The 57,815-nt window shown below is 32.1% G+C and overlaps 6 protein-coding genes, 1 long non-coding RNA gene and 1 pseudogene across 8 annotated transcripts; 2 read left to right on the forward strand and 6 right to left on the reverse strand.

Moving 5' to 3' along the window:
* Positions 1–5,297: 5,297 nt before the first annotated feature.
* Positions 5,298–6,142, reverse strand: LOC121174274 (uncharacterized). Its single transcript, XM_041013188.1, has 2 exons — positions 5,802–6,142; positions 5,298–5,688 (listed from the first exon to the last, which is right to left on the reverse strand). Exons 1-2 carry the CDS (start codon positions 5,964–5,966, stop codon positions 5,416–5,418), a joined length of 438 nt encoding a protein of 145 aa, XP_040869122.1. The 5' UTR covers positions 5,967–6,142; the 3' UTR covers positions 5,298–5,415.
* Positions 6,143–6,511: 369 nt separating this feature from the next.
* Positions 6,512–7,835, reverse strand: LOC102669821 (high mobility group B protein 10). Its single transcript, XM_006606805.2, has 3 exons — positions 7,645–7,835; positions 6,932–7,007; positions 6,512–6,688 (listed from the first exon to the last, which is right to left on the reverse strand). Exons 1-3 carry the CDS (start codon positions 7,833–7,835, stop codon positions 6,512–6,514), a joined length of 444 nt encoding a protein of 147 aa, XP_006606868.2.
* Positions 7,836–14,344: 6,509 nt separating this feature from the next.
* LOC106794301 (solute carrier family 40 member 3, chloroplastic-like) lies at positions 14,345–18,786 on the forward strand (annotated as a pseudogene).
* A 3,726-nt stretch (positions 18,787–22,512) lies between these two features.
* On the reverse strand, positions 22,513–23,424 carry LOC106797687 (uncharacterized). The gene is made up of 2 exons (XM_014772524.2): positions 23,041–23,424; positions 22,513–22,954 (listed from the first exon to the last, which is right to left on the reverse strand). Exons 1-2 carry the CDS (start codon positions 23,422–23,424, stop codon positions 22,688–22,690), a joined length of 651 nt encoding a protein of 216 aa, XP_014628010.1. The 3' UTR covers positions 22,513–22,687.
* A 2,212-nt stretch (positions 23,425–25,636) lies between these two features.
* On the reverse strand, positions 25,637–27,011 carry LOC121174275 (uncharacterized). The gene is made up of 3 exons (XM_041013189.1): positions 26,652–27,011; positions 26,426–26,546; positions 25,637–26,345 (listed from the first exon to the last, which is right to left on the reverse strand). The coding sequence occupies exons 1-3, from the start codon at positions 26,768–26,770 to the stop codon at positions 26,145–26,147; spliced, it is 441 nt and encodes a 146-aa protein (XP_040869123.1). The 5' UTR covers positions 26,771–27,011; the 3' UTR covers positions 25,637–26,144.
* Positions 27,012–27,552: 541 nt separating this feature from the next.
* Positions 27,553–29,893, reverse strand: LOC102670084 (uncharacterized). The gene is made up of 3 exons (XR_005890244.1): positions 28,401–29,893; positions 28,182–28,324; positions 27,553–28,105 (listed from the first exon to the last, which is right to left on the reverse strand). It is a non-coding gene; the product is annotated as an uncharacterized lncRNA (long non-coding RNA).
* Positions 29,894–37,121: 7,228 nt separating this feature from the next.
* Positions 37,122–41,728, forward strand: LOC100787222 (rab9 effector protein with kelch motifs). 2 transcript variants are annotated; one of them, XM_041013190.1, is made up of 9 exons: positions 37,122–37,719; positions 38,484–39,011; positions 39,141–39,206; positions 39,619–39,785; positions 39,912–40,071; positions 40,177–40,273; positions 40,537–40,892; positions 40,993–41,097; positions 41,213–41,728. In XM_041013190.1, the coding sequence occupies exons 1-9, from the start codon at positions 37,588–37,590 to the stop codon at positions 41,495–41,497; spliced, it is 1,896 nt and encodes a 631-aa protein (XP_040869124.1). In that variant the 5' UTR covers positions 37,122–37,587; the 3' UTR covers positions 41,498–41,728. The 2 variants fall into 2 exon arrangements, with proteins under 2 accessions (XP_040869124.1, XP_006605801.1); XM_006605738.4 differs by having other exon boundaries at positions 37,129–37,719; positions 39,915–40,071.
* Positions 41,729–42,448: 720 nt separating this feature from the next.
* LOC121174353 (secreted RxLR effector protein 161-like) lies at positions 42,449–43,117 on the reverse strand. The gene has a single exon (XM_041013551.1). It carries the CDS (start codon positions 43,115–43,117, stop codon positions 42,449–42,451), a length of 669 nt encoding a protein of 222 aa, XP_040869485.1.
* Between the last annotated feature and the right edge of the window lie 14,698 nt (positions 43,118–57,815).

A 57,815-nucleotide genomic window follows, 5' to 3' on the forward strand; every position in this document is an offset into this window, starting at 1 on the left:
TACACACTAATTGATTTCTTTGCTAGCTCTTTTTGTGGGGTGATCTGCTTCCTCAGCATTCTAAGAACGAATAAAACACACGAATGTCCAATTATTGATCACCTTATTAGCATTATATTAGTCAAACGCTACTGTGCGCGAGTGTTTGCCTTGCTAATCAATCCATCCCTTGCTTATCCACAAAACAACCATCATAATGAAGTTTTTGTATAATATATAGTATGGTGACAAAACGTATTGTTTAATGTGATTACACAGTGATGATCTCATCTTATAATTAGTAACGAGAAACCCAAAAGACCCGACAGAAGCCCCGCAATTGTAAATTTGGACGGATTTCATCGGAAAAATTAACGATCTTGACCCCTAAGTATTTGAATATTATGTAATGCAATTAATTAAAAAAATGACATTAGAAAGGGGTACTACGCCCCAAGGTAGTGTTTGAAGTTCTTGGCTCAAAAAATGTGCGAGACGTCTGTTTTGGTGGGTTGGGAACTCACTTTACAAAGGTGGCCTCACAACATTATTATTTACCTTAATTTGGTTAATTAGTCGAGTCTATAGAGTATGTATAGGTGTTTTAGTTAGGTAGTTAATTATTTTTCTTAGTTTATATAAACAATATATTAAGCTTTCACCTCACACTTATGCATATGCTACAAAAAAAAAAAGAGTAGCAAAAAAAAGACCATCGTTAGGCTTATTTCCATTAGTGATCGAAAACTTTGCCTAAAAAAAATATTTTGTATCTGTTAAAATAGAAACCCAGGTTAATTGGTATCTTATCATTTTCATCGTCGAGCTAATCAAGTCCCAACAGGCCTATTAAAATTTAAGTTACCCCAAAAATCTTAATTAGAAGTAACCCTTTATGTGTTGTACTCTCTGCATTGTTATTTTGTTGTGGATGTGTTTAGAGAGATGATGGAATGATGAAAGGACTAAGGCTTATGCTTGTATGGAGTGATGTAAGGATCCCCAAAAAACGTGGGCATGTGAATGGCGTGAGATGAGAATGATGGCAGAGAGCGTGCCATGTGTGTGTATGATTTTGTGAGTTCATGAAAGGATGGTAAGCAGTGAGGTGCATGTGCTAAGGAATGGTATGTTTGTGTGACGTGTTTAGAAAAGGTGTGTGAAACTAGGATATGATTCTTTTAAAGTAAATAATTTCAATCGTTAATAAAAAAATAAATGATTATTATTACATATGCATATATAAAAAATCACATACATATTAAAATATTAACGATTTTTTTATCGGTAATTAAGATTACTACTTTCTAGTGAGATCAGCCAAATCTATGATAGCATTATAGGAGCTCATTGATCGAAGGTGGTCAATTCTATTAAGAGAGAATATTGTGGTGTTTGTTTATCCTTCTATATTTTATTTTTTTCTCTTCCTTTTATTTTCATTAGCAGACTAATCTTCTTCTTTTTTATTACTTTTGGGCTTTAGATTCTTGATTATGTAAATATCTACGCTACATTTTCTTTAAAAAAATCCATTTGAAAACTTTATTTATTCTATGAAATTTGGAAATGAGTTGGGATAAAATGAAAAATAATAACGAACACAACTATGCAGGACATATAATTGTACAATTATATCTAAACTTTTTACTATAAGGTTTTTAATTAATATTTTTTCAATATTTAAAAATAGACCAAGACAAAATGCGTTTTAAGTTTTCATTTTATAGTTCTGTTGCTAGAGGAAATTGTTTTACTTAGCATGCAAAGACTGTGAGTTTACTTTGTGTTTTATGTGTCTGGGGAAGTTAAATGTGTCAAAGGAATGGAAGGAAACTTCATTGATGATGCTTTAGCACCTTTAGAACAAGAATTCCTCAATTTGTTTGCAGTGCTTTAGCATCCCATTTGTATGTCACAGCATCCATATGAAGTTCAATTCTGACCTTGCAGTGCCGTAACACCATCGCAATGCCATAGCAGTAGCACTCACTAGCTAGGGACTAGGGTTGAAAAGTCACTAATATAAAAGGACATTTGATTCAGAAAATGAAAGGAATGGTAGTTTTCAAAAGTTTAATTCGGCCAATAATGTTAAGAGTTTCAACTTTCAAGGAACAATTTAATGGGGATCATTCTCTAAATCTCTCTTATCGATCATTTTCTTCACTTTTCTTTTTCTTCTTTCCACGAGTAGCTAAATCCTTGTAGTTGGGATGTTAATTTAGCTTGAATTTGAATTTGTATAGATGACTGAGCTTGACTGATTAGTTTCTATTGATAATATTTAGAGCTTATCTTTTGTTCTTTAATACTTCATTAAGCTAACCATTCCTTGATTGAATTGGTGGTTTGCATGTTGATTGGAAAACTGATGTATGAAACTACTTGATTCCATTGCCTTAAGAATATTGTGATGGGTCTTGTGGATTTGCTTGGAGTGGAGTGTCATCCTTGAGTTCTTGATGAATAAGTTAATGAATTAACTATATGTCAACATTTCCAGAGAGACTAGTTAACTAAGGAATTAATCTCAAGTTAATTAAGGGACCAACCCTGAATATCATAATAGTGAACTAGGACTATTTCATTTTCAGAAATATAAGAGGAAAGATTAATGAGTCAATATCCCAACTTCATCATCCATTGTTGGATCTCTAAATATATTTGTGATTAATTACTTGTTTTCTTATCTTTTAGTGTACATTACATTCTTAAAAAGGGAAAAAGAAAAATAAATCCAATATAGCTTCATTAAATCCCAAAATTTGTGGTCGCTCAGATAAAATTAAAATTGAAACAGCAAATTAGTCTTCACAAGCAATATCACAATTTTCTTACCGTTTATTACTTATATGATCCAGTATACTTATGCATCTTGGATCAACATGAGCCTAACCAATTTAACGTTTCAGCTCCATAAAAAAAAAGCCTGTAGTCTAATTATTTTGGCCGAAGTATATGTTTACTGTTGATTTCAAGATCTTGTTTACTGTTAGATTTGCGGTTTCGGGTGGAGGTAAGCATATTAAGTCAAGTGTTTCTACAATGTTTGGAGAAACGTTTAACACATGTAGGATCACGTCTGACACTATAAATGTGGTTTGAAATTTATGTTAACACGTTTGATACCTTTATAATAAAATTGTATTTACATCAAAATTTTGACTTGTTTGTTGTCTAAGCAAAAAAGCAACATTCTGTCACTTTTTTGTGAAAATAAATCTCATTTGATATTATTGGCAAAAATATTCTAACTTTAACAATATTGACATATTTTTATTAATAATAACACATTCAAAAGAAACTTTTATCAATATTATCTAACACCATATATTATTTCAAAATCACTTTTGGTGAAAATATTTTTAAATATAAATCGATTTACGTACTCAAAGTCTCCCACACTTTTGACAAAAATCAATTGTATAAAATCAAGCTAATTTAAAATTAATTTCTCAAATTGTAAACCAAACACATACTTGGTTGATAAGAAATCCAAATTGGTAACAAGAGATAATCATAAAAGTATCTCAACCATCCCCTCTTATAAGTGAAAAGGATCATGTTGGATTGTGTGGCTATAAAATTTCGAATATTTGTAGATCTTATATAAATGATCACGATGGCCCATAACATGATGAATCTCGTGTGTTTATTTCTTTTCGAAAAGATAGTCATGTTTCGAGAGGATTCTGAAAGTATAACCAACATTTGTTGCAAAATTAGTAGACTTAATTTACAAATAGGGTAGCAAATTCAGCTCATTTTTCACATGGAAACCCAACCCAACTAGCAGACCCATATTTATATTTGTATACTTCTAGAAGCTAGATCACAAGATGGGTACAGAGCTATTAACTACGAAGTACCATAATGGCATTCAACTAGTTGAAGTGGTACACTAGAACATCATAATTAATGTTTATAAAAAAAATTAAGTTGACTTGGCTCTTAGCCACTTCCTAGAAGACGTGCTAAGCCAAGGCCACGTGTCCCCTCCCTTTTCACCATTTACATTCTTTTTTAATTTTATTATCAGTGCAAGCTTAAGCTCTCTTTTGATCTCAGCGGACTAAGTCAATCTTATCCTATCCACTAACCATCATTAAACAGAGACATGTCTTCTACATATTTTGATTCATTGTATCTGTTCACCTACCCGTGAGAGGGCAGCAAGGTTGGTAACAAATTTATTAATTTGATGTTGTATTTGCACTTATATTATTTTTTTAAGCTCAGTGAATTAGGTGTGCTTATATTGAAATTGAACCAAGACTCCTCGTTTATTTATGTGAAAGATGTCAAGCTGGGAAGAATTGTGCATGTGGAATCAATTAGGAAGGAACTCACGAAGCTTTTATGGTTACTGCTCTATCACAATAAACAATGTTAGCTATCTTATGGTGTGCTAGATTGCTTGCTTATCATTTGATTATGTCCTGTTCAGTTTGGTCCGGATCAATAGCCCAAGTGTACTGTGCTTGTGCTAATAAATAAATAACAAGCAAGACTTACTATTAGTATGAAAAAAAATACCATTTTTGCTTCTCATGTATATCATTGTCATATTCCTTCTTATCATAATTTCGTTGGACATTGGCTATCTAGTGGAAAAACCTCTTATTAAATGATACAAATACATTTTGGTTACTCTTCTGCACAATTCGACACTTTTTCTAGTTTGTTCCACCCACTCAAAACTCCCTTCACACTTACCATGATTCATCAATTAAGGAGGGATATCTATTCTACAATCTCTTTCATCTGAAATCAATGAAAACTAGGCTTCAAACAGCATAAAAGAGGACAAACTAGATTGTTTTCAGTTTTTTGAAATTAAATTTGTATTAAAATATATCTCATTCGGCTTGGTAAAATGCTAATTCAGGTATTTGTGATTATATAAATTGTGGTTAATGCAGCTAAATCATAAAGAATAGTTTTTTGTTTTTGCATGCATTGCCTAGGATTATTTGCTTTCAAGATGCCAAAAGTTTCATCTTGAAAGTTGATACCAGCAATATTTATTAGCCACGAAATGTAAAAAGTATGGGTATTTCTGCAAGTTATATTGCTCGAATATTTGATCCATAACTATAACTATATCCCCAAGTGTTAGTTATCCGGAATGGCCTGAAATTATGAGTCCCATTAGTTGTCTTTGTATCCCAACAAACAGTGTTTGCAATAGGAATTACACCAACATAAGTTTGTGTTACCATACAAGCCTTTGATACATATATGTACATACTTTTCTAGTGTCAAGAGAAGATGCTACCATGCAACTACTCCAAGCCCGTTTCAGCTGTTTCAAAACCATATATATACATATATACATAGCAGCTTGGACCAAGTCTCAAAAAGGAGAAAACTGCTGGATGCATAGTCATAGACTCAGCAAAAAATAACCCACCTATAACTAGACTAGTGGAGTTACTCGGATTCCCTAGTTGGCAAAACCAGTGAACAATAAGCATCCCACTCCATTAGATATGAAGGATCCGTTGGTGCTTTTTCAGTCATTTTAAGAACTAACCCAGCAGCTGCTTTGTTGACAAGGGAGTTATCTGTCTCAGGTTGTGAAGTTACAAGATAATCACCACTCAGACTATGCCACTTCTCCTCCTTTATGGTATCTTGGGTGCTCTGCTGTTTATTGTGACCATTCATTGCTTCCTTGTTCTTCTTGCTTTCCTCCACATATGGCTGCATGAAAAGTAATCAGAAGTGGCAAATTGCAAGCAAACCCCGTAGTGGCATAAGAAAAAGAACAATGATATATCTTTCAAAGAATGGATATTATGTCAACTTCTATATACCTGTTTCTCAATGTCAGACATATTCCTCCATGTATCAATAGCCAAACGAAGGATTTTCCGGCCATCTAAGGCCTGACTACAAGTTTTCAATCGAGCACATTCATGCTTGAGGAATATCTGATATGCAGTCTTTCGTCCCGGTGGAGAACCTCGGCGTTTCTTCATTTCTTTGACATTCGAGGGTGGCGGTAAAAACACCGGCTGTTCCACATACCCTGCCCCTGCTAAGTTGGAATCTAAAGTATTGCATAAGCACTTCTAAAGTCACAAAAGACCACAACATTGTTGAAGAAAACTGATGTATATTGTCTTAGGATATGAAAAGTGTTTAGCCAAGTCACAAACCTGTCATGTGGCAAGAGTAGTCCTTGGACATCTCTGTCACCATCTGACCATCTTTAATATTCATTGTATGAGATAAACTAGCTGTTGAATTCCGCTTCTTTTGAAGTGGACCTTTAAAAAAAAGTAGAGGATGTGAGAAGGGAAAAAAACCTTTAACATTAAACAGAACATTTTCTAAGACCAAAATGTAGCAAAAACATCATATAATGAAGCTGCTGAAATGTCTTGTGTTATGTCCAAGCAGTAAATGTAAACTATATAAGTAGAAACTACCGAGAAACATTCCCATATATCAAACTTATGTGCGAACTGCCACACTGAATTTATATCTACTTGAAATAACAACAGATAATAGGTCTCTTGGGCTAACCTTTGGTGCTGATAGATCCAGCTTGCTTTGCAGGATGCCTATAGAAGTACAATTTCTCAAACTGGTAGAGAAGATGTGCATAAAGCTTTTCAACTTGAGCACATAACTTTACACTATTCGCTTCCAATTTCATGGCAAAGACTACTTCACCCCATTTCTTTTCTCGACCAACCTGGATATTGGAAACATTTAAGAGAAAATTCATAACACTAACATGATATTAAAATTGAATATCTGAGACAAATTCATGCAATGATACATAAAATTATTTTAGCCTCTCTTGATTATAGAACCACGACTGATTTGGATGAATAAACTTGCATGCATATTGAAGCTCCATTACAGACAAAATACACATACAAAAACAACTAAAATCGTGTGAGGTCAATGTGGACCACAGGGCCATGAAATATACCTGGTGATATCCTCCTCTTCTAGTCACCTCCAAGTATAACAGGTACAAGTCCAGCAAAGTTTCTCGGACATTGAAACTGCCAAGCAGAATTGGAAAATAGAGCATTATTCATACCTTCCACATTTCGCATCACCTTTCTCCGCAGTCATCTATTAAACAACATAATAATTTCGTGTTGAACAAACAACACATGGAAACTTAATAATGAGAGAAAGGACTGTAAGACAGAAAGCATTTAATGACATGTATACTTTGTATGAGACTAATTAGAAAATAATATTTTTTTGGTATTCACAACATTAGTGCGAATAATCCACCAACTTCACTAATGAGTAATCCCCGCCAAAGAACTTGGCTTATTACCTTTAGCGAGGTTTCTCCTCCCTATTATATTTTTTTCATCCACAAATTTCGAACCCAAATCTTGCTTAAGGGTTTGAATCCAGTATAGTCAGACTTCTATTCTATTATTATTTAGTAATAGCAATCATGAAAAGTCAGAAGTTAAAACTGGTCAAACAGGAAACACCAAGACAAAAAGGACTCGACTTTCCTTGCATGCAAATTATGAGCAACCAAACGGAACAACTAGAAAGTAATTAGAGAGTATTTCAGCACCCCATCACACAAATAGAAACGGAAAATGGGAAGCACGTTATGGAATAAAACAAGAGCTATAGCTAGCATGTTGTTGCGTGATAAAGAAAACTCACATGAGACTCAGTCCAGAAGACTCCAACAACTCAGCGAGTTTCATATAGAAGCTCTCGGAGTCATGACCCGGGGAACATTGTTCTGCATGAGACTCGTCAGCACATGCATAGGTGCTAACAATAGCAAGGCCCTTGAGTTGGGTCTCCGATGGCGACGGAAGCATCCTCTTCCTCTCCTCTTTGCTCTCCATGTTTGAGAAAGCAACAAATTAAGCTCAAACATGAAACCCAAGTAGTTGAAGTACGTATGAGAAAGGGACATGGAGACCTTATGCCTTTAATTTGCGACAGCTGCACAGTGCCACGCGAGTACGTGGCGTTCCTTGTTTTTTCTGGTTGATAAACTTTTAAAATAAAATTTGTGTTTTTTCTTCATCTGAAAGTTAGGTATTTTATAACCGTAAAACTATAACTATAAAATTAACTCTTAGGACATAGACATCATCAAACTCAATTTCAACAAAAAAATTCTATACACTCAATCAAATAATCAAATCTATCAACATATTTAAGAAATGTAATCATCTACATCAAATTAGTGTTTCGTTTTAACACAAAAACTGTTTAGAGGAAAAGTTTTGTAGTCTAAAGTATAGACCACAAATTTGGAAACAGACTTCTTACCCGTGCATGAGTCTTGTCTTTGTACATGTTCCAATATATATATATATATATATATATATATATATATATATATATATATATATATATATATATATATATATATATATATATAATTATTTGTTAAAAAATTAAATATAGAACAGATGAAAACGGTATAGGAGAAATCTACTTATATTTACAAATATTAAAATTAATGTACTTATTATGTGGTGTCGAAGATTTTTATGTATTTATATTTAAATTATAAAAAAGTAATGTGATACTACATGAAACTAATATTTGAAAGTAAACTATTTTAAACCACAGTAAAATTATACATGTTAAAACGAATGTTGATATGATATTAAATTATGTTAGTTTTAAATTTAGATAATAATCTATAAATTTATTTCATTAAGGCTTTATTGAGTAAATCATTTTCTTTAAGAATTTCTATTTTTTAAAATTAATTCAACATATTTAAAACAATTACATGCATCTACAGATAAAAATAAATAAATAACTTAATTATAAAAGGCTAATTTATTGAAATTAAAAAACATTGAGAGTGAGATCAATCAAATAAAAAAATTAGTAATTTTATAACATTTTACTTGCTTACATGCAAGTATATGTACGTAAATTTTTCCTTGACACATTTATCATGCTCAACAATCATGAAATCACTTGTAATTATATTTTTAAAAAATTTAATAATTAGTTACTATGGTATAAATTAGTTTTAATTAGTCACTATGTTATAAGTTTATTTTAATTAGTCATAGTTTGTTGTAGGTTTATTTTAATGAATCCTATGTTATAACGATCTTAATTTTAATTAATCTTCTTATTGTAAATTTTTATTATTAGTTGAATGCTGAATTTTATTTTAATTATTGTTCATGTTGAAAATTTTATATTAATTATTATTTTTTAATTATGTAACTAGTCATGGTAAAAATAATCCTTATGATACTAGTCGTTATAAAGGTAATTGTTACGAAATTAGTTGTTGTGAAACTAATTGTTATATGTTTTTCATTTGTTTAACTTTTTGACATAATTAAAAATATAAATTATTAATTTTTTTATTTCTTAATATTATTAAATTAAATTTATTCTTACTTGTTTAATAGTTACAATATATATAATTAATTACTTAAATTTATTTGAAAATTAATTTTAAATAAAATATTAAAAAGTGAAATCAATTATAAAACCTACTGAAATGATCTAAAATTTCAAAATAAAATCTACTGCTAAAACAAAAAATGAGAGAGATTTTCATAATAATAAGACACTAGCTATGACACTCTTAAAAAAGTGACTTAGAATCTCAAAAAATAAGATGTAAAACTAAATATGTTCTCAGGTACCTTTTTCTTGACTTTGGTTATTTATATACTAGTATGCAGAAAATACCACTTTGTCAGCATACTAGTAAGACTTTATATGAGAAAACCATGAATCCGGAACCAATTCAATAGTTGCGGATCTCAAACTTCTCATTGGGTTAGTTGGAAAACCATCTCTCTCAACTGAAGAAGGATGCATGGTGGGCTTGAAGTTAGGTCTACAAGAGAAGCAAATACAACCATGTTGGGGAAGCATATTTGGACGATCTTAAAAGACACCACTAAACCTAGGGTTCAAGTGGTTAATGCCAAGTATCTTCATGGGGAATCCATCCTTCGTAGTCGTCAGTTTCCAGGAGCATCCTGCACTTGGATGTCTTTGATGGAAGCTGCAGAATCTCTGGAACCAGGATTCAAATTTCGAGTAGGACAAGGTGCTCTATCTATTTGTTATGACCGCTGGTCATCAAGAGCTATTGTGTGTAATCAACTGGGAGATGTGGATATTCATATACAGGACGTGAGTTTATGCATTAGAGATTTATGGTGTTGGGAGTTGTTACAACTGAGATTCCGGTTTGGTTTAAGGAGGAAGTTCAAAGTTTGTTTCTTAATGATTAGGTTTCTGATAAGAACACCAAGCCATTTATTTCAGATGGATAGAAGGAATTTACATCCTTACATGCGAATCAGACTCTAAAACAACACTGTCTTTTGTAACAACAGGTGTTGTTGACATTCACCCTTTCTTCCCTGTTGTGCAAAAGATTAGAAGCTTCATGTGCTTAGATTGGTAGTTGTGATTTCATCATACTCTGAGAGAAGGGAACAATTGTGCTGATTGGCTTGCTAAGAAGGGCGCTTCAGAGGATCAACAGATGGTCATTGTGAATGTTTGCCCTGCTAGTCTAAAATCGAAAGTGTTAGCAGATGCCCTAGGTGTCTTCTTCACTAGGAGTAGCTAAGTGTTATCTTCTTTTCTGCATTTATTTCCTTTGTGTGTGTGTGTATATATATATATATATAAATCAATTGAAAATGCGTAGAAATTGATCCGGGCATTTCTCGTCAATAGTTAATTAGAAAATCCTATTTCAAAATTCAAAGTTTGTATATCGCTACGTCTATAAGTGTTTAAATGACCTATCGTTTTTTTTTAACCAAATGACCCATCGTTTATCAGGAACATATTTTCATTTTTTTGAATATTCCATTTAATGATTTTATTATTATTTGAGGTAATTGATACTCCAAGTGAGCTTAATTCACCTTTTTATGTGAGACGATCATCTGGTGCTAATAATGTTTTATGTTTTTTTAGGTCCATTTAATATATATATATATATATATATATATATATATATATATATATATAGTAATTACATTAATTACTTTAATTACATCAATACTTTTTTACAAATTTAATAACTATATTAAAAAAATTATATATAATATATGTCATGTCTCTGATATTATTTTGTGTCATGAATTTCTACATTAAATCAAATTAAATCAATATTAACTTTACTTTCTTAATTTATTATTTATACACATATTTGGTTAGACCATTTTATCTTTTTTCAGTCTTTAAATTTTTATTATTTCTCTCCTAATAATTATATACTAGTCTTATGTTAGTTTTTTTTAACTTTTATTTTTTTTAGTTAAAACAGGTAAAGAGAGACGGAATGTCTCTCCACTAGTTTAGATAAAGGAGATTTTTATTTTTTATTAAAATTTTTAGGTTTTTTCATGGATATTATATATCTTTAAATAATCAATTGATTTATAATTGTGGACAGTTACCTTGATTATATATTTATGTTTATATTAACTATTTTAATTATATATATATATATATATATATATATATATATATATATAGATATATATATATATATATTAAAAATAATATATTTATCATAATTTAAAATAATCTCATATTCATATTTATTTTTATATAAATATATATAGTATAATAATCTTAATTAATTCAAATTCTAATATATACCAATTATAATTATCTTTTTTAATATAACTATTTAAATGGACAGAGCTGTTAATTTCGAGTAGATTTGAAGGAGAAACAATTTCTTTCCATTAAAAATATTATTTATAAGAAAAAAATAATATAAAGTTTTGCTATAATTTTATTTAAATAAATGAACATTGCATATTTAGGTCAAATTAATATTTTAAGTTTTTCCAGTAAAATAATATTAAATTATTTTAAATTGACACATGCTAATAATTAAAAAAAAGTTTGAAAATAATGAACAATTTAATAAGAAATTAATTTAAAGGAGCATTCCATATTTAGGTCAAAATTAACAATATATGTATGTATGTATTTTATTTATCATATTATATATTTATTTTTAATGGCTGATACAAATTGATTTGGAAGAATTTATGGTTAATGTTATTGTATCTTGTGGTTAATGTTAATTAGTTATTTCATTTATTATACTATTAAGGAGGGAACTATGTAGAAAATAAATATGAACTATTATCGAATTAAATATTTACAAAGTATATTATGTTCACATGTGCTATCCAAATCTCTATGTAATTGATGCATATATTTCAAATCTTGAAAGCTAATGTGGGAATGTGTTATCTAAACTTGTTATTGGATTTAAAAATGTATTTATAGTGATTACATTAATCATTAATATATTGTACAGATCTAGGTATTAATTACTCACATTTAAATTTTACCAAAATCAATGACAATTACCATAATTAAATATATTTATATATTAATTAATTATATTGATTTATATAATTATTGTATACATATATGTCGTCTTTAATTACTTACATTGTATATTATATTTTTAATTGCTTATACAAATTGATTTGAAAGAATTTCTAGTTAATATCGGTTGATTGATTATTTCATTATGTGGTTAATGCTAATTGTTTATTTCATTATTATACTATTTTGACAAAATCGTATAGAAAAGAAATATGACTTATATAGTCGAACCAAATATTTACAAGGCATCATATGTTGACACACGTTATGCAAACTTCTATGTAATTGACATTTGTACCACAAATCTTGAAAGTTGCCTTGGACTCGACATGTGTTATCCTAATTTGTGTTTAGGTTTTCAAATTTATTTATAATAATGATAATGATTACATTACTTATAATAAATAACTTTATTTCTTGTACATATTAATTTGGAATAATTTTGGTTAATGTGGATTGATTATTTTATCATATTAATGATGATTAGTTACCTTCATTAATATGATTTTATACTATTAATGACGAAATTGTGTAGAAAATAAATTATATATAACCGGACTACATATTTACCAAACATCATATATTGACATTTATCCAAACCTATATGTAATTGACATGAGTACTTTAAATCTTGAAAGTTTTTGTGTGTCGATATTATTATTGGATTCACAAATTTATTTATGAATCCAAATGAATTACTCAAAATGTGCAGTCTCTTCCCCTCCCTAATTTATATTTTCTCTCATTCATAAAAAAAAAAGTGAAATTATAAATTTAGTCCCTCAATTTATCTTTAGTTTCGGATTTGGTTCCGCGATAATTTAATTCACGAACTTGATCCTCCAATTTTATAAAATCGTGCAATGTTGGTGTCACAGATCACAATTGAAAGTTCACGTTAACAAGTGATGTTGTCACGTGTAACGTTTTTATTAGACGATGATTATCACGTGTCATGTTTTGATTGGTCACTGAAAAAAGCAGTCATCATCCAATAAGAACGTGACACGTGACCGTCAATATCACTCGTTAACGGTCAACGTCCAATTGTGGCCTGAGACCAACATTGCACGATTTTACAAAATAGGAGAATCAGATTCGTGAATTAAATTACTAGAAAATCAAATCCAAAACGAGAGACACTGACAGACCAAAAATGTAATTTTACCTTAAAAGAAATTGTAGGGGGGATTTATTTCCTTTTTATTATGGAAATTTAAGGACTTTTTGAGCTTAGGATAAGCATGCCTAAGTTGAATATATAGTGTAAATTCATACCAAAATCATTAAATTAAGATGTTTAAATAATGAGATCTAATACTTCCATTTGCCTATATAATTATAACTCGCATCAATCGATTTTGCCTACTAATCTTTATTTCTGCCAGCAATTAATCATCTTTGAGCATGAAGCTACCTCCTTGAGAAATCATTTTCTCTCTTATTTTGTTCATTATTAGTTCTTTTCGGGTTTGTGGCACACAAGTGTCACGTACCATCATAGTTGATCAATCTGGCAAATCAGATTTTCATACGGTCTGACATTGATTCAATAAAGACAAGCAACAAACAATGGGTGAAAATTCACATAAAGGCTGGCACATATAAGTATGTTATATAGTCAAATTAAATTATTTGTCTCTTACCTTTTTTTTCTTTGCATGGTTACATTATATTGAAATACCTAGAGTGAAACTAATCATATTGTGTGCAGCTAGAAGGTTCAAATTCCAAGTGAAAAGCCAGGCTAAAGCTGCACGCTTCTTTCCACATTACAGATAAAGTGTTTGAGAAATATCCCGAACGAAATTTGATCTCATCACGATTCCGCAGAAGAAAAGAGTGTGATGTTGGGGATGAACAAACGTTGAGGCAAAAGGTTTTTTTGTTCTGCGTAGTGATTATTTTGGGACTGCAACTGCAAGAGTTGGACAAAACCGAGGAAGATTGGTAGCTTGAAGTTCTACAAGCTTCAGCAACTATGGCTATTGCTACGCCCACTCTCTCTCTCCATTTCGCCAAATTCCCCATTCGTCAAACGGATTCATCTTCTCCAATACGCCATCGCAGCCCTTCTGGCCGACGGTTGAATCTCTATTACCCTCGTAGTTCTCAAAGGTTACTTTTTTTTTGTTTGTTCTTGGTTAAATGAAATTGAAATTTCGAATTTGGATTCTGAGTTAAATGTTAACGGTTGTTTGTTTGTTATCTCCTTCTGTTTTATTGGTTACAGATTTGCGTGTTGGCACTGATGTGCATTTGGATCATGTTGCCACGGATGGGGATGGGGATGAGGGTCAGGGAAGAGGGGTGGTTGAGCCTCACTGCCCGGTGCCATTTGTTAAACTCAATACTGATATTCTCGAGGCCGAGTCTTTGAACTTGCTCGCCGAAGCCACAGTTGTAGATACTCTCTTGACTGGCATTGCCTGTAGGTTTTTTTATACCAAGTTTAGGGGGTTGTTAAGTATTGCTCACAGTTTCTCATCTTCCTATGGTGTGTTCTGCAGGTTTTGTCAGAAGAGGAGCAACATGCCCCCTTTCAGCTACTCCGCCTCACCCGGCTGGTTTACACGGTGGGATGTTTTCTCACATCTTTATTTATGACAATGTTGTCCTAGTTCTATTATTACCGAGTCCTGTATTGACTTCAATTTCTTAGAATTTAGACTTAGGGTCTAACTCAATTCCACAAAACCAACTTGTACAATGAGGATTGCCCAAGTTTTATAAGCACTAGTTAGGTCTTATCTATATTCGATGTGGGGTCGCGACCCTTAATAGCTGACACCTTAGCAGCTGCACACTACAACGCTTCACTCTGCCTTTAAGCCCCTTTGTAGGTTGTCCTTTTCGAGATATTGGCAACACCAACTATGCAATTAAGGCCAGCTAGGCGTAAATGGCAATTAAGGTGGCTTTCTAATGTGTAGAGTTTTGTTTTTATTGGGCGGGGAGGGGTTAAAATGAATATGTAAAAGATTGAATGCAAGCTTGAGAAAAAAATTCCCCAATTACTCTTGGAATGGAAAGCATTAAAAACTGTCTATTGCACGGGTTGGCATCAATTGATATTGATATGGATTTTCTTTTATTTAATAGGGCTTCATGGATCACTTTCTATAACCTCAAAAGTGCTCTTACATGCCTGGCATTACAATCCAGTGAATACAGTTTATTATAGCTGTTATCTCTTTGAGTTGATCAGAATCAAGCTTGTCTAAAAATTGTTTGATGCCTATCTTGTCCTATTATTTTATTCTGTGTCTTTTGCCATCTACATTATTGATGACTGTGATGTTGAGTCATCTAAGGTTCTCTTAACTTGAAGATTATATATTTTCAGCTTTCTATGCTAGTTGCTTAACTGCAAATGTAGTGGAGCAGCTTTGAAATTTTGCTTGGCTTTCTGCCATTGCCCTGATTCATCCAAGCCTTTTGCCAGTTGCTGTGATGGGTTTCTTCACCAAAGTGGCTATAATTGTTGGTGGTCCCTTGGTTGGCAAACTTATGGACCATTTTCCAAGAATGTCTGCATATAATTGCTTAACCATCGTTCAGGCAAGTTGTTTGATAATCTATACAAACTATAAAGTCAAGCAAGATATAGCTCTTTTCCTAAAAGGGGTCATTCTTTCTATTTTCCAGGCAGCAGCTCAGTTGCTATCTGCAGCGATGATTATTCATGCCCATTCTGTGCAACCTACTTCATTTTCTACACTGCTTCTGCGTCCATGGTTTGTCGTATTGGTTTCAGCTTGGGCTATTGAGAGGCTTTGTGTAGTAGCTTTGGGGGTTGCAAATGAGCGTGATTGGATTGTGCTGGTATTGTCATTCAGAACTTTGTCTGTTCCCTTGACATGTGATTTGTAAATTGAAAAACTTGCATTAAAATTAAATCTTGTTCTGATCCTTAGTGGCTTCTTTCCACAGGTTTGTAACTATACATTTGCATATGATTCTTTCTTTTGAGAATTATCTTTGTCTGGATATCTTAACTATACTTACTTCCAGTTCCATCTACTGGCAAACCAGTGTTTAAAGGTCTGGAAGCCATCAAGCTCGGCTGGAAGGAGTATCTGGGTCAGCCTGTTCTCCTTGCTAGTCTTGCATGGGTGTTCCTCTACTTTAACATTGTTCTCATGCCAGGCAGTTTGTTGACAGCATTTTTAACACAGCGTGGTATGTGAAAATTTCCTCCGTAGTACTATTTTATCTTGGGAAATTTGTTTCACTTATAACACATCTTTTGTTGCATAAAGAATATAGTGAAGCACCTGATTTCAAGTTTTTCAGAAACAACCATCAATCGTAAACTCATAATTGGAAGGGTTTTCTATTTGTTTAATCAACAAACCTTTCATACTTTATTAGCTTGGACTATCATTTTCTCTTTGGTTACTCTTTTCAATTATTATGTTTCTCATCTACCATAAATGTTTAATTGATGTCTTTTGATTCTGTTAATGTTTAACTGAGCGCTGTAACAAGTCAGAATTCAGAAAGACAGAAGGGAAAATGTATTAATGTAGCAGGTTTTGATGTAAGGTTCATTGTGGTAGTCTCTAAAACTGTTCTGCCCATTAATAATTTTATTCCATATTTAGACCAATAATCATTGACATTCTGTAATTTCTTTTATCTTTACTTTTTATGTGGTGGGGGGTTAATTTTTTTGGTATTTGTGCTAGGTCTAAATTTTATTTTATTTTTTCAATTTTTCTGCAGGCTTACATCCGTCAATCATTGGAGGATTCAGTGGAATGTGTGCTTTAATGGGTGTTGCAGCAACATTTGTGCCTTCAACTCTGGTCAAGCAATTTGGCATTTTAAAGGTTTCTTCTCTATCTTTTAGTGTGTTTTTTTTTTAATTTTGCACATGGGAAAGTTTGAGCACTTATTTTTTATCAAGTTGTTGAGATTTTTCTCTCTTTACCAGGCTGGAGCAGTTGGGTTGGTATTTCAAGCTTTACTTCTCAGCATGGCTGTTGCTGTATATTGGAGTGGAACAATTTCTCATCAGAGCCCCCTTCTTACCTTCTTATTTCTGATTGTAAGTCACTAAAGTACTGTCACTTATCACATTAATGTTGAAGTTTATAAATTAGAGTGGCCTGAATCATGCGGGTAGATCTGACACTGATTCAAGTTCAGCTTACACTGAATTAGTGAGCTAAACTGTGACATGGAATGTTCAAGGTGGTTGGTTCTAAGGATGCTTTTTAAACACTGATTATATCTTTTAAATTCTTATTTTCAGTACAATGTGCATTTGTTAGCAAACAAGGCTTGGCTTGTGTTGAAAAAAGTTGCAACAGGTCATTTAATATTTGTTGTTAAAATAGCAAAAGTTGGTATGAGTCCACAAGAGAGGAAAGACTCTTAAGATGTCCCAAATTGCAACGTTTAATTCATTATTGGAAAATTTCAAACTTTGGATTTTTGACGTGAAACTAACTTTTGTCAAATTTGTTCACACTGAATTTTTGCACATAAACTGCTGTGCTTCTGTGTGCAGATTCTGTCACGGTTAGGACACATGTCATAATGTTGTAGGGGCGCAGATTCTCCAGACAGGAATCCCATCATCCAAAGCAAATCTCATTGGGATGACAGAGATTGCTGTTGCTAGTTTGGTGGAGTCTATAATGCTGGGTGTTGCAATAATTGCGAATGATCTTTCTCATTTGGATGTTTAGCACTGCTGTCTCTTCTATCAGTAGTTGGTGCAGCATGGATGTTCTGTAGATGGCTGTTGAATCCAACAGATGAACAAAAAAGCCTTTTTTTCTTATGATCCTCAGTTTTGATATTTATGTAAGTATCCCTGGACATAAACTACTGGCACTTGTCTAATTGTTTTCGTATATTATGGTAAGAAGAAAAAAGTTTGGTGGGGGGCTGGGGGGATATTTTGCCCTTAGTCCGACATTTACTCGTGTAAAAGTGGGATATATCTTGTTTGTGTCTCCTGTTAAGCATTGCTGCTGAATTTGAGATTTTGTTTGTGTTCTTTAGGCCTATAACTGAGTCTTCAATAAATTGGTTGATGAAGACAGCAAGGAATCCAGTTTATGGATTCTCTTAGCAGTGGTTTGACAATATTTTTATCTAACCATTAACTTCTGGCAATGCAGTTGTTCCATGAATTGCCTTAGTGCAAACTGCAAAGGCTGTTCGATGTGGACAGACTAGAACCAAAATATATAGCATGGTGGGTGATTATCCACTTAATACAGGAGCTTGGGGCGTTTTCTTCTCACCTGGTCAATGATATTCATGGTGTGGACAATGGCTTTACCTGTAATTCTGTAAATGTGTAGCATGCCATCATATTATATTAGTGTACATGACAAATAATTAGCTAGTTGCCTAGGTCCAACACGTACAAACGTTTTGTAAAGCATTTTATTCATTGTTAAATTCTTTCCCCGGATTATGACAGGAGGATCAATGCAGTAAAAAGAAATGATAGGAGGATCAATGCAGTGAAAAGAAATGATAGGAGGATCAATGATTCTTGGTAAAATTTCAAGGAATACACTTTTTTTTATCCAAATTTAAATATTAGTTTGAAATATTCTATGTAGAAGTGGTTAACTTCATATTTTGATCTCTTAAAAAATAGCATCTTTTTTTTTTCTCTTAGAATTTATTTTGATTATATTTGAAAATAAAATTGCATTGTAACTAGTAAGGTAATTGTAATTAGAGGAAGCGAGACTGAGAAAACTATCACTAAATTTATTAGAATAGTTTTTCTACGGTCATGATTTACAATAAAATATTGTGATGTTTAATTTATATTGATTACTTCGCTTTATCAGAAAAGGATTGGTTGTCATTTAAATATTAATTTTTTTTTTTTGGTTTGAAATATCTTCAATTCATGTGTAAAAGACTTTAATTTAGAAAATTTATGCATTGTGTATAAAATATAAAAAAAAAATATAGTTTTACGTTCTCATTAATTATAAATTATTATATATAAAAATTTGTTTAAGTTTTATAATAATTATCTTTAAATTCATATAAACAGTGGTATATTCATTAATTTTATCAAAAAAATTGACTAATTATTTTTAGTAGGTTTCTTCTTTTTCAAATATTTTTTTCATTCATTTAATTTTAACTTGAAATCTTGTTAATTAAGGAGATTGAGTCTAGTATTATTTAATTATGTTTGCTTGAATGAAAATAAGTAGATTTTGAAAGTGTTTGGTTTGAGAAAAATAAAAAAAAGGGAGAAATATAATGTGGTGTTAAACACTGTCCTCATGTATAAATACAAATAGATGAAGGATATTTAATGAAAACTAACTCATTAATAGAAAAGAAATATATAATGTGTAGTTAAAAAAATATTACAGTATCCTCATGTATAAATATCAATAAAATAGATGAAGGGTATCCATAACATAACAATTCTAACGAGACTTTGGGATGCTAATTCACTGTTCTTAGAGCAGTGATTTTCCGGGAATGTCCTTTCTGAAATTTTATATGCATGATGATACTTTTTGTCCTATTACTAGAGAGACGCCCGTGCCCATGAACGGGCTCATACTTCTATTTGAATTTTGAATATTGATAAATGTGAAATATGTCAAAATATATGTAGGGAGAGGAAAACATTAATTTAGGAATGTATTTGAAACTAACCTGATGTATGATAGAATGTTTTTTATGGTGGTGGAAAGATTATGATGGTAACATCTTCTTGATAGACAATTATAATGTCTTCATCAACATTCTTTTTTATACTGGACATAGACAATTGTTAACGGTAACCATTCTTAAAAAAATATATAAATTTAAATTTAAATAACTATAAAGGTGGCATTAGATTAATTGAATGTTAACACTTATGGGTATTGTGAAAGCCTATTGTTGACTTCGTTCTCTGTGTCATTATAGTTGTGCAAACTTTGGTGAGTTATCCGGCATAGGTAGGAGGCTTCCAATAAGGTGATGCGATTGACCATGTATGCGCAATGTAGGAGGACCTCTTCCAGTATTATAGGATGTGTCTACTTTGACACCGGGAGATGTGAATGCAAACATTAGGTTGTATAAACGTATGTTTTGCTGGAATTTCTTTGCTTGTGAGTCTCTGCTGTCAAAGAGTAGTTGCCACAAGGGTTGCGGAGCATCATGTAGTATTGGCAGTTGTATTTTACCATCACCACAACATAATGAAAACTTTGGATTTTTTGTCTGTTTATATTTGTTAATCCTCTCATCATACCACATCTTCGCTTTACATTGCTTGCATTGCCAAATAGGATCTCCAATATCTTTGTAACCTGCACCTACATGTAAATGCATAAATTTAGACATGGTATTACATTGTCAAAGGTAATGAAGGACAATACAACATAATTTTCACAGTGAGTGTAAAAACCGGTATTTTCATTGTCATATGGTGCTTCAAGATTGCCATCATAATTGGTATGAGCAAAATCCTCAGTTGCTATGTCGTCAAATGAATAATCTATATAGCACATACATAGTCAGCAATTAAATACAAATAGTTGAATATTTAAAAATGTTGTAATTAACATAACAACATATTACCTGTAACAATGTCTCCCTGTGTTATATCGAGTTCGTCATCAGTGTCATGCGAGATGTGCTCTATTAGTTTGGAATTGAATATTGTGTATCTACCTGAATTTATATGTTGAGAAGTCATGCCAATCTGAGTAGGTTGACAACTTGTAGTTGTATGTGGTTCAATACATGGTGATGAATTAAGGGTTGACATAGTTATATTCTCTTTCCCAAACTTGGACAACAAATTTCTCTGTATCGAAGATGCATTGATGGTACATGAATTCACAAAATTTTTTGGTCGAGTTTCAAATTGCCCTGTAAAATCTTGTTGTTTCTAATTCATAGTCAAAGTGCTTTCTGATAATGGTGTAGACTGTGTATGTGGTAACGCACTGTCTACAAAAGGGTGTGTTTCACATGATGAGGTACGTCTACACTTTTCTGCACCAATAATTGTGATACATGCATAAATATTTATAAAATAAGTACAAATTAAAAGAATATTTGAATGTATTGTTACCACTATGTAAATCTGGATTTGGACTGGCAAAACTTTGTCTTCTTTGTTGCAAAATGTGTTTTCTATGTTTCCTCCGTTGAGCAAAATTTTCCATTTAACCTTTTCGTAATGAATAAGTTCTACAATATTGTGTCAGAGCTTCATAATACAAATGTCAGATAAACATAATCAAATACCATTACGTAATATGCATGCCATACATGTACATCCATTAGTGGACAATAATTAATGTAAAGTATAATTTATTGCATTAACATAAAAAGCTTACTTGGCAGTTAGCAGTAGAAGTAAATGATGTGGTGTTGTTGGTTAGCAGCTTCACTTTTGGTTCCTCATTTATGAATAGATGCGTTTTAGATGGTGGTGAATGTGAGCGAATGTTGTTGAAGATGGGAGACTAAGGTTATGAATTATTCTCCATTAGTATTCTGCACTAAAGTTGTTAAACAAAAAAGAAGAAGTGGTTTCGGTCCATTGCCACTAATTTGTGGAGTTTTCTTTTCCTCCAAGCCTGAAATCAAAGACTGTGTGGCCCTCACACTTGTGTCAATCAGACCCACAGTACACAACAGTACTGGTTATTAATTGCTCCATTAAATGTGGTTGTAACCTTTATTGATATGCACACAAATGTCTAATTAATCCTGGGAATTTGTACTTTTGATTTGAAAAACGGGAAAAGTTGCTACATTTATGATATCTTTTTAAATATTTAATTTATTTATATGCATCGATATTTCTTAAAAAATCCAGAGTAGATTTTTTTTTGATAAAATATATTTTATAAATATCCACAGTAGTTAAAGTGGTATATATTATTCATCGTATTTAATGTAAGTAGGTAAAATTAAAAATCTGTTGGTGTTCAAACAGAATGATTAATAAGACTAAAAACTAAATTCATCGTACCCATTACATTGTTTCAGGACTAAAAATTCACTTAATTAACAAACATTGGTAATATTAAGCAATCAGGAATAAATATCATATTAATCAACTAACATCAAACATTTTATTCAAACATGTAAAGGCATAAATATAGCAACTAAGTAAATTCATAATAGCATCCAAATCTTAAGTGAGTTTGTTGTTCATAAAACTTACATACCAAATAATAAATTGTCTGGTTCCCCAAGGGAATATTAAAATGGTTATAAATATTACATGATTACTAAATAAAATATCAAACAAAGTTACAAATATTTTAAACCAAAATATTAAAAGCTAGTGCATTCTGAACATAAATAATCATGGGGAGTCGTCCTCGTCCTCGTCCCACACAGTTTGCTTTCTGGGAATGACCTCCCAAAGAAGTTGATTCGGCCTGAAATAAAAGGCAACTTCGTCACCGACCATCAAATCATTTTCTGTTAAGAATTGGAACCATGGTTCAGCAAAACATCGAAGCCCATTATGCATACTCAACTTCCAAAAGTGACGACGCCCACGAACACCAAGGACAGTAACATAGTCGTCTCCTGCATTAACATAACCCACAACATCGAGTGGCAGTACCTATATTGGAACGAAGCTAGTCAGTAAATATTTAAAAGGTATGATATTAGAAAACAAAAACAAACTTCATATGACCAAACTGTTACCAATGGATAAAGTCTAGCAATCATCCGATTGTCGACATCCACAGTAAACACATATTCTCTGGCAGAATGGACAGGCCTGTCACATGTCTGTGCATGTAGTGGCGGTGATAAGTGGATATCAAACTTCCAATTGATGTCCGGCGCTGCAAATGTGATCATCACACCTTCATATATTCCCATATCCCTCCTGAAGTGTTTGAGACCATCAGCAATGTAGACTCGGTTACCAAATTTTCTAACTCTTATATAGTGCTTCTTTCCATTGTAGTCCAACACCACATAATTCGGGTAATATGGAGCCCATTGTTTATGATAAACAGAGGGTACCTCAATGATATTCTGGAAGTAAAGACCTAAACGTGTTACTGATTTATATGGGATCATGTAAATATTTAAAAATATATTATTTTTTTGTGGGATTAAAAGAAATGGATAAATATCATAAAGGATGACAAATACTAACCCTGTCAACATGAAATACGGCCTTAAATTGGTATGTCAAACCGGATGCGAATAACATAGGTGGGTCCTGAATGGCATAACCAAAATGCAAGCAAATAAAATAATTTAATACAAACAAATAATGAAACATAACAATAGGTATACGAAGGTAATGACGAAAATGATCAATAAATACCGTTAATGTTCCGAATACAATCCTTAATACTCAATAGCAGTTGCAAAAAAATGTAGTGTATCATGCACAGGGGGGATTAAAAGGCAATACAAACAAAAATAATGGTTCATTACAACAAACCTGCAAATCAGAATAGAAAAATACGTTATACGAAGGCAAAACAAAATATATGTACTTGGGTTTGTGTTTGGAAGACATTTTTTAAAAACATGTAACCAAAGATGGACCAAAAACATATAAGAAGTATCACACAAATAATAGGAAAAAACATAAATCTTACAGTCATATTTTGTAAATCTGCGGACTGAACATGACAAATATCGTAGTCAACAGTGTTACAAACATCAACATCATGTAGTCTATAAAGGGCATATAACATATAATAACCATACAAAAATGAGGGAAAGGTAAAATACACTAACAACATTGCAAGGATTAGTGATGAACGAATGTTGAACATATACAAATGAGAAGGAAAAGAGGAAGATGAAAAAACATATACAAAGTAAAGACGAAGGATGGAAAAGTTAAAGAACTTACGACATTGGAGGCGGTTGATGATTGTGTACTCATACTGTTAAGGATTGTATGACGTTCTTTGACAAATGACATAAGAAATGTGGATAATTGTTGGTGGTGGTTTGATATACTTCACGTTTTGTAATTATTATTATTGAATGAAAATGAACGGAGTTTAATAAATACATAACCTACTTGGCGTAGCAATTATTGCATATTCTCACCGGTTTTTAAGTGACGTCTCTTCAAATATACTACTATTTTAATACTATTTAATAGCGCGACTATCAATAGTTAATTAACAGTTCATAATAATAAATGTTTTCTTAATTATATAAACTAAATTAATATATTTAATACTGGTGATGTGTATTAGTTGGGAGGCTTTTACACTTCCCCGTAATAATAATGATGACCTTTCTCACTCCCCAATAATGATTAGACCACTACAACTTTCGACACATATATTGTGCATTGGGAATTTGCACCTGCTCACATTTGTACTTTATAACTGGCCAATTAATTACATGTACTGATCTATATCTAAATTGTACCCATAAGACTTATTATAGCTATAAGCCCATGATCTTTTTGATGGCATCGAGCATACCTGTGTATATGTACTATTTCCAAGATGATCCTTTGGCCGGATTTTGTAAATGAGTATACGTTACCTTCATAAGTACGTCAACATGATATGTGAAGCTTTAAATCCTACGTTTGTACTTGAAAACCTGCAAGTAAATAAAAGTATCACATTCTATATTCCATATTAAAATTATATATTAAAATAATAATACTCAACTTTTTGGTTACGAAAATAAAAGACAATAACATAAAATGTTCTGAATAAACGAATTCGAATCTTAGGACAATTTTAACTTAAAATTGTATTACAATGCATAAAACCCTTCAAACACCTGCATGTGTAAATAAAAGTATGACATTTCATATTAAAATTATATACTAAAATAATAAAACTCAAGTTTTGTTTACGAAAATGAAAGACATAAAATTTACTGAACAAATTGATAACACAAATTTGAATTTGACAACAATGTTAATTTCATTTTAATACAATGCATAAAACTATTAAAACACAACACAAAACGTTAAATGATTTCAGTAAAATTTCAAGAACAATTAAAATACATTAATGTTTGGTATTTTAATATGGATCTTATATCCGCATTTCATTATGAACAATTTTAAAGTTATTATTTTGTTATTATCATATTCTACATTAACTATTTTATAAAATAACTCAAGGTTGATGCTGACATAAGTTGTAACATTCATACAATTCATTCTTCATACATCGGTAATTAAACGTGTTCCACATCACAAAATACATCATAGTGATGACCTAATTGTTCAAACCAAAAGGTATGACATCTCAAACATAACATACATACATTGTTCAAACCAAAAGGTATGACATGTGAAACATAACATACATACATCACTTAAAAAGTTACAATTTTTTAAATCAAAATAACAACTAATTACTCAACTTTTATATGCTTGTTGGTCGATAGTTCATATGTTGTGAAGTCGTCACTATCAAACTGACTACTTCCTTGCTGATCGGACGTTCTTTTTGCAGAAGTTACAAAGGCAACATTTCCAGGATCATATTCAGATGACTGTGACAATGAAGGCTATGTAACAATACATATATTATTAGTAAATAACAATTAGTAGTAAATAACAATACAATAATCATTAAAGTAAGTAACAATACATATATTATGAGTAAATAACAATACAATAATAATTAAAGTGATTCCCGGTAAAAACAAATAATGTAAACAAATAAATAAAATGTTTACTGTAGGATGGTAATCTTGTTGTGATGAAGATGCAACACCAACAGCGGCAGACTTGTTGCTTATACATTGTTCATCCTGCAAGTAAGAATAGATTGATAATAATTTTTTTTTAACATCTACGAATTACACTGACATGGACAAATTATTATTACTTGTAGACCTAGCGTGGATATCACTGACTGTATATGATGTTCCTGTTCACTAAAATCCAACGCATATGATTGGTGCATCTGTATACGGTGTTTGAATCTGACAACCCAAGTTTTACCCAACAATTGATCAACACACGCAGGGAACACCTTGATCTCATCACCACTCTACAAATAAAAAACCATTTTAAATACACATTTGTGTTCATTGATCATTTTCTAATATAATTGTAATATAAATAACTTACCGCAATCAACTCTTGACGACATTCATCTGCAGTTTTACCAAATATTATGATACATACTGCATCCCAAAAATGGAAGTTTGCCTTCTCCCCGTTCTGTTCCATCTTGACAACTAACTTATACCTAGACCAACAAAGCATTGTTACAGAAAACAGTGAATCTGGATGACTTAAAGAACAGAAATTCGAATAACTATTCAATTCGTATTCGGCAAAAAATAAATGTTACCTTGGAATAGTGTGAGTAACATGATTCTGGCACGAACGGCAGGCGGCACCTATTTTTAATGGATCAAAAGTGGTTGTACAGTATGGACAACTGTCATAACTCCATGGTGTATCAATCATCACCTCATCGACAGTGCCCACAGTCAAACAGTAACAATCCTAAATAAGTTTAATTCATTTTGAAAATTTATAAGAAATTAGAAATATCATAACAAAGTCCCCGGCTAACTATACATTAAGTTCATCACAAATTGATAATATCATAACAGATTAAGTTCATAAAATCAATATAATAATAATCTAAAAAAAATGCCTTTAAGTGGTAATACTTGAAAATGATAACGACTCTCATCATTTTAAATTAACAACACTTAATAGACTTACCTGTCGCAGAGTCTTTATTTCACCAAAGCTCACTATTTGAACATTATGCAAAAACTTATCTTGGCAATTCTGGGTAGACTGTGACTGAGAAACACCACCGTCATCATCTAGAGCGCCAATATAAAATGGCACACGTAAACTGCATCAATTAACAATTTAAATGTATACCTGTACCAAACTGCTTAATAACCCAGCAAACAAATTCAAATCATTCATTGTACCTATCATGGAACTGTTGAATTTCGTTTTTGTCACCATTCACATACAACTTCGAACCATGCTTTATATTCTGTACACTGAGGGGATACTTGTCTGCAAAAAATATAACTTATACAATGCATTCATAAATTGAAGTTAACAATGAAACATTTAATAAATGGAGAACGACTTAATACTGACCCTTGGTTTCTTTGATCTTAGCAAGAGTTAGCATAACAACCAATGGCTTTTGCACAAAATGGTTTTTCTCAATAGCATCATCCAGCTGAAGAGCATATTCCTCCCACACAGTCATGATGATCTCAACATGACTATAACATAACAAAACATAACATACATCTTGGGTCTCAATTGGGGTAGAATGACAAAGTTAAATTTGATTAAAATGAAACAGACCTGTTGTCTCTCAACTTGACAGTCACTATGTATGTTGGATTAACTGTTTTGCGTTCAATCACTTTAGCAATAACACCCACAATATCTATTTACATTGCAGACAGAGTAATGCTAATTATGTTACATATATTCATACCAACTAATGATGGATACAACAATGATGCCTACCAAAAAAATAAATTGCATACCAACTAAAGTATCAGGTTTTGCAACGCCTAAAATTATATCAGCAAATGAAGTAATGGCATGAACATTAGGAGGAATCTCAGGTCTGTCCACCTCTTTGACAGACGTTGTCTTCACAAAATAAACCAAATATTTAATTGCACTCACTTTGTAGTCAAAATGAGTATCAACAACCTTCGCGTTCTGAATAACATATGCACCACCACAACGCAACTTGGGCTCAAATTCAGGGAACAATTCTTGCCATAGAGTTGCCCCAATCTTTGTACCCTGCAACAAATACAAATGACACTTGTCAGTTAACTAAAGATGATAAACTTGTTAAACTGAACAACAATTAAATTACCGTATGGTCCATCAACACCATCTCAATGGATTGTCGACCATTATGTTTGTTAAGACACCACATATTAGTTATTCGCACGAAAATCTTCCAGGTACCTTTCTTTGTATACAGTTCACATAGGAGGTTTTCTTTGCGAGACATGACTACAAAGAAAAAATTTATGTGAACCATTGAACAAATAAAAGAGGATTGAAAAAAATAAATGAGGAAAGAACAAACCTGCAGGTCTTCTCTTCGGCTACTTGGTTATTCTCCGCCAACAGACAACCAAATTAAAGAGTATTGAACAAAAATGAGGGTAGCCAAAGTAAATGAAAACAACAACAAAAAGTACTAAAACATGGGTTCACAACATCAACAAAGGTCGAACCTTTTGGCTTCATGGCATACACCAAAACACAACAAATGTGGGTTTAGGAAACGATAAAGAAGTGAAAAAACCAAACATACCAAACCAACCCAAACAAAAACGAAGACCAAACACAACAAATCTGCGAGACATGCCCAAAGGTCTAACCTTTTGTATCGTTGTCTTGCAAAAACTTAAGAATAAAACAAAAACGTATTCACTGATAGACATGCATCATCAAAAAGACCTAAACCGATATACAACGATATTCAAACCTTATCATACATTCCAACCCAAGCTGAATAGGAAAAACAAAAATGACGAAAGAAACCTTATAAAGAATGCACATCCATCCTAAAAAAGGGTTCACAGCCAAAAATCGTTCACAGACACAAATAACCGACTAAAAATGGAAAACCTTGGTATAGGAAAACAGAAACGAATGACAAAATGAACAAAGGTTGAACCTTTAGGAAACGATAACATAATGATAAAATGGCAAAAGGTCTAACCTTTTGTATCGTTGTCCTGCAAAAACTTAACAATAAAACAAAAACGTATTCACTGATAGACATGCATCATCAAAAAGACCTAAAACGAAGACCAAACACAACAAATCTGGTAGACATGCCCAAAGGTCTAACCTTTTGTATCGTTGTCCTACAAAAACTTAAGAATAAAACAAAAACGTATTCACTGATAGACATGCATCATCAAAAAGACCTAAATCGATATACACCGATATTCAAACCTCAGCATACAGTCAACCCAAGCTGAATAGGAAAAACAAAAATGAGGAAGAAAACCTTATAAACAATGCACATGCATCATAAAAAAGGGTTCACAGCCAAAAATGGAAAACCTTGGTATAGGAAAACATAAACGAATGACAACATGAACAAAGGTCGAACCTTTTGTCTTGTTGGCCTGCGAAAACTCATGTACCATAACAAAAACACGTAATATACACCCATATACCTAAGGTGAGTCCAACGATAAATGCAAAGGACAGCTAATCGAAACGGGAGAGCATTCAAAACCCAAAAACCAAAAGCAACAACGGAAATGGAAAATGGAAAGGCGTGTATACATGGCAAACGAAGCTGAATAGCAAAAACAAAAATGAGGAAAAAAGAGCACCTACGGTGAGTCGAACGATAAATGCAAAGGGGAGCTAATCGAAACGGGAGAGCATTCAAAATCCAAAAACCAAAAGCCACGACGGGAATGGAAAATGGAAAGACGTGTAGCAATGGAAAGCGTGAGACATCGAAAATAGTGCATAATTTGAAAAGGCGCATCGGTAATCGAAGGGTTATGTACAAAACGACAAAAGCAATTAATGGCAACGGATAAGACAATTTTGGGCGGGAATGAGAAGCGCTGGCATTGCAACACGTCGACACTGACAATTGTCAGGGCCTTGTTTGTATAATGATAGATGATTACTACTACTACTATTTATATTTGCATATTTTAATATCTTTGTTTTATATAAAATATTTAATTCATTAGTGGATCAAATGCACCGAATTTTCAATATTTGGTAAGTATAACTATTAAAAGCATAAAATAAGGAAGATAGTTAAAAACTTGTATACATTTTATTTTATTAAAATTGTACTTATCAATTGAAATTTATATTTTTTATTTGCAGTATGATTACAACGCTTACTTTTAATTTAATTGATTAGTAAATTTAAAAAACAAGTATAATTATTACAGAAATAAATGAAAAAAATAGTTATAAAATTTATTTATTTTCTGTTTTAAATAAAATTGTAATTTTATTTAATAAATATGTATAATGTGTTGGTTTGAGATTATTCTTTGACAAAAAAAAGTATTCTCTATTTATAATTTACAAAATGTATTTTAAGTTAAATTAAATGATTTACTAATAAAATTAATAAGTATAATTTTTATTTTAACCATTTATCAAAAAAATTGAAGATTTATCTGTTTATCTACACATTATTTTTAGTTGAAGGGAAAATCTATATCTTCTATTTCCAGTTCTTGATTATTATGCTTATTTTTTTATTTAGTTGATACCTAAATTTAAAAAAGAATAGTACAATTATAAAAAGTATAAATGAAAAAAATAAAGTTAAAAAAACTTATGTATTTTTTAATTAAAACTATAGTTCTATTGTTTTGTTTGATTTGACCCGTAGGTACATACAGTGGAGTACCATCTTCATTATTTCTCTGTAAAAAAAAATCTAAACTCTGATATCATATAAAAATTATTTATTTGTTGTGCATTGTTGTATTAGACTATATAAAATTCTCTTATTTAAAAAGAAAGAGGTTTATAAAATAAAAAAAAACTAAATAATAAGTAATAAGAAAAATAATCTCATACTAAATTCCTATAATTAAAACATATCAAATCATATATTCCACAATAATCATAACATTAATGAATTTAACCAAGCACCTTTGATCGAGAATGTGCTCTTATATCTCATCATCCTTTCTTCTTTTTTATTTTATGCGAATTAATTTAATTGAATATATCTTCTGTTCCAGAGTTAAAGATAAAATACAAAAAAAATACGACCAAATCAGATAAAACAATATGTACGTAACAATAGACATAAAATGCAACATTTCCAGGAATTAGAATATATACGTAAAAACAAACCTTCCAAGGCAACCCCTCTACATAATAGCTACACAACCAAAAAAAACATATCTTATATCATGTTATCTATCCAATATATCTAATTAAATGATACTAAATACCCAAGCATCGCCGGATATAGACACTAGTATTATATAAAGTAACCCATTTCTCCTCTCTCTCCTCGTTTTCACTCACTTTTTCCTCCCTACCCAACAAAATGTTAATTTGTTAAAAGACTTGAGAATTTGAAATTACATATTGTTAAAAGTAAAAGAAAAATATAATAGTTAAATAAAATGAAGCGTTAATAGACATGCCCTTAGTGGAAGGTGAATATCCAAGTAATCCAACGTTGCAGACTTGCAGACTTTGATATGTATATACTTTTTCCCATCACTTACAGTCTGAATTTTTTTCCTTCCAAGCAAACACATTAGTGTTTTCCCAATGGCCTAGATTGTCCAGGGAAGAAGATATCTGTTCATAAAGTGTGACCTGCATAGCAAGCCCATTTGGTTACATTTTCGCTTTTGCAATAGTTGTCTCAATCAGATTTCTTTTACTATATTTTCCTGTGTCTTTCTTTAGCTTTTCTTGGAAAGTTGATAGTCCATGTTTACAATTATTGAGAACGAAAAAGGTGCATTCCAGTGTTCACTATTCACTTGCATGTATTAACTAAATAAGAAAACTATATAAATGAATGCAATATTTCAATCTCTTTCCCTGGAAATGATTGACATACACGCGTCTGTGAACTATTCTAGGGTTCATAAAGATTAATGACTTGATGGGTGCATAATTATCACGAATAAAATTAAGTAGTTCCTTTATAACAATATAAAAACAACTGTTTTTTTTTATAAAATAAAATGTTAGAAAAGAAAAAAAAAGTGACGCTTAAATGGGCCTTGTACGTTAATTACCATAAGGCCCAAAGTTGTTTATGCATGACAGGTTTTCAATTTGTTTTTGAGATGAAATTATGAAGGAATTTTCTTCCTACACCAAACATTTTTTAAATACACTTAACAGTGAGAGAAAAAAAACTAAAAATATTTTTACATATAATCCCATATGACCCATATTATATTAAAAATATGTTTTATAAAATAATTTAAAATTAATGTCCCCATGCAGATCTCAAACCTGTGGTCTTTACGTTATTAGCATGATGCTCTAACCAATTAAGCTAATATATCAATTATGTTAAAAAATAATTAATATCACTATATATAACAATAAATTTTTTAATATATATTTGATACACATATAAGTTTACCTAATTAATTTTGTAATAATTAATTTTGATCTAATAATATATTTTTTTACATATATAAATTTTTATTAAACTTATGATTTTTATTTAAACCTATGATTTTTATTTAAATTTTATATATGTAAAAAAAAATATTAGAAAGTCACAAGTTATATGTATATTAATTGTTACAAAATTTATTGTGTAAACTTATATGTGTATTAAATATACATTAAAAATTTTATTGTTATATATAGTGACATTATTTTTTTTTAATATAATTGGTCTATTAGCCTAGTTGATTAGAAATTCGAGACCAGCATAGGTTAATCTATGTGGACCATACGGATTGACAATCTATATGAGTCCATATGGATTGTCAATCCATATAGGTTATACATAAAGAAAATGTTAGAATTATAAAAAAATATGTTGGGTGTAAAAGAAAAAATGGTTTGTGCTGAAAGAAAATTCCAATTATGAAAAGAAAAAGCAAAATTTCAAATTTGATCCCCTAGTTGTCTCCAATTTTGATTTTAGTCCCCTTTTAAATTTATTCACGGATTTAGTCTCCCTTTTATATCCAATCACGTAATTTTGGTCTCCCAGTCCAGATTTGGACATTGACCGTTACAAATGAATGTTGACTGACACGTGTCACGTCTTAATTTTTCCGTTAATGGGTACTCCATTTTAACCGAGTTTGGTAATTTTTTTTACCCTTACCCTAAAACCTTATTAGAAAAATCCCAAGGCGTAATTAGGCGCATTTAGATGAAACTCCCAACTTTACTAACTTGACACTATTTTTTGGTAAACAAAAACAAGAATCTTTAAAGCAACATTTCTGTGCCAACTCTGTCTCGTGAATTTCCATCGCCAATACGACACCACTAATGCAAGTCCTCGTTGTCATTTAATGCTCAAGTTTTCTGTTCTCTAAGAAGGTAAACAACGTTAAAACACAACATCTTAAACACTACAGGATCTCAAGCGTTAAAATTTCATCGTGCACTTCGTTTTTCAGATAGTGATGGCCGCATTACAGGGAGTGATGCCCCCAAGTTTTTCGCCATGTCTAATTTGCGCCATTCGAGAAACATGCAAAGTGATTGTGGTGTTTTGTGGAACACATTGAGCGGGGTTTTCAAAAGAGATGTTGCCATCGAAGACATTGAGTGAAGGAGCTTAATTTGGGGGTTTAGGGTTTCAGCGTTTTGCTGTGCTATGCAAATTGTTTCAAGATAGGTTTTACAAAGTCTTTCTCTTTCGTTTTGTCCGCCATTGTTGAGGGAAGTGAATGATGAGTAAAGTTTTGGGCCTAACTTGGCCCAATTCATGAAACCATCCTCGAAGGTTTTAGGGATTTCATGATATTATAGGATCATGGTTTGTGATTTTATGATAAGGTTTTAGGGTTAGGGTAAAAAAATTACCACAGTCGGTTGAAATGATACACCCATTAATGGATGAATCAAAATATGACACGTGATAGTCAACATTTATTTGTAACGGTCAATGTTTAAATCTAGGTTGGGGGACTAAAATTGCGTAACTAGATATAAAAAAAAGATTAAATCCATGAATAAATTTAAAGAGAAAACAAAATCAAAATTAAAAATAACTAGGGGATAAAATTTGTAATTTTACCAAAAGAAAAAGAAAGCAAAGGAAATAGGCTTGCGTTGTGTCATGTTGACGCCGTTACGTATGTCGTATGTATGTGGAACGATTATTATTGGTGATTGGTGAGTTGCCGTCAGAAACAAGAATATGGCATCAGTAAACGGCACGTATCCGTCACGCTGGGCCCCTTCTTCCAAGAATGGAATCACCAATAGTACTACGGTCAACTCATGGTATTTTTTGTTATATTTTTTTACTCTGAAAATCGTGCAAATTAAGTTTTATCTATAAAATACTATTATTAAATTAATGCTTTGTTCATTTAGATTAAGTACCATAGAAACAGAAAGATATGAGAAAAATATGACATCAAATACTATATGATGCGATAGGGTAGGGAAAAAAGTGTGTATAAATTATAATAAAAATTGTTCCATTAATAAAATTATTCTTTTAGACTTTCCTTCCGGACTTGCTAAGCAAATTTAACTCTGTTTATGTGAATTTAAAAACTAAAAAATAGGAAAGGACTTTAAAATAAAGGGCGTGTTTAGTTTTAAAAAAGTGAGTTGATTTTTAAATTATTTAGTGGAGGAGGAAATAACAAAAAGTCTTTTTTCTTGTTTGATTGTGTAAAGAGTGAAAGATAAGAAAAAGTAGATATCTAAATCACATCAATATGAGAAATATATCGCAAGAAATCTAAAATCAACTGGTTATACGTATTATATGCATTCTGAGTAAAAAAAAATGCATTATATGCACTCGAACTCTCAGTCAGTCTTACTAACTTTTTTTTTTTATATTTTATATGAGGCAATTCTCCTCGACTTAGCTGAAGTTACCATACAATAATAATTTTATATATTTAAAAAATATAATTTCTTCTGCCAATATTTGTATTGACATACAAGGGTATAGTAATGATAAAAAAAATATAAGGGAAATAACTTAAACAATTAGGTGAGTTATTATAAATTTTTTGTTACCAATTTATGGATAAAAAAATATTAATATTGACATAAGATTTTAAAATCAAAATGACATATCATTCAAATTTTTCAAAAATCAAATAAAAACTTAATGATCCTTTTTTTTATGTGTATAATAGAGACAGTAAGATTTAAATTAATATACAACTTCATGTAAATTACTCAAACTTCCTGCTATCAATTCTATTAGTGGATTTTTCTTCTTCTTTTTTTTTTTTATTGGAAAACACCCAAAAGAGAAAATGTGTAAAAACTTAAATATAGTAGTGGCTAATTTGCCTAAAAACATACATAAATCTTAAAACTGAAATGTGTGTAATTATTTGTCTAAAAACATAAAATGAAAGTACGTAAAGGAAAGTTTGTCTACCCTGTTTTTAATGTAGTAGTATAAGATTGAACGTTAAACTTAAATAAATAAATAAAACTTAAATAATTTACAAACAAAACTTAAATAAATAAATACAGTACATAATTAAATAGATACTAAAACAGTCTGGGAGTTTGCTGAGCTCAAGTTACTATGTATATATATGACATTGGCTCCCTGTGGAATGGCAAGCAAAGACAGGCACTCGTAAGTTTGAATCTTATTGGTAATGCTCTCATGTTTGTTGCATCGCGTGTATTCTACGTTTTTTTATTCTCTCAAAATTTGGTAGACATCTTAAACCTAGTTCGTAAGAGAAAGAAATAAAAATAAAATGTTCATGATGAGGTGTTGAGAGTAGAAAAATATTCACTAAACATTACTCTTTATTAATTAAATTACTTAAAAGTAAAAATTTTTATTAAAAATATTATTAATATATTTCACTGGAGTTTCAAATACATTACTAATGTACTAAATTTTAATAAAAAATTATTTATTTCTTAATTTATATACTTTTAGATGACTTATTAGTAGAGGTCTTCTTTTCTTTGTTTTTTTTTTCTTGTCACATCAATTATGTCGAGTGAAATAACTAATTTACTTGTTTCCGGTTATCTTATCTCCATATAGTCTATTCATGCCTCCTAATTAATCAATCGCCTTATTTGATTACTTTAAACCCTTTTGCCAACACACTACCATCTTATTATTTCAGTATGTTGATTGTATATACTAAAACGCTGTATTTTAGATATATCTGATTAATGGGATATGGGTTCTAATTTTTTATATAACGTTATTTGTTTTAAGTACTCTGCCTCTTTCAATTACATTAATTATCTTATCTCATGTGTTTTTCTATCTTCTCTTCTTATATGTACTGTATCTTTTTGTACAAAATTTATGTTCAAATAAAATTTCTCATGAGTTAGGGTTCCAGTATAATATGGAAGAACCAAATATTGATTTGAGTGAGAATTTTTTTCTTATAAAATGAGATTAAAAAGTTAAAAACCCTGGACCTTTTAGTCGTAAACAACACCATTCCATTTCCCAAAACTAAAGAATTTCCACAAAACAAAGCACCTCACTTTCCCAAAGAACCTTGAAAATAGACATTTCTAGATCTACACCCCACATGGGACTTGGAGAGAGATCATCAAACAGAGAAAATAAATACTATATAAATAAATAAATTAAAGCCCTAACCTTCCATCAATCCCTATATATCACATTATTTATGAAAAATAACGTGATGCTTGTTTAGGAAACCGAGTGAAGAGTGCTTTCCCAATTCCCTGTCTGTTTCTAACCTTGCTATATTATCATGTGTCAAAGGACCTCAAACCCAAAACAGCTTCCTCGTCATTCCCAACAACTAAATGCCCCCACCCTCCATCATCTTCATGTTTAAAAAGCATGAAAAGCAAGAAACCTACATGAAAAACAAAAATATTGAAGTGATTATATAGTACACTCAATTTATCAAGGTATAGTCCAATAGTTTCAACAGGATGCGTGTATTATAAATTCTTTAATATTATTTTTTATTTTTATGAATAAAAAATATGCTCAATTTTTAAAAACAAGTTATTACTCCTTGATATTTATTTATTTGAAATAGTCTCTCTCTTTCCCTTCCACAGTCACATTCCATGATATTACACCACTAGTTAATAATGTTCATCAAGCCTATCCAACCAATTAAGCAGAGCATGTATGCTTCTAGTGTCTGAGTATATGTTTATATCATGCATGCTGGTTCCATTACGTCAATGTGAAAGAATCAGCTTTCTTTATTTATTTATTTCACTGTTGTAGGTTACCAGACTACATGTATGTGAGTGATGTAACCCTTTACAAGTAGTAGTATTGTTTTTAATGTGAGGGGTGAGAGAAAAAAATAAATAAACAATGTTTCTTTTCACAACAACCATCTGTAGCTGTTGGTTGCCAGTGATTTGGACTTGAAAGCGCCCATCTTTTCATGTCCATTGACATTGATAGTTGATACATCACTTGGCTTGTTGATGTCTTCTTTTGACTCTCTCTTTCTTTCTCTGCTAGCTCCTCCTGTTTCTTCATCGTTGTCAAGCACTGTGTTTAAAGTCTTGCTTAAAAGTTTAATCTTACTCAGTCACCACACACAGAAAGAGCAGCTCATAGATACAAAGAAATGGGGTCTCTGGTTGCTGAAACAGCCATGAAGAAACCAATGTGGTTGTATCCAAAGGTTTTGGGTTTTAATCCTTCTGAAAGATGGGGGCACTCAGCTTGCTTCTCTGGGGGGCTTATGTATGTCTTTGGGGTAAGAATGATAAAAATTTCTTTTATTTATTGAAAATTAAAATGATATTTTTCTTTTTTATATAGTAGTTCCTAGTAATAACTTCTGAGTAGTTTATGGTGCTTGTTAATGGGTTGGCCTCATTTATGGTATCTGAATTTCTCATTAGTCTTGCTTTTTTGGTGCTCTGGCTTTGTAGGGGATGTGTTGTAATGTCTTCATTACTGGGAATTTACATTTTTGTGATGTGCTCATTAATTTCACAAGCTCCTCCTTGTACTTGTTTCTTACCTTCCCAGCTTTATGATAGCTATCTTTGGTTAATAACCAAAACACTTTCTTCTCTGAATTTTAGGTTTTTCCTAATTTCTCTTGCTGCATATATTTCTTGGTGACAATTGACTGAATTCATTTTTCTTTCTCTAATTAGCGAGACAATACCCGTTTGCGAGACGATCAACTTTCTGCTTTCTTAATATAGCCATAAACATACACACATTTCGTTTTTCCTCCTCCTTGCGTTACGTTTCTCAATTTATAATACAAGACATGCACTAAAAAAAGTGCTTCCATGTCTTTATAATCTGAGAAGTGAGAACCTCTTAATTAATTAATGATATGAATAGACGTATTTTCACTCTCTTGTCTTATAGGTGAAAAACTTGGTCATTTACAAAACTCATTTTTTCTTGTTAAGCCCAATTAACTCAAAGATTATCAATGATCAATCTAGTTATCTTTAAATATGTTTTCAAACAATAAAATGTTGTGTCTAATCATTTCAGGGCTGTTGTGGGGGGCTACATTTTGGAGATGTTCTGTGTTTGGACCTTGAAAAAATGAATTGGAGCAAACTTGCCACCACAGGTGAAAAGCCAGGCCCAAGAGATAGCCACAGTGCTGTTCTTGTAGGGCACAAAATGATAGTTTTTGGTGGCACAAATGGGTTGAAAAAGGTGAATGACACTCATATATTGGACCTTGTTACCAAAGAGTGGATTTGTCCAAAATGTGAAGGGACTCCTCCTTCTCCAAGGGAAAGTCACACAGCAACCCTAGTTGGTGATGAAAGACTAGTGATTTTTGGTGGCAGTGGAGAAGGTGATGCAAACTATTTGAATGATTTGCATGTTCTAGACCTTCGAACCATGAGGTGGACTTCTCCTGTGGTCAAAGGTGATTTGCCTGTGCCTAGGGACAGTCACAGTACTCTTGCAACTGGGAACAAGCTTATTGTTTATGGTGGAGACTGTGGTGATCAGTATCAGGGCGATGTTAATGTGCTTGATATGGATACAATGACTTGGTCAAGGGTATGTTTTTTTTTTCTCTTGTTGCTTCTATAGTTTGTACTTTGTTGGTATGGAACTGAAAGACCAAAGATCATGTTTTCAACTACATGGGACTTAAACAATGGCTCTCTCCTTGCATTTTGATGACAGTTGAAAATTCAAGGCTCTTCCCCAGGAGTCAGGGCAGGTCATGCGGCTGTGAGTATTGGAACCAAGGCAAGTTCTTTTACATTCCTTCAGTTTTCAGCATGCAGTGACATTTTTTTGTACTATTATGATGATCTTCAATTTCTTTGCAACTTGGTTTTTACTTATTATATATTTTAAACTTTACCACTAAGAAAGTCCCCAATGCAAGTTCTTGGGAGGTTCTTAGGTTTAAGAAATGGTTTTTGGTTCTTACTTAAAATTACTATTAGAAGATTAGAAGAGGCTTGGCTTCTAACTGTAAGAACAGTTTCTTATTAAAAAAAACATTTCTTATTAGAAGAGACTTATTTTAAGTTCTTAAATGATTGCACTATAGGAGTAGAAAACTATTAAAAAATTTTAAATAGTGACATAGTAAAATCCAAAACCTGCACTATTTAAGATGCTCTAAGTAGATGAATATTTTCATGATTTACAGGTCTACATCATTGGAGGGGTTGGAGATAAACGTTATTATAATGACATATGGGTCTTCGATATCTGCACTTGTTCGTGGACTCAGCTTGATATTCGTGGTCAACAACCACAGGGTCGGTTTTCTCACACAGCTGTTGTAGCAGACATGGATGTTGCCATATATGGCGGGTTGGTTGGTTCCCATTTACTACAATTTATTAGTTAATAAATGTGACTATGACAATTCCTATTTTTGTTTTCTATTTCCTTCTGCACACAAGATTTTCTTTCTGATATCTTGTTTTTGACTTGTAGCAGGTGTGGGGAAGATGAACGTCCTTTGAACGAATTGTTAGTGTTGCAGCTTGGAGCAGAGCATCCAAATGGGCGTTACAACATTTCCATGTGCAAAGTTTTTGGAACTTGTTGGAACCATGAAAAGAGGACCATACACGGAGGAGCAGATACCAACTCGGTACAAAAGCTCGTGTTGCAATGTTGTTAATTATGAGTTATTGTTGATGTGATAATTTATTTTTCAAAAAAAAAAAAACTAATGAACAATGTTGTTTTAAAGCAGACAACTCCACGCAATGGGAATAATAATATGGAAGTCTTAGGTAAATGGTCTTACGAAGTTGTATCGGATAAAGTGAACCCTTGTCACTTTGATTCTGGTGGGTTAATACATTTTTTACCTCACATTTAAGAGAAAATTATTATATATTTTCGAACCACCACATGTTCATGGTCTCAACCAGTCACCCTTAGCATGTAGAAATTTTCAATTTATGAGAAAGAAACAATAACATTTCACTACATGTTATGTGGAGATTGATTGAAACCATGATAGTTTCCGACCATGTAATAATCTCTCCACTTTTACGTGCAACATGAGAGAATCAAGGATTTATTGACCGAAAATTGTGATTCTATGCAGGCACTTCACAACAGAAGAGGAGGAGAATGGCTGTTGCAAAGGTGTGGGATGTTGATTCAGAACAAGAAGAACATTCTCTTTCACTGTCCCAGCATTCATCTCCATCTCAATCTGATCAAGAACAGACCCCAGGTCAAAAAGCAAATTTTCCTGTCATGGATTCTCAGAGGTATCATTGGTTCAAACAGATCAATAAAAGTCCAAGCTATTGCCAGCTTGACAATATCCCAAGTAATAACACAGTTTTGAAGAATATTACACAAAGAAGTGTTCATCTCATAGAAAATCAACCAAAAGATGAGCAGTATCTTCATGTTGATGAGGATCGAAAAGGAGCTCGACATACTCAACATCTGGTGGATATTTGCTTTCATATTTTGGAATTTCACTCTGCTGAAATATTTTTCTCTTATTATTTGTAGTTAATCATTTTTCACTTTGGATTTTGCATCTTAGATTGGTGCTGAAGTTCGGGGGAAAGTTGATGGAGCCTTTGATTCAGGTTTACTCATGACTGCAGCTGTGAATGGAAGAGTTTTCAGAGGAGTCTTATTTGCACCAGTAAGCTTTTGAACCGTGTTTCCCTAAAATATTTTGGAGCTCAAACTATATAATAATTTCTGGACGTTTTGATTATCGTAAGAGCAATGTAACAAACAAATGTATCTATCATCAGGGAGCAGGAGTATTCTCTACATGTGTTGAGCCAAACTGTTCTCTATCATGTTCATTTCCCTCCACTCAACCATTTATGAACTCAAATCATGTGAGGGATTCCCAGCAAGTAACTAATTGTTCGCATGCAGAGCCCTGCCACGGCTTAAGGCAACCTGTGCTAGCTCAGCCAACACCAATCATGAGAGGCACTACTGCGTCTTTAGCCAAAGAGCATAAAATGAGGAGTGACCTTCAAGGGTTGGTTTTGACACTTGGAGGGCCTGCAAGTGGAAACCATGCTTGATCCTTAGCTGAATTGTTGGTAAGGTTAATAAGGTTCATGTAAATTTTGGAAATAATCCTTTGTACTTCAATGGTTCTGCATTTGTGGGATTAACCATGAGTAGTGTAATAGTATTTGGCAGCTTAGATCTATATTTTTTTATCATGTATTAGCGGGAAGAGTAATGTTATATTTTTCTTTAAATCTTCCTGATACTTTATTAATATATTTAATGTTTTAAAATTTAAACAATATTTATTATTCACTTTATCTAGAAGTAAGTATGAAGATTGAGGATAGATAAAAAGATTTTATAGAAAGATTCAGAACTATTCTTGTTATATTCAAAATCGCCTCGGAGATGAAAAAATTATCAGGTGATTCATAATTATCATAGTCTCTATTAACTTTTATGCAACATTTAATTGGGTGTTATTAATTCTTTCTTATATGTAGAAAAAAAATACATGTCACGTGGAAATTGATTGAAATTATAGACAGATATTGGTCAAGAATTACATAATAATTTATACTTGAAAAGAGTTGATAACATATTTGGGTGATTATCGTAAATAAAAAAATCACTTCAAATAAGAATGTTGACCGTTATGGAAGTGATGAAGAACAAACAAGAACAACAATAACAGAAACAGGAGAAAACTATGTCATACAAACAGAGTTTTGCAATAAGGTGAAAGAGAGAAAAATGAGAAACAAAATTACGTGGTTCGCCTTGAGTAAGGCTACATCCACTGGAGGGAAAAACAGAAAACTTTTTATTACTAATGCAATATACAAGTGGAAGCTTCTTTTTAAAAATATACAGCATCCTTGCCTTATATAAGCAAAGGACAAAACAGAAAAAATAACAAAATAAACTTCCATATGGATTTTGGTCACAGTCCAACAATTCACCACCTTGAACCAACATCCATATAAAACACAAACTGCACCCTCCAAGCACACATGATCTTAACCCCAACAATCAACATTGAGCAAGCTTAAGCAGTGATCAAACTTGCTCTTTGGAACTGGCTTTGTGAACATATCAGCAGGATTGTGCAGAGTGCTGATCTTATGAACTTTGATTCTTCTTTCTGACCGAATGAAGTGATATCTAACATCTATATGCTTGGTTCTATCATGATGAACCTGATCCTTGGACAAGCATATAACACTAAGGCTATCACAGTAGATGTTAGCATATTCTTGATTAATTTCGAGATCATTTATCAGACCTCTTAGCCAAATTCTTTCCTTTGCAGCTTCAGTAAGAGCCATATATTCAGTCTCAGTAGTTGAGAGGGCAACAGAAGGTTGAAGTGTTGCCTTCCAACTCACCAAGCAGCCACCAAGGGTGTAAGCATACCCTGTTAGGGACCTTCTTTTGACAAGATCAGCAGCAAAATCTGCATCATAATAGCCAGTGAGGCAACAATCTGAGTGAGATCCATAGATCAAACCTACATCTACAGTCCCTTTAAGATATCTGAAAATTCTCTTCACAGCCTTCCAATGTTCCTTCTGAGGTTGGTTTAAGAACCTACTAACCATGCTAACAGCATAAGCAAGGTCAGGTCTGGTGCAGACCATGGCATACATGAGACTGTCAACAACACTTGAGTATGGAACCTTTGACATATAGTCCTAATCATCCTGAGCTTGAACCTTTATCATAGCAGACAACTTCTCTTTTTTTGAAAGAGGAGTGTTGATAGGTTTAGAATCAGCCATTCCAAACCTCACAAATATCTTTTGAATGTAATCCTTTTGAGACAAAAATAGCATTTTCTGAGTTTTGTCCCTATAGATCTCCATTCCTAAGATTTTCTTTGCATCTTTCATATCAAATTCACCCTTCAGGCTGTTTCATTAGAATATTTTCTTCCAATCTTCCATGGAGAAAAGCAGTCTTGACATCAAGTTGTTCAAGTTCCAAATCTTGGTTTGCCACTATAGCAAGCAGAACCCTGATGGATGTATGTCTAACCACAGGTGAAAAGATTTTGTTGAAATCTACTCCTTCTTTCTGGCTAAATCCCTTGGCAACTAACCTAGCCTTGTATCTTATCCCTTCATTTTCTGAAAGACCAAGTTTCCTCTTGAATATCCACTTGCAACCTACCACATGCCTTCCTTTAGGTAGTTCAACAAGTTTCCAGGTCTGATTCTTATACAAAGATTCCATTTCCTCTTTCATAGCTAACAACCAATTTTCAGCTTCAGGATGATTGATAACTTCTTGGTAAGTGGCTGGTTCATTTGAATCTCTTTCTTCAGCTGCATGTAATGTATAGGCAGACATGTCTTCAAAACCATATCTTTCAGGAGGTTTAGTGACCCTTTTTGGTCTTTGATTGATTCCAGAATTGAGTTGTGGAGGATCAGGTTCAGTAGTCAAATGAGACTCATTTGCACTAGAATCTTCTGATTTCTCACCTTCTTGAATAACCACAAGAGATGTTTCGGAATGATTCTATTCTTTGAAGCATTTGAAAGCTTGACTCTTCTGACTCATGATATAGATCCATGTCATCCTTGAGTAGTCATCAATTATGGACAGAAAATACCTTCCACCACCTAGAGAAGGTACTCTTGCAGGTTCCTAACAGTCAGCATGAATGTAATCAAGAGTTCCTTTGGTGGTGTGAATTGCTTTAGGAAATTTAATCCTATGTTGCTTGCCGAAAACACAGTGCTCACAGAATTTCAATTCATCCAGTTTCTGATTTCCCAATAGCCGTTGTTTTTGAAGTATCATCATACCTTTTTCACTCATATGACCTAGCCTCATGTGCCACAATTGAGTTAAGTCAGATATGCTCTTATTTGATCTTGATGCAACAACTACTAGACCATCATCAATACATGTTGTACCTTGAAGTATATAGAGATTCCCCCTCTTTATACCCTTCATCACCATTGTAGAGCCTTTATGAATTTTCATGACCCCATTTTTAGTGCTGCATTTGAACCCCTTTCCATCCATAATACCTATGGAGATTAGATTCTTCTTAAGCTTTGGAACATGCCTAACTTCAGTGAGTGTTCGGACAATTCCATCATGCATCTTGATTTTTGTTGTGCCAATTCCAATTGTCTTGCATGAGACATCATTTCCCATGAAGACATTTCCACTCGATTTCTCTTCATAGGTGTCAAACCAGGTTTTGTTAGGACACATATGAAAGGAACAACCAGAGTCTAATATCCATTGATTTTCAAAATGTTGGTGATGATCAGTAACTGAGAGAACAAGCTCATTTTCAGATGTGGAACCTTCATTGGCAACAGCAGCAGATGGTTTGCCCTTTTTCTTAGGACAATCTTTCTTCTAGTGACTTGGCTCCTTGCAGTAGTTACAAATGTCCTTTGGATTGACATGAGTCTTCTTCTTTCCTTTAAACACCTTTTTCTTGATGTTCTTATTCAAGTTAGAGACAACAAGACCAAATCCATTTGATTCTTCAGAATTTCCAGGTGCTTTAGATCGAAGTTCCCTTGAGTATAAGCTAGATTTCACCTCCTCCATGGTGACACATTCCTTACCAACACTAAGAGAATTGACAAAGCTCTCATATGACGGTGGTAGATAGGCTAACATAATCATGGCAGCATCTTCATCCTCTATCTTAACATATATTTCTCTTAATACCATCAAAATAAAATTCAATTCATCAAGATGATCCTTAAGAGATGTACCTTCTTTCATGTGTAAACCAAATAGACGCCTCTTCAAGAAGAGCTTGTTGCAGATTGACTTAGTCATATACAGCTTTTCCAACTTGAGTCATAAGCCACTTGTAGTTTTTTCATTTGCAACTTCATATAAAACTTCATCAGACAAAGAAAGCAAGATTAGTGAGTGAGCCTTTTCTTCTTGTTCTGCAAGTTCTTCAGTCTTTGAAACAGAGGCCTTTTCTTTTGATTCAGAAGCCACTTTTTTCTTCATAGATGTAGAAGCAACAGGAGCCCAAACACGTTGTTCCTTCAACAAAGCACGCATCTTGATGCGCCACAGATTGAAGCTGTTCTTTCCATTGAATTTCTCAATCCTGATTGTGTTTGACATGATTTCTTGAGTGTTCTTGATCACAAAGAAGCAGTGAAAGAACCAGAAACAAGACTCCCACAACTTGATCTTTGTATTCAGATGAGAATCTTGAATTCCCTTGACCGCAACTTGAGTTCTTGATACCAGTTTGTTGTGGAAGTGATGAAGAACAAACAAGAACAGCAACAGCAGAAACAACAGAAAGCTATGTCATACACACAGAGTTTTGCAGTAAGGTGAAAGAGAGAAAAATGAGAAAGAACACACACAGAATTGCGTGGTTCACCTTGAGTAAGGCTACATCCACGGGAAGGAAAAACAGAAAGCTTTTTATTAATGATGCAATATAGAAGTGAAAACTTCTTTCTAAAAATATAAGGCATCCTTGCCTTATATAAGCAGAGAACAAAACAGAAAAAATAACAAAATAAACTTCCATATGGATTTTGGTCACTGACCAACTTTGAGTGAGACAATAATAAGGGCAGAACTAATTCTTTTTCTAAACTTAGCTACTAGTGAAATAATTCACTCTTATATAATTATATAAACCTTCATTTATAAAAAAAACAATATGTTCTAAAAATATAATAAAATGGAGCAACTATATTTGGGGCCAACTAGTTGACAGTTCACTCTTTACACCAGAGTATGTTTGGTTAGTTGTTCAAAAAATATTTTTAGGTGTAGAACATAGTTTTTAGAATAAAACCAATTTTTTAACATATTTGATTACCTTCAAAAAGTACATTTACATATTAATTTTTTACCTGCAAATTAATTTTGTAAAAACAAAATTTGAATTATGTTACAAACTTTAATCCAAAAGTATGCATTAGCTATTTGACCTACCCTCATGAATAACTATCTCTAAGGATCGATAATCATCACTTGATTGTCAATCTCCAAAATCTGGTAACCACTGTTGTTTGCCCTTACAAACATGAGCTCCCTATATAAAAGACTTTCATCATATCTTGCAGTGAATATTTTGGATATATATGACGCCTAACACAACACTCGTGCTAATTATAAATATCTCATGACAAGTTCAAATAGGTACGCATAATTCATATCTCAAGAATCAAGATCATTGCTTTATCGAATTCCCATCAGTATGTTGGTGTCTTTGCAAGTATGTCTTCTAATAATTTTTTATTAAAAGGTTTGATTAACTTCTTAATAGTAGTTTGTACAATGTAGACTTGGAAGGTCAAGTACTTTATTAGTTTTGGAGTTGAAAGGTCAAATATTGAATAACATTAATGAGTGGTAATGACTACTAGATACATTCTTGATAGTAGAATGTCTATATATAACACATGCGTCTGGTCCTTGAACTCATCTTTTTCATTTTCGTCTAATACATCATCTACGAAGAGAGAGTGAGAGCTTAAAAGAATTAAAACAAAGTAGCTCTTTCATGGCAATGGTTGGAGGTATATTTTGATTCTGTTTTCCATATTTGCTAATGGCTTGTATTTCGTTTTGTTGTTTGTAATATCACATGTTGATATTTTAGTCTTACATTTGGTATCAGAGCCACAATTGTCTCTACCTTGTCCATTTTCGATTTTCGGTATTTAAACAAACCATTTCTGGGTCTCAAACCAGTGACTTACAATTCACTGAAAATAGCATTAGGCACTATGTCATTTAAGATTCTTTGATATTTATTCGTGTCTTATATGCATATGTGTTTTTGTTTATCATTGCAATTTGTGTCGTTTTGATTTGTTTTATGCATAAATATATTCTAGAAAAGTTTATTTTATGCATATATATATATATATATATATATATATATATATATATATTAAATAAAATGCATAATATTTTGTTTCAATTATGTAATTGTATATGAGAATTTTATTCATCATTTTATTATATCTTGATCTTGAAATGCATAATCTGATTTATTCTCATATGATTAAGTTTTATGTCTAAGTGATCTTTATAATTTTGATTAATCATGGATTAGCCATAACATCTATAATTTGATTAAAATTATTTATATTAAATTGTGATTAATTGTACTTTATATAATGAATTTTTTCCCACAATAATTTTTATTCTATTTGTATAATTGATCAGGATAAAATGACATATTATTTTTCACGGTTTACTGACAGGGATCATAAAGTATGTATAATTTGTCAGTTTTATCATAAAGTAAATATTTGCGATAGAAAATCAAATTATTTTTATGTTGTACTTGTAAAGCATGAATTTCAGTATGTAATTTGATTGTTCTATCATAAAGTCTTGTTGAATTAAAAATTTAGCCCATAGACAATTTTTATGTCACATGATTCAATTTTCTAGTATGTTTACATTGGTAAAACATACAATTAAGATTAATACGCCTCAAATTTTGACATAAACCTTTGAATTTTTGTAGTTTCTCCAGTTTTTCTAATATTCAATGTGATGTTCCTGAACTCAAAGGAGATAACTACAAGATATGGAAGGAGAAAACTCTTCTGCAATTGGGGTGGATGAACATAGACTATGCTATAAGGAAAGACTAACCACTTGCAATCATTGGTGAAAGTAGCTTAGCTGTTGTTGCGCTATATGAGCGGTGTGAGCGATCCAATCGGCTCAGCATGATGTTCATTAAGACCAAATCTCAACTAAGATACGTGGTTCCATCGACCAACATGAAAAGCTTTAAGACTTGCTTAAGACTATTGATGACCAGTTCATCACTTTAGATAAGGCTTTAGCAAGCACCCTGATCATGAAGTTCTCCGCTCTCTAACTCACCAGGGTGAAAGGTGTGCATGAGTACATAATGCAAACGCGAGATATTTCAACTCAACTTAAGAAATTGGAGGTTGATATGTCTGAGTCCTTCCTTGTGCACTTCATTCTGAATACCTTTCAGCCAGAATATGGGTCGTTTAAGATTTCCCACAACACACATAAAGACAAATGGTCTATCAATGAATTAATAACCTTGTGTGTTTCTTTATTCTGAACACCCTTCCACCGGAATTTGGATCGCTTAAGATTTCATACAACACACATAAATACAAATGGTCTATCAATGAATTAATGACCATGTGTGTTCACGAAGAAGAAAGAATTGTAATGGAAATGAGTGAGAGTGCATTGTTGACAACTTCTTGTTGGAAGAACAAAACTACTAAGTCACAAGCTAATCAGAAGAGGAATGGTAGAATACCACCTCAAGTTGATATTAAGAAAGTGACAAAATGTTTCTTCTATGAGAATAAGTGACACATGAAGAAGAATTACCAAATTCTAGAAATGACTTGAGAAGAATGGGTATGCAAAACGTAAGGAAACCAATGGGAAGTAAGCAAAGCATTTTATCAGGCAATAAGCTAAGCTTACATGTGAAGGCTATTGAAACTTGTATTTTAACTTTAAGCAGTGGCTTTAATTTGAAATTAGAAAAGACTTTTTATGTGCCAATTTTTTCTTGAAGCTTGATTTTTGTTTCCAGACTTGTACCTTTTGTATATTCCTTTAATTTTAAAGACACGTCGTTTAAGTTATTTTATAATTTTAATGTGTTGGGAATGACATCTTGTCTGATGGTCTTTATCTTCTTGGTTTACAAAATGATGTCACTTATAGTTTAATGCATGTTCAAATTGGTATTAAAAGGTGTAATATTAACGAGAATTCCTCTATGTTATGACACCGAAGATTAGGACATATCTCCATTAAGAGGATTAAAAGGTTAGTGCATAGGTCCTTTTACAAAGTTTCTTCAAGAACATAGGATTGTTGCCCAGTACATTATGTCTGGTTCTCCAAATCAAAACGGTGTTGCAGAAAGAAGGTGTGCATGAGTAAATAATGCAAATGTGAGATATTTCATCTCAACTTAAGAAACTGAAGGTTGATATGTTCGAGACCTTCCTTGTGCACTTTATTTTGAACACCCTTCCGCTGGAATATGGGTCGTTTAAGATTTCCTACAACACAAATAAGGACAAATGGTCTATCAATGAAATGACCATATGTGTTCCAACACATGCACGTTTGGGGTTGTCGGTCTGAGGTGAGAATATATAACCCACTAGAGAAGAAACTTAACCCGATGACAATTAGTAGGTATTTCATTGGATATGCCAAAACGTCTAAAGGTTATATGTTTTACTGTCCATATCATAGTACTAGGATTGTGGAATCAAGAAATGTCAAGCTTCTTGAAAATGACTTGATCAGTGGGAGTGATCAACTAAGGCTTAGGTTCTGAAATTGATCATATAAAGTCACAACCTTCCATATTAAGTGAAAGATTGGTTGTAATTCATACCCTTCAAGTTCAAAGGATGATGAACAATCAATGACTGACATTCCAATACCTATTATTGATAATCCAGTAGATCAAATTAATCATCAAATTCCTAAAAATGATGAACAACCAGCTAAATAGCATGATCCACAAGAAAATGTTGATGCAACATTAAGGATATATACTAGAGTAAGAAAATTAGCTATTCCTAGTGATTATATTGTATATTTGCAAAAATCTGACTATAATATTGGAGCTGAAAATGATCCTGAAACTTTTGAACAAGCCATGAGTTGTAAAGAGTCAAATTCATGGTATGATGCTAAGAAGGATGAGATAAATTCCATGCAAAGTAGTGGAGTTTGGAACCATGTAAAGTTGCTTAATGGGACAAAGGCCATTGGTTATAAATGGGTCTTTAAGACCAAAAGGGATTCATTAAGCAACATTGAGAGATACAAGACAAGACTTATTACTAAGGGATTTACTCAAAAAGAAGCAATTGATTACATAAAGACTTTTGTTCCTGTATCTAAGAAAGATTCTCTTTGTATTATATTCGCATCAGTTGCTCATTTTGACCTTGAGTTGCAACAAATGAATGTGAAAACAATCTTTCTTAATGGTGATTTAGAGGAGGAGGTTTATATGAGACAACCTGAAGACTTCTCCTCTAGTAGTGGTGAGCATTTGATTTGCAAGCTTAAGAAATCTATATATGGTTTAAAACAAGCCTCCCATCAGTGGTACCTTAAGTTTCATTGGATAATTTCTTCAATTGGTTTTGATGAAAATCTCATGGATCAATGCATATACCACAAGGTCAGTGGGAATAAAATATGTTTTCTTGTTTTATATGTAGATGATATTTTACTTACAGCCAATGATCAGGGTTTGGTACATGAGGTGAAACAATTTCTGTTGGATCGAGTGGCCTTAGAATAATTAAGAAGGGGGGTTGAATTAATTATTCCTAAACCTTTACTAATTAAAAAATTTACTCTTCTAAGGCTTTTACTATGTTGTTAAGTGAATAAAGAGTAGAAGAGAAACTTAACCAAAAGTAAAAGCGGAAATTAAAATGCACAGCGAAAATTAAAAGAGTAGGGAAGAAGGAGACAAACACACAAGAGTTTTTATACTGATTCGGCAACAACCCATGCCTACATTCAGTCCTCAAGCGATTGCGGTCCTTGAGATTTCTTTTCAACCTTGTAAAAATCCTTTTACAAGCAAAGATCCACAGGGATGTACCCTCCCTTGTTCTCTTTGAACAACCTAGTGGATGTACCCTCCATTAGAACTGATCCACAAGAGATGTACCATCTCTTGTTCTCAGTCAAACCCAAGTAGATGTACCCTCTACTTGTACCACAAAATATGTACCCTCCAATGTGTTAAGACAAAGTTCTCAGGCGGTTAAACCTTTGAAACTTTGTGAATGGGGATACAAAAGAATTCTCAGGCGGTTAGTCCTTTGAAATCTTTTGTATATGGGAAAGGGAAGAATCAAAAGAATTCTCAGACTGTGTCGTTTTGAATTCTTTGACAAGGGAGAAGGGAGACACAAAAGAATTCAGGCGGTTAGTCCTTTGTTCTTTTGGAAAAGGGAGAAGAGAGACACAAAAAGAATTCAGGCGGTTAGTCCTTGGCGAATTCTTTTTGGCAAAGGGAGAAGAGAATGAAAAGGATGAATAGCACAAGTTATCAAGGTTTGGAAAATCAGAAAACTTTGGAAAGCTTTTGGCAAAAGGAAGAAGAAGAAGAAGAAGTTCAAAGAGACTCAGAAATTAATATGGAAAAAATTGCTTGTGTAAAGAATGAATTGGAAAAGATTGATGTGTAGAATGATTGATTGGTTGATTGTAAAAATGAAAAACAACGTCTTGCTTTTATAGACTTTTCATGTCTGGTCAAGAGAACCATTAGAAGAGTTATGAATTTTAGAAAAACTTAAAACCAATTTGAAAAAGTCAAAAACTTTTTGAAGAGTTACATCTTTTGATTTGTTCAGAAACTATCACTGGTAATCGATTATCAAATAAGTGTAATCAATTACACAAAGCTTTTTTTGTGAAAGAATGTGACTCTTCACATTTGAATTTGAATTTCAACGTTCAAGCACACTGTAATCGATTACCAACACATTGTAATCGATTACAGCTTTTTGAAATCAATTGGAACATTGTAAATTCAGTTGAAAACTTTTTCAAAAACATTTTGCTACTAGTAATCGATTACAACAATCTGGTAATCGATTACCAGAGAGTAAAAACTCTTTGGTAAACATGTTTTGAGAAAAATTCATGTGTTACTCAGTTTTCGAAAAAACTTTTTCATACTTATCTTGATTAATTCTTCTCTTGATTCTTGAATCTTGATCTTGATTCTTGGAAGCTTGAACCTTGAATCTTGATTCTTGAAACCAAATTTCCTATTGAACCTTGAATTGTTCTTGATTCAATCTTGAACATCTTGAACTCATCCTTTGATTCTTGAGATCATCATCTTTGTTATCATGAAGTGTTCTTGACCTTTGAGCTTTTTGTCATCACCTTTGTTATCATCAAAACTTCTTTGAATCAATCTTGATTCATGATGAAGCTTGCTTCTACAATTTCTAGCTAAGAATTTTGACAAGAAGGATATGAGTGATGCATCTTATGACATTGGCATTTAGATTCATAGAGATAGACCTCGAGGTATTTTAGGTCTATCACAGGAAACCTATATTAATAAAATTTTGGAAAGATTTCGAATGAAAGATTGTTCACCAAGTGTCCAATTGTGAAGGGTGACAGTTTAATTTGAACCAATGCCCAAAGAATGGCCTTGAGAGAGAACAAATGAAAAACATTCCTTATGCTTCAGTTGTGGGAAGTCTCATGTATGTTCAAGTATGCACAAGGCCTAACATTGTTTTTGCAATTGGAATGTTAGGAAAATATCAGAGTGATGAGGTACCTTCAAGGGACCAAAGATTACATGCTTATGTATAGACAGACGGACAATCTAGATGTAATTGGTTATTTAGACTCAGACTTTACTGATTGTGTTGATTCTCGCAAATCAACATCTGGGTACATTCTCGTGATGGCTGGTGGAGCTATTTCATGGAGGACTGTTAAGAAGACTTTGACTGCTACTTCTACCATGAAAGCTGAGTTTGTCTCTTGCTTTAAGGCTACATCACATGGTGTATGGCTTAAGAGTTTCATTTATGGGCTGAAGATAGTTGATACTATTTCAAGCCTTTGAGAATTTTCTATGATAACTTAGTTGTTGCCTTTATGGCTTAGAATAACAAAAGTGAAAGCCAAAGTAAGCACATCGACATTAAGTACTTAGTCATCAAAGAAAGAGTAAAAGACAAGTGACCATTGAGCATATAAGTACTGAGCTAATGATCGTTGATCCTTTGACTAAGGGCATGCCACTGTTTAAGTTAAGGGATCATGTAGAGAGAATGAGACTTGGTTCTACTTGATTGCATACATACAAGTTAAAGTTGAAATTCTTATATTGTGATATTTTCTTGTATTCAAGTGCACATTGATTTATTTGAGAAAATTTATGTTTTGGACCAAGAATAAACTTTGGGTTTATTAATTAAGTTTTGTTACCACATTAAGTATACTACTTGAGAAACTATCGTTAGGATTTACATGTCCATTTCTTAAGGAAATTGAGCATTGACTTATTTTAGCCAATGAGTCAAAATGTTTGGATTAAGTGGGAGAATGTAATAATTTTTTATTCAAAGCTTTGATTAACTCCTTAATAGTGGTCTATACGTTTTGGACTTGGAAGGTCAGGGTTCCATCAGTTTTTGAGTTGAAAGGTCAAATATTGAATGATATAAATGGGTGATAATGACTACTAAATGCATTCTTGATGGCAAAATGTCTATATATAACACATATGTTTGGTCCTTGAGTTCATCTCTTTCATTTTTGTTGGATACACCATCTACAAAGAAAGAGTGAAAGTTTAAAATAATCAAAACAAAACAGTTATTTCATGATAATAACTCAAGGTATATTCTAATTTTATTTTTCGTATTCGTTAATTACATGTATTTTATTTTGTTGTTTGTAACATCACATATTTAATATTTTAGTCTTACATGTCTCCCCCTCATGTCCAATGCACAAAAAAGACAACATTGACGTAACCCAAAGGAAGCATCTTGCAAACCCATTGAACCAATTCCTTCATATTTTCATATGTATTTTTTTATCCAAACTTTATATGTATTTTATTCTTCCATAATTAAGTGTAAATCTAATTATGTAATATTCTTTTAAATTTTACAATAAATAAAAATTAATATTTTAAAATTATTTATTGAAATAATTTTTAAGTTATTTAACGAATATTTTAATTTTTCAATCAATGTTTATCAATTATTATATAGTAGTTTTTTACTAACTAAATTAACGTTTAGAATTTTAAATTTTTTGTATTTTTATTTCATATTACAACACTAATAAAATAGTTTGATTAAATAAATCAATATCTTTATGAAAAATTAAATTAAATATTCTTCATATATTATTCATACTTTACTTATCTATAGAATTTCATGCAATGGATTGGGTAATTATTTTTAGAGACATAATTATTATTAAAAATAGCATTTAGATTTATAAGAGATTACTTTTTTTTTCAACGAATTGATCTAAACTCATTAATATTTTTCACTATAAATTTAATTATTTGATTGCAGTTGATCTTTTATATTAATCTTATTTGTATAGTTATTTTTTATTTTGCCGCCTATGGATGTTGAAAGAAATGAAAGTGATAAATGATATGCACGAAGCATTGTTCAATCATGGTCCTACTATCATGAATTGACAATTCTATAACAAACAAAAAAAAAAGCTTAATAAAAGATAAGATAAAGATATACGAATGATTGTTATATCATGTCTCTAGCCGGACTCTTTATGTAAAGGCTAGTTTGGAGTGTGGATAATGCATAGACTTTCCTTATGCTTAAATTCAACTTGTGTTGGTTGTGTATCTATCTCTTCATTTGTGAGATGTGAACCTCCTTTACATCCTGTCTCAAGGGTGCCTAGAGTTTGCTTTGGTACCCTTGGAAGTAGCTTTACTTCTTTGATCTTTGTTTGTCAAAGTTTGAGGCAAAAAAAAAAATATCATGGTACTATATACTAGCTTAAATCAAAACAGGTGCTCTCCTTCACTTCAACTATTTTTTCATGTGATCTTGCCTATCGGTAGGGCCGGCCCTAACCTGCTAAAGCAAGTGAAATACTTACTTTAGGTTCTAAATAAATAAGGTTATTCTAAACTTTATACTCATTATTTTAAAAAATATTAAAGAAGTTATTGTTTAATAATTAATTAGTAATATTTTAAGTAATATGTGATCGAGGCCGGGGGAAAATGTTAGATTGTCTTTTGAGTCCATGTTTGGATTCTCGTCCAATTTGTGGCGATGTGTGTTTCAAGACACATATAACGAACAAACATATATAGAAGAGAGACACTCCTTTGATCCGCTTGCGAAACACAACCGGATACTCAAACATACCCCGAATAGATTTTAAGAAAAGATATATGATAGGGGGGAAAATATGTGGAGGCTTAATTGTTGATAATTGGCACATGGTTCTACTTGCTTGGTATAGTATATGCGATAAAAAAAAAAAAAAAAAGTGTCAACTTAAACAGTAAGCAGCACGTAGTGGTGCAAAGGAGGAAAGGTCAAAAACATACATGCACACCACCTATCACATATCACATTAATTCTGTGTTCTAAGTTTTATTTGTCGCTGAAAATGAAGATAGTTAAAAAAAATACTGTGTGAGACATAAGAGAGGACAAAAAAAACAGTAATTACTAAATGATATTAGTGGTAATGCATTTATTTGATTCTGACTTGTATGGAAACACTGCAGAGACAGAGTCGTGGTACGAAGGATTTTTCATGGGTGGGGATTAGTGGGATTCAGTTACAGTTTCACAAAACAGAAATTTCCCCCGAGCATTCCGCGGAATGTGTGGCTGTCTCCTAATCCAACCTTATACTACTATAATATTCAATTCTAATTCTATTTATTATAGTAAAAAAATTATCCTTTTTTATTTCAATCTTTTGATTCTTTATAGTAAATTATTATAGCAAATATGCTATTTTTTTTATTTAAATTCATTTTTTGAAAGTCTTAAGGGAATTAGAGTCTAATCTCCAAATACGAAAATTAATCCAATTTCTAACTATACATGTTTAATAGTCATAATTATTTTTCAACATAAAATAATGTTTTGTTTTATTTTTTTAATCATTTATAAAATAATATAAAAAATAATAATACCAAATAATGCATTTACTGTAAAACAAAATATAATATATTCTATCATATAACAAAATACTATAAGTAACAATAATACAACAAAATAAAAGTATCGTATTTCATTTTTCAACACTACTACAACATATAGATTTAATATCATTACCTTTAACATCAATTTTCCATAAAACCGATGTTAACAAAAAAACATGATGATACAATTGTAAATAACGTGACTTCGTTAACATCAATTTTTCGAAAAATTGATGTTAACATAATTGAGTTAACATTGATTTTTACTAAAAATTGATGTTAACCATGTGATACTAACGTTAACATCGATTTTTTATTATTAAAAATCGATGTTAATAAATGATACGTTAACATCAATTTTTATAAAAAAAATAAATTGATGTTAACGTTAACATTACTTAGTTAACATCAGTTTTAGTAAAAACCGATGTTAAAACTTATATTTAAAAATATATGAATTGCTTCTACGAGCACTATTCTTTCGTACGCGCACTCTTCTTTCTCGCATTCTTGTTTGTTTGCCTCCTCTTGCTTGTTCACCTCCTCGTGCCTCTCTGCCGCGTTTGCTTCGTCAGCAAGTAACTCCCCGTGTCTCCTCTTCCTCGCATTCCAACATTCTGCCCTCACCACCTTAGCCGTGTTTCGTCTGCTCCATATCTCACGACAAATAAGATCTATTTGGTTTCGAGAAGACGAAACGCGAGTGAGGTGGTGGCGGCATCGCAACGCATTTGCTTTATGTCTGAAAATGTGCTCTCTGAAATTGATAATAGTGTAAATGTTAGTGTTGTTGTTATTACGATTCTCTAATGAAGCTTGTGTTCGTAAGCTATGGTAATGTTGCTGTTTTTTTTTTATTTTGCTTGGTTTATGGTTATTACTAGGGAAGTTAAATTATACATGTGTTTTTAAGCTATGGTAGTGCATCCTGTTGTATATAGTAGTGGCCTTTTGGGTCATGTATATGGTAGTAGCTTAATGTACACACGGCTAGAAAATAGGCTTTGGTTGCACAATTTTGTTTTTGGTTTGCATGGTTTTGTGTGTATGTGCTTGTTAATGGGACTTTGTGTTGGTGTGAGAATTCTGCCATAGTCGTAGACCCCCAAAATAGGAATATCATATTGGTATCATATTGGTATGTCAAATGTATCATGCATATTAATGTCATGTTTATATTGTAAATGGAGTTTAGAAATCATGGATGAACATCAACAAAACTGGAAGGAAATGACTAACATAATGATAAAGATTAACAAAGAATCAGATGAAATGTTCAACACCATTCATGTTATTGATCAGGTTAGAAATTATTTCAAGATTATTCTAAAATAAACATGACTTGATATATAACAGTACTTTTGTTTATATTAATTTGTTTGTTAAATGTAGCTTTACGGTGAAGTGAGTAGGTCATTTGCTATAAGATGGAAGGATGAACTAGAGCCTACGTGACATCTGCTACACTCAAGTGGCAACATGCACTCTATCACATATAACCAAAATTTGGCGAGCCCAACTCTACTTGTTGGATAGACGAAACTTAGAGAGTTCTATGGGCTCACTGGAAATCATTAGGTCACCTTGACTCACTATAGATAGAGTGTTTTCCTCCTCACCATCTTCAAAAGCAGCTCTGAACCAAAAGCTTT

The sequence above is a fragment of the Glycine max genome, chromosome 20, assembly GCF_000004515.6.
Source record: "Glycine max cultivar Williams 82 chromosome 20, Glycine_max_v4.0, whole genome shotgun sequence".
NCBI classification, from domain to species: Eukaryota; Viridiplantae; Streptophyta; class Magnoliopsida; order Fabales; family Fabaceae; genus Glycine; species Glycine max.

Coding starts and splice junctions, on each gene's coding strand:
- LOC121174274 (XM_041013188.1), bottom strand. CDS start 5,966: ATGAAGAAACGCCGAGGTTCTCCACCGGGACGAAAGACTGCATATCAG. Junction 5,689..5,801: donor TGTCTGACATTGAGAAACAG/GTATATAGAAGT, acceptor CTTTTCATGCAG/CCATATGTGGAGGAAAGCAA.
- LOC102669821 (XM_006606805.2), bottom strand. CDS start 7,835: ATGGAGAGCAAAGAGGAGAGGAAGAGGATGCTTCCGTCGCCATCGGAG. Junction 7,008..7,644: donor TCTTCTGGACTGAGTCTCAT/GTGAGTTTTCTT, acceptor TCTGCTTGGCAG/TTTCAATGTCCGAGAAACTT. Junction 6,689..6,931: donor GAAGAGGAGGATATCACCAG/GTATATTTCATG, acceptor TCCAATATCCAG/GTTGGTCGAGAAAAGAAATG.
- LOC106797687 (XM_014772524.2), bottom strand. CDS start 23,424: ATGATCCCATATAAATCAGTAACACGTTTAGGTCTTTACTTCCAGAAT. Junction 22,955..23,040: donor TTGCTAGACTTTATCCATTG/GTAACAGTTTGG, acceptor GTTCCAATATAG/GTACTGCCACTCGATGTTGT.
- LOC121174275 (XM_041013189.1), bottom strand. CDS start 26,770: ATGATTGATACACCATGGAGTTATGACAGTTGTCCATACTGTACAACC. Junction 26,547..26,651: donor GTTACTCACACTATTCCAAG/GTAACATTTATT, acceptor TTGTTGGTCTAG/GTATAAGTTAGTTGTCAAGA. Junction 26,346..26,425: donor GTCGTCAAGAGTTGATTGCG/GTAAGTTATTTA, acceptor TTTTATTTGTAG/AGTGGTGATGAGATCAAGGT.
- LOC100787222 (XM_041013190.1), top strand. CDS start 37,588: ATGGGGTCTCTGGTTGCTGAAACAGCCATGAAGAAACCAATGTGGTTG. Junction 37,720..38,483: donor GGCTTATGTATGTCTTTGGG/GTAAGAATGATA, acceptor TAATCATTTCAG/GGCTGTTGTGGGGGGCTACA. Junction 41,098..41,212: donor GAGGAGTCTTATTTGCACCA/GTAAGCTTTTGA, acceptor ATCTATCATCAG/GGAGCAGGAGTATTCTCTAC.
- LOC121174353 (XM_041013551.1), bottom strand. CDS start 43,117: ATGTCAAAGGTTCCATACTCAAGTGTTGTTGACAGTCTCATGTATGCC.